The sequence below is a fragment of the Sminthopsis crassicaudata genome, chromosome 1 (genome assembly GCF_048593235.1).
Source record: "Sminthopsis crassicaudata isolate SCR6 chromosome 1, ASM4859323v1, whole genome shotgun sequence".
Taxonomy (NCBI): Eukaryota; Metazoa; Chordata; class Mammalia; order Dasyuromorphia; family Dasyuridae; genus Sminthopsis; species Sminthopsis crassicaudata.
The window spans coordinates 57,310,317-57,382,198 of record NC_133617.1 but is presented as its reverse complement, the minus strand read 5'-3'; the positions used below and the strand labels follow the sequence as shown (position 1 = coordinate 57,382,198).

The window sequence follows — 71,882 nt, the reverse complement described above, 5'->3', positions numbered from 1 at the left end:
CTAGGAAATCCCAGTGCCGAGCTGCCCCTTCCCACTTGCCCCCTTCTCCGCTCGCTTTATAGCCTTTCCATTCCAAATGAAACCATCTGCCCATTTTTCATCCTAGCGCGTTGCTGTTCAAGGGGAGAGAGAACTATAGAAGGGGGAAAAGTGGGTTGGGAGAAGAAAATCTATATTAAAGTTATATATATATTATATATAGTGGATGCGCGTGAGCGTGTGTGTGTGTGCGAGTGATGTGTATGTACGAAACCTCTGTGTAAAAATGTCTTTGTGTGTGATCCAGGCTCTCTCAGCAGGCTCTGGATCCTTACTCAGGGGAATTATACCTGCTGTTCAGCTCCAATGATTGTACCGGGAGAGGCAGGGAGATACGGGGAGTTACCCTCATGGCTTAGGTGGTCGAGGGTATCGGCAGTGTGGGGGACCAGGGAGGCGTCCGCTTCCCTCCTCCCCAAGAAAGCCACTTGTAGTTTGTAGGGAGGGCTGAGAAGGGAAGGGGACACTTGTTTTATCGGGGGTAGGGGAAGAGTGGGCCATTCACTGTCAGAACCACTTCTGGCTACTGGTCTGGGATCCATGGCAGCCCAACTACCCTCAGTAGTTAAGAGAGCTGGACAGGCCAGATCAGAAACTTAGCAGGGGGGAGGGTGAGCTCGGGAGGGAGGGAGGGCCACTTCTGAGAGACCACAGCCCTCCAAAGGGACACTACTAATTCCACTGGGATCTCCCCATGGTCTGCCCCCCTACCGGCCCTTTTCCCAGCATCTGAGGCTGGCTCCTTGTTATTCTCCCTCCATACCCCTCAAGCAGAGACCACCCACAGTCCCTTCTTCCAATCCCTTACTTCCTACCCACTGACTACAAAGCTGGGGAGAATCAGGCAACTTTCTACTCCAGGAAGCAAGAGGCTTTTGGGGTGCATCTCAGCACCCTTTTATGCAAACTGGGGGGCCGGTCCCCTTGGCTGGGGGATGGGAAGGGGGCTTATTTCCAAAGCAAATCTTTGGCAGTCATAGTGGCAAGGGCAGGTTGGGAAACCTTACCCTGAGCTTAGGGTCAGAAAGATGTTTTAGCTGGGTTTTTGTTTTAACCTGCTGCTTTTAGGATCTGCCAAAGTACTTATGGTAGACTAGGATGACAAGATGCTATTTTACAGCTAACCCTTTGGGGCGGGGAGGGGGGTGGGTTTGGGGCAAAGGGGCCTGAGGGATCAGGGTTAGGTTTTAGGAACTGTCCATTTTGTACAGTCATCTTTTCATCTGTCTTCTAATTTCCTCCAACCTCTCCCGCCTCCCTTTTATTTTCTTTTCTGGAGAATATATTACATTCAATTTTCCTTTTTTTTTTTTTTTTTTTTTTTTTTTTGGCATGTGGACTAGCATTTCCTCTGGGGTTTGTTAGACAGCGTGGAATCCCCCAGCCTGGGCTGTGACCAGGGTGGGGGGGACCATGCCTGAACTCAGGTAAAAGAAAAAAAAATAAGGCAAAAACCACATTCTACCTCTGACACAGCTCTGTGGGCCTTCTGGCCCTGCTGGGGCTGGCTTTAACTATTTCAGTTTTGCAGGACATTCAGGTATTAAAAAAAAATCTTGTGATTATGAAATTAAAAAAACACTGAAAGTTTACATTTTATAATAACATTATTATACAGATTGTATTTAAACTTCAGAAATATTTAAGACAGTTGTAACCCTGTAAAGCTGATGAGATATTAAATGAAACAACAACAACAAAAAAAACACACTTCTGACTTTTAAAAAAAAATTCATCCGCCTCCTGTGGTTTCTGCTTGGGTCTGGGCTCGCCGAGGTTCGATCACTTGTCTTCCAGTGGGTGGACAGAGGAGGCTCCATTCTTCCATTCCCCCTTCCAAAAGAAGTTATTGAGCCGCCATTTCCGTAGAAATTGTTGAAGAATATTCTCTTTTGGAGAATCTCAGGTCTGGAAGGCTCCAAGAGGATGGGATCTCTGACAAGTACTCTCCTCCTCTCCACTTGAGGGTCTTCAGTGATGGAGAATTAATTCTTAGGCCCTTTTCTCTGGCCTCAGCTCAGAGACCGGCCGTTATACTTAAGGCGTACCATCACAGAACCCAACCCCTAACGTTGGAACAAGATCCCTAGTCCTGAAAACTGTTAGTGTGGGCTTCTAGTGAAATTTAAAATCTTTTTCATCTCTCACCTTCCCTTGTAATAATTTATACTTAGGGCAGTCACAGAGCATAGCTGGGTGGGACTTTGGGCAATGAGCATTTATTTCCTAGCTACTTACTATGTGCTAGTCACTGTTTCAAATGATGGGGATACAAAGAAAACCCCGCCCTCAAGGAGCATACTGAAATGGAGAGAGGGAGACAATATGCAAAAGCCATATATATATAAATGTAAAATGAGAGTAGACTTTGTAAATAGATAATCTCAGAGGGGGAAGAGAGATTTGGAGTGCCTACTATGTGTCAGGCACTGTGTTAAACCTTTTGGATACAAAAAGCCAAAACAATCTTTGTCCTTAAGTAGTTTACACTGTACATAATTACAAAGCAAACATATATATGCAATGAATGGAAATAACAGGGCAAGCAATCGAATTGAAGGGTTGGGAAATTGGGAGGGAACTTAAAACACAATGTGAGAACTAGAAAAGCCCTTAGAGTACAGGTGGTCAGCTATAGGAGGGCCCTTAGAACCCAGAAGGTCAGAGCTGGGAGGGCCCTTAGAACCCAGGCGATCAGGGCCGTGAGAGCCTTTAGAATGCAAGAGGTCAGCTCTAGGAGGGCTGTTGGAATCCAGGAGGTCAGGGCTGGGAGAGCCCTTGAAGATCACCTATTATACAGGTGAGGACATTGCATTCCAGAGAATAGAAATGCACTGTCCAAAGTTACACAATCGGTTGGAAAGCTCCCTGGTTTCCAGTTAACTAGCAAGTCTGTCTCCTGATTCCTGTTCCTTCTGGATTGTGCCAGTACCCCAGGTCAGCCATGGTACAAGGGCGGCTCACCAGGCACCTTCCCTTTTGGAGGAGTCAAGGTCACCTTAGTTCTGTGTCACAGCTATTTATTCCCAACCCCCAAAGACAGCTTCCCAGGGAGTCTGGCCCCAAGGACACCCCGCTCTCCTTTTCCAACCTCAGCCCAGAAAAGAAGCAGCAAAATCTCATTTCCTCAATCTGGCTCCAGGGAAGGTTGAGCTGCCATCTGGGGCATGCCTGGAAATGGAGGAAGGAGGGGATTTTGCTCCTGGTGATGTTAACAAGTCACCAGGTAAGTCACAGGGAAGGAGGGAAAGAAGAAAAGAATGTCAGATTCAGAAAGTCCACAATTACAACCAAAATCAATCCAAATTCAACAAATCATCCTGGGGATCCTTATTGCAGTGGGTAGTGCCTCATTGTATCATGCCGGTAACCCCAACTTCTAGAAGTTGTACCCACTAAGTGTGAGAGCAAAGGGCAGAGACCTGAATTTAAATGCTATCTCACACTCTAGCCCTTTGTATGACCCTGGGCAGTCCCTAAATCTGAGTCTTAGGTTGGACTCAATTGCCTCCTATTTCCCTTTGATCTCTTAAGCCTGCTCTCCTGTCCTCAGAGAGCTCACCACTTTAATTCACTCTCATCACCTTTCACTTGGACTTTTGTGATGGCCTCCTGCTTGGCCTCCTTGCCTCAACTGCTGACTTCAATACATCAGAACAGTTCCAGAAAACACAGATTTGACCACGTTTTCTCTACTCGCCCCTCCTCAGTAAAACTCAAGTGGCTCCCTATTCCCCTGGGCATCAAATGGAAAATGTCATTTGGCATTTACAGCTATGTGCAACCCAGACCCTTCCCACCTTGACGGTCTCCTGACAACAGTCACTCCACTCTACAATCTAGCCATACCTCCTAGCACGGGACCCCGAGCGTCTCTGTGTCCTATTTGCTGGGGATAGATGCTTGTTCTCTTCCTCAAAAACAAAGCTGTTTCTCCTTTAAAGACTTGGGTCAAATTCAATGCCCCAATGAAATCTCTCCTCGTTGCAAGGCTGCAGTATCTTCTGCGGTAACCCTGGGCTTGCTTGGTGCATTTCTTACATATATATATATATATATATATATATATATATATATATATATATATATATATATATATATATATATATATATATATATATATATATATACACACATTTACTCTTTTAGATAGAAAGATAGAGATATTTATATTCTTATGTCCACAAACATGTTTCCCATGTTAGAATATAAGCTTCTTGGAGTCAGAGACTGTTGATCTTAGCAAAATGTCTGGTACACAGTGTAGTTGCTTAAGAAATCTCATTTACAATCATCAGAGGGATGGAAGAAAACAAGCATTTATTAAGGCACTGCTAAATACTAGGAATACCAAGACTAAAATGAAACAGTGTCTTCAACGAGCTTATAGAAATAAGAGAAATGAATATAGAGAATAGAGAAAAGGAGGAAGACAGTCTGCCAAAAGGAATTAAGTGGGGGGGATGTGGATAAAAGTATCCCAAGGAGACATGATCTTAAAGTCAGAAGCAGAGCCACGAGGGCAGCCTAGGGCTGTCCAAAAAATAGATGCCCCAGGAGAAGCTCATCAATGGGTGAAGGGGACAAACCTGGCATAGGAATGTTCTGTGGTGGGCAGATTGAAGGATGGGAAGATATTCCAAGACAAGAAGGCTTTGGGTGCTGGGGATGAGACAGCAGCAGAGGCAAGATTCTGAATCCAGAAAGTCAGAGCTTCAAGAAGTATTCTCCTCTCTTGAGAAATGAGAGAATGGGGCCATTGGGCCCCAAGTCATACAGATAGGAAGCAGGTCCGCCATGTGACTATCAGCTCTTCTCAGCTGCTTTAAAGTAAAGCCCAGAGGGACTGTGACCTGGATTAGTGAGGGAATGCCCCATGCCCCACCTCAACAAAAGGCCTTTGAAGGTTGTCGGAGATATAGAAGGGACTTAGATAAGGTCTCTGCTTGAAAGGAGGGCACAGTCTAACAGGGACCCAAACACAACAGATGGTGAGAGGGGATTTAGATGAAGAGCTTTCCAAGGAAAACATGAAGAAGAAAAGATCATCTTCTGATCAACTGAGATGGACTTGGTTCTTTTTCAACAATGAGGTGATGCAAGGCAATCCCAATAGACTTGGGATGGAGAGAGCCATGGAGAACTATGGAGACTGAATGTGAATCAGAGCATAGTTATTTTCACCTTTTTGTTGTTGTTTCCTTGTTTTTTTCTTCTTTTTGTGTTTTTCCCCTCACTTTTGTCCTGATTTTTCTTGCTCAGCATGATGAATATGGAGATATATTTACAAGAATTACACAAGGTTAAGCTATTTTGGATTACTTGCTGTCTAGGAGAGGGGGGCAGGGAGGGAGAAAACTTTGGAACACAAGGTTTTGCAAAGGTGAGTGTTGAAAACATCTTTGAATATATTTGAAAAAAAATAAAAAGCTATGAAATGAAATTTTAAGACTATCTTCAGCTGAGGGTACCAGAGAGAAGTTGTCCTGAATGGTAGAGTGTCTGAGGATCTTAAAGGATGGCTAGGATTTCTACTGGGAGAGAGAGGAAGATTGACCTTCAGGCACTGTGTGGGCAAAGGCCCAGAGACAGGAAAGTAGAGAATATAGAGGGCATTTAGGTGGCTCAGCGGAATCAAGAAGACAAGTTTAAATGCAGCCTCAGACACTATTGGTGTGGCTGGATATGTCATTTTTTTGGCCTCAATTTCCTCATCTGTAAAATGAATTGGAGAAGGAAATAACAAACCATTTCAATATCTTTGCCCAAAAAACCTTAAACAAGGTCACAAAAAGTTGGACAAACATCAACAAATGGAGGCCCCATAGGTAGTCAGTCCAGTTGGGCAAGTAATAGAAAATAAATTGGAAAAAAGGAGAAAATTTCCTGATTTGGGGGCCAGACTCAGGGAGCTGGGTTGAAAGAAGAGTGAAATGAGGTAAAAAGGTTTTGCAGAGAGGTGGTTGAAACTAATGACTCAGTAATGAGCTGGTGATTATCATTGGATTTCAATTTTCAATCAGCCCTCTTCCCCTCCTCCATTAGCAGAGATAACAACAGTATTGAATCTGAGATCTTTGTCCTTGCAGCCAGTTCTGGGGCCATTCACCGAGCTTTTGCTGGATTGGTGGGGGGGAGGTGGGGGGAGGAAGATTGGGGGCAAGGAAGGGAGTGATGAAGCAGCCTTAGCAGCCCCTGTGCCAGAATTCTGATTGTTTTCTGAAATCCATCAGAACCTGGGAAAAGCTCTTCTCCAAGAAGAAACCAAGACTCCAATCAGAAGGACCTTAGCCTGATTCTAGCTTCTTTTAATATCACTGATTGGCCAGTGATAGAATCTTTTAAGAACTGGCATTTCTACAGCACTCAGAGCTTCACAGAGTGAATTTCATGGAGATGTATTTACCTAAATCAGAATATTTGCATCAGCTCACAACAATCCCATGGGGCAGGGTTATTAGTATCCCATTTTATAGATCTAGATCTATAAAATATAGATAGATATAGACTTTATAGGTTTCATAGGCATTGGAAGTGATGAGAAGTTAAGTGACTTGTTCAGAGTCTCACAGGCAGGAAGGGCTATGCCTGGCTAGGAATCCACGTCTCCTGATCTGAGGAGATTCCTACTACATCATACTGCCTGTGAGTCAGTGAGTGAGTTAACCTGTCCCTGACTGAAAGCTCCCCTGACAGGACACCTGATCTGTACCTAAGTGTTTGGGGGGGTGCTATTGAGGGGCCAGGTGCATGGCACTCACAGCTGGCCACAGAGAAGCCCCTGAGGCTGGGTGGTCAGGGGCTTGAGAGAAATATCACCCACCGTTATAGCTTTTGTCCTCCTGGGCCCCAGGAGGGCTGTCTCTGACATAACTGGTCTATCTTCATTCCAGGGAACTTGTGATGGAGCCATGGGATGGGGGGAGGGAGTGACCTCTGACCTTCACAACAGGGAAACAGCCCTTGGCCTGTTTGTCCCCTGGGATGGGGGAGGAAGGGAGGTTGCTAGGGGGAGATTAGCCTAATATTTCCAGCCTGGGCTCCAGCAGCTGGAAGACCATCAGCATGGTGGGGAAGCTATGCAGACAGCCTGACATCAGACAGCTGCTCCCAAACCAGAGATTAAAAATTCTCTTACAACCATTTCCTGATGAACTCCTCCCCTGTCATTGGCTTGAGATGATCTGTCTTCCTCTCCTGTCTAAGATCACAGAGCTTCCTGGTCTTGGGCATCATGTCCAAACCTGTCACCCTGTTAACCGCTCCCTAAAACTATCTTTGCTCTCCTTCGTACCCCAGCTTCTCCTCATTTCTCTCCTGTGCTCGTGCAAGGAGCCCCTGTGGCTCTGCCCACTCTCTACCAGTGCTTTAGGGGGCCAAAGAAACATTAGGTCAATCACCTTTGGATCTGCCTTCCCAAAGGTCTCTGCAGGCTTGATATGGAAGGAGTGGACCTAATCCAACCCAACAAATGATGATTACGCTATGCCGGACATTGTCCTAAATTCTGGGAATTCATAGACAAAAATGGTCTTAGGGAGATTACATTCTGGGGGGAAGGGGAGGAGGGAAATGGGATATAACTTATAAACAAAGATGCTTATGATAATTTGAGGAGGGGGGAGAGATCCCAGGTTATTAAGGAGATCAGAAGGCAGAAAATGAGCTGAGCCTTGAAGATCCTAAGAGGCAGGGATATGTGTCCAGAAATGGAACGCATTCTGTGCAAAAGTATGGATGCTGGAGATGGAACACTGATTTTTTTTCAGGAGCAGTAAATTAGCCATTTTGCCCCAGAAATCACTTCATCAAGGAAAATATGCCTGGAAAGTTAGGCTGGAACCAGACTCCTGCTTACCAAGGACTTGAAATGTCTAACCCAGGAGTCGGTATTTGATCCCAGAGGCAACAGGGAAATTTCTTAAGCTACTGAAATTTCTTAAGTAGGTGAATGAGTGACTATCAGCTTGGTGTTTTAGAAAGCACTGGCTGGGGTTCAGAACTCATTTTAACCCTGCTAACCAGCCATGTTTCCATTTACTCACTCAAAATTTACTGAGACCCCACAAAGCACCATTTGGGGGGTATCTGTGAAATGTCTACAGCAATATATATTGCTTTATATGTATAGTCATATCTACCTATGTAGATCTATATATTGATATATAGATATGGATATGGATATATATCTGTAACAACAACTATAAACAGCTTAGCAACTCAATGTAGTGTCAAAGGCCCAGCACCAGGACCCAGATTGCAATCTTGCCTCTGCATTTAACACCTGGGTGACAGGTTAGTCACCTTTCCTCTGAGCCCCAGTTTCCTTAGGACTTCCACCAATGTGACCAGTTACTAGGCAAGGATCTCCACTGAATTCTGGCTGCTAAAATGAATTATAATAACAGGATCCACCGACAATTCAAACTTTCTGCATCCGGGGTTATTTTGATTAAAGTGCTTTGAGGTCCTCAAGATGTAAGAGGCAAGGGGGACTTGGGGACTGAAATACAGAATATGTTGTCAGACAGAACAGGAGGCTGGTGCAGTGGATAGCAAACTGGACTTGGAAACAGGAAGATTCATCTTCCTGAGTTCAGTCCAATCTTAGTCATTCACCAACTATGGATGATCCTCGGCAAATCAATTAACCCTGTTTTCCTCAGTTTCTTCATCTGTAAAATGAATTTAAGAAGGAAATGGCAAACAGTATTTTTGCCAAGAAAACATCCAAATGGGTTCCTAAGTCACTTAACCCTGTTTGCCTCAGTTTCCCCACCTGTAAAATGAGTTGGAGAAAGAAATGGCAAATGGTATCTCTGAACAAAAAAAAACCCCAAATGGGTTCCCAAAGAGTAGAACACAACTGAACAATAACATATTGAAAAGCAGGAGTGATTTGCTGGTTTTGCTGAACTTTCCCCCTCTTTTTCTTTATTATATAATGATGGGTCTCTACATAGGCGAGGAAGAGATTTTTTTTAATATTTTAAGCTGAGGAATAGATTTAGAATGAAGGTGATACAAAAACCAAAGATATCAATTTAAAAAAAAACTTTTTTGGGAAGAAACCTTAAAGTGTGATTGAAACATTTAAACATTAAGATGTTTTCCTCTGCCTTCACTAGCTTCCTAGTAAGTCTCCTAACCCTAACACTGGATCTGTGACCATTTTCCTGTGTAAAATCAGGAGTGTTTGCAGCTATTTCTCTGGCCCTTCCCAGGCCTAAATCCTATGATCCCATGATCTGGAGAAAGAGAAAGGCTGGAGACTGGAGACAGTAAAGAGAGGGGTCTGGAAATGCCCTCCCACTCCGAAAAGGTGGCCTCTGTAACCTCAGAGACTCCCTTAAGCCCCCAGAGGTCCAGCCCCTTCGCCTGCCCTCTGGCCCCAAGGGAATCTCAGACACGCTTAGCTTCCTGCCATAAATAAACCCCTGCCTTCAGTGCTTACCCTCCACTCTCTAGCCCTCAACTCATCCCTGCAATGGCAGGCTGAAATTAGGGGGTGTGTGTGGGAGAGAGGGTCCCCCCCCTTTCCCTGGATCTGCTCTCAATCCTGGCCACAGGGGAAGAGGGACTCCCTCCCCAACCCTCCCTTTCATTCCCTTTGGGCAACTGAAAGGATGGAAATCCCCGCCCCTCCTCAAGGGAGTGAATAGCCCTGGGCCCCAAAGAAAATGCAACGGGCCAGACTATTTATGACTCACCACTGCCACCTAGTGCTGAAGCAACCAGTAGTTTCATCAAGTTCCAATTACTGTTCTTGAATATCTCAAGTAACAGGGAACTCACTACCAAACCACAGTTGGGAACTCTAATTATTAGCGACTCTCTATGTTATATTATACTTGTTGGAGCATATACTTTTGATTTGATTTGATTCAGTCTCCCCTTTTTTGTTTAATTGTTTTATTTTTTCTAGTTCTACATATATATTAGCTTTTAAAATACACATTTCTTCATGAATCATGTTGGGAAAGAAAAATCAGAACAAAAGGGAAAAACCACAATAGAAGGAAAAAAAACAGAAAAAAGTGAACACAACATGCATTGATTTACATTCAACCTCCATAGTTCTCTTTCTGGATGCTGATGACTTTTTTATAATTAAAGCTTTTTATTTTCAAAACATAAGCATAGTTTTTAACATTCACCCATGTAAAACCTTGTGTTCTGAATATATTTTTCTTCCTTCCCCCACCCACTCCCCAAATGGCAAGTAATCCAATATAGGTTAAACATGTGCAATTCTTTAATACATATTTCCACAATTATCGTGCTGCACAAGAAAAATCAGATCAAAAAGGGGAAAATGACAAAGAAAACAAAATACAAGTAAACAACAAGAAGAATGAGAATGCTATGTTGTGGTCCACACTCAGTTCCCACAGTCCTCTCTCTAGGAGCAGACAGCTCTCTTCATCACAAGGCCATTGGAATTGGCCTGAATACAGATGTTTTTTATCCAAAGTTTATTGGGACTGCCTTGGATCACTGAACTACTAAGAATCAAGTCTTTTTCATAGTCAATCATCACACATTCTTGCTGTTACTATGTAGAATGTACAATATATACAATGTATTCCTGGTTCTGTTTGTTTCACTCAGCATCGATTCATTTAAATCTTTCCAGGTCTTTTTGAAATCAGCTTGTCCATCATTTTTTATAGAACAATAATATTCCATTACTTTCATATACCATAATTTATTCAGCCGTTCCCCAACTGATGGGCATGTACTCATTTTCTAATTCTTTGCCACCATAAAAAGAGCAGTTACAAACATTTTAGCACATGTGAGTCCTTTTCCTATGATTTCCTTGGGTTACAAACCCAGCAGTAGTATTTCTTGGTCAAATGGTATGCACAGTTTGATAGCTCTTTGGCCATAGTTCCAAATTGTTCTCCAGAATGGTTGGATCTGTTCACAGCTCCATCAGCAATGCATTAATGTCCCAGTTGTCCCACATGCCCTCCCAGATTTATCATTATCTTTTCCTTCTCATCTTAGACATTCTGAGAGGTGTGAGGTAGTACCTCAGAGTTGTTTTAATTTGCATTTCTCTGATCAATAGTGATTTGGAGCATTTTTTTCAGAATGCCTACAGATGGCTTTAATTTCATCATCTGAAAGTTGTCATTCATATCCTTTGGCCATTTATCAATTAGGGAATACTTGTAGTCTTATAAATTTGATACAGTTCTTTATATATTTTAGAAATGAGGTCTTTATTGAAACATTGTAAAAAAATTTTCTCAGCTTTGTACTTTCCTTTTAATCTTGTTTCTGTTGGTTTTGTTTGTGCAAAACCTTTTTAATTTAATGTAATCATAGCAATCATTTTGCCTTTTATAATGTTCTCTAGATCTTCTTTGGTCATAAATTCTTTCCTTCTCCAAAAATCTGATGGTAGACTATCCCTTGATCTCCTAATTTGCTTATGGTTATCACTCTTTATGCCCAAATCATGCACCCATTTTTACCTTATTTTGATAGGGGGTGTGAGATGTAGGTCTAGGGGCACACATTTTGATGTGATTCAGGTCTTCCACCAATGTGACTATTTACTAGGCAAGGATCTCCCATTGAATTCTGGCTGGTAAAATGAAGTATAATAATGAAATAAAAGTGAAATGAGCAGAACCAAGAGAATAATGTATATAGTAACAACAATATTGTTTTAAGAATGACTAACTGAATAAGTCATTTTGACTTTTATAAATACCCAAATAAAGTATGAAGGATATATAAAGAATGATGCTATCTGCATCCAGAGAAAGAACTGATAAATGGATGTATAGAATAATTATATATATATACTTATGTGTGTCTATTAGTAGCCATCTCTAGGATGGGGAAGGGAAGAAAAAAAGAAATTTACAAGATAACTTTTATTATCATTTAAAATAATAATAGCTTTTTTGTTTTTCAAAATACACGGAAAGATAGTTTTCAACATTCATCCTTGCAAAACTTTATTATATTTTTTTAAAAGGAAAGCAAGTTGTACATAATAGAATCATAGTTTCATGTGCAAATCATCTTTGAAAATTACACTGTTATGGAAATGCTTATTTTATTCCATAGATTTAAAAAGGAGATGAAATATACAGGCAGTCTAGGGGCTATGTGGTCCTTAGAAACATTTGCCTGTTTCCCTCCTGCCCCGCATTGTCACTACAGAAGTGAAAGGGGCCTCTAAGGACTGAGGCCCATTTTCTATTTTTCTTTCTTATCTTCTAAATATCAAGAAGACCACAATAGACTAATTGAATCCCCTATGGCAAACAGGTAAGGACAAGATTAAGAGTCATATAAGACCTTTCACACCTCAGTTGTAAATAGCCAGGCTTCTAGAGTTTCTGTGACCAAAAATTAAATTCCCAAAAACCAACATGATAATGAGCCTTTGTTGACATAGGCCTATAGAACCCAAGATCTCTTCCATGCTCTCATCAGAAGTTGCTAGTGGAAGAATGGAAGGATTATTACTCTTTTTTTTAAATAAAGGAATTGAGGATAAGAGAGGATAGATATATAAATATATAGATATAGTTATATGTATTTATACATAATGCCTATGTATATGGCTATTAAGTGGCAGACATACAACTGAAACCCAAGGCTGCTTCCTTTCCTTTCTTCTTAGAACTTCCTCTTCTTCTTAGAACTATCAAATTTGTAGATGACACAAAGCTAGACTAAATAGCTGATATGTATTGGATGACAAAATCAAGATCCATAAAAATCTTGATAAGTTATTGTTGGAATACATGGAAGCTGTTGGACTACAGGGGAACCACCCAACAGTGGCTGCTGGAGATCCAATCCACAATGGATCTCTTCCTATGAGAGGATGATACAAAGAGACTGAGAGGCTGTTGCTGTTCTCTGACCTCCCTCCTTTTCCCTCTGCCTCCAGTTTATCTCATTCCCAGTCCACAACACATGTGTCAGCAAAGGCTGTCCTCCAACTCCTTCAGATACTATGATTCACAGCTATGGAGGCTCTCAGAGAATTGACCTGTCCCTTAAAAGGTTAAAGAAATACAGTAAGTCTAATAGTTGAAATTAGAAATAAATGTCAAGACTTACACTTGGATTCAAAAAGTCATTTTCCAAAAGCACGAGATGGGAGGTACAGCTACAGAACAGTTTATCTGAAAAAAGATTTGGCAGTTTTGGTGGACCATAAGATATATGCATGTAAGCTAAAAAGATCTCAGGCTGTATTAGGAGACAAAAGATATCAATGAATGTTTATATTTAACAAGAGAGAGAGAGGCATCATGTGTAACACTATACTATAATCTTGCCTGGTCAGATCACATGTGGAACATTGTGTTCACTTTTGGGTGCCATATTAGAAGAACACTGATTAAATTGGAGGATGTCCAGAAGACAAGCAAGATAATGCCCTATGAGGAAAGAACATGAAATTACTTACTCACAAAGAAAGCTGGATCATGGCATAAAGAACGAGATCATAAATAAATTAGAGGAACACAGGATAGTTTACCTCTCAGACTTGTGGAGGAGGAAGGAATTTGTGACCAAAGGAGAACTAGAGATCATTATTGATCACAAAAAATTTTGATTGCATCAAATTAAAAAGTTTTGTACAAACAAACTAATGCAAACAAGATTAGAAGGGAAGTAACAAACTGGGAAAACATTTTTACAGTTAAAGGTTCTGGTAAAGGCCTCATTTCCAAAACATATAGAGAATTGACTCTAATTTATAAGAAATCAAGTCATTCTCCAATTGATGAATGGTCAAAGGATATGAACAGACAATTTTTAGATGATGAAATAGAAACTATTTCATATGAAAATGTTCCAAATCACTTTTGATCAGAGAAATGCAAATTAAGACACCTCTGAGATACCACTACACACCTGTCAGATTGGCTAAGAAGACAGGAAAAAATAATGATGAATATTGGAGGGGCTGTGGGAAAACTGGGACACAGATGCATTGGTGGTGGAGTTGTGAAAGAATCCAACCATCCTGGAGAGCAATTTGAAATTATGCCCAAAAAGTTACTGTGCATACCCTTTGACCCAGCAGTGTTTCTACTGGGCTGATATCTCAAAGAAATATTAAAGAAGGGAAAGGGACCTGTATGTGCCAAAATGTTTGTGGCAGCCATTTTTGTAGTGGCTAGAAACTGGAAAATGAATGGATGCCCATCAGTTGGAGAATGGTTGGGTAAATTGTGGTATATGAATGTTATAGAATATTACTGTTCTGTAAGAAATGACCAGCAAGATGAATACAGAGAGGCTTAGAGAGATTTACATGAACTGATGCTGAGTGAAATGAGCAGAACCAGGAGATCATTATATACTTCAACAATAATACTGTATTAGGATGTATTCTGATGGAAGTGGATATCTTCAACATAGAGAAGATCTAATTCAGTTCCAATTGATCAAAAATGGACAGAATCAGCTACACCCAGAGAAGGAACACTGGGAAATGAGTGTAAAGTATTTGCGTTTTTGGTTTTCTTCCTAGGTTATTTTTACCTTCTGAATCCAATTCTTCCTGTGCAACAAGAAATTCAGTTCTGCACACATATATTGTATCTAGGATATACGATAACATATTTAACATGTATGGGACTGCCTGCCATCTAGGAGAGGGGGTGGAGGGAAGGAGGGGAAAAATCGGAACAAAAGCGAGTGCAAGGAATAATGTTGTAAAAAATTACACATGCATATATACTGTCAAAAAAAGTTATAATTATAAAATTAATAAAACATATATATAAAGCTGGATAATTCTGGAGAATGATTTAGAACTATGCTCAAAAAGTTATCAAACTGTGCATACTCTTTGATCCAGCAGTGGACTTATATCGCAAGAGATCTTAAAAGAGAGAAAGGGACCCACTTGTGCAAGAACGTTTGTGGCAGCCCTCTTTGTAGTGGCCGGAAACTGGAAATTGAGTGGATGCCCATCAATTGGAGAATGGCTGAATAAATTATGATATATGAATGTTATGGAATATTATTGTTCTGTAAGAAATGACTAGCAAGATTTGAGAGGCCTGGAGAGACTTAACATGAACTGATGCTGAGTGAAATGAGCAGGACCAGGAGATCATTATATACTTCAACAATAATACTGTATAGTGATCAATTCTGAAGGACGCGGCCCTCTTCAACAATGAGATGAACCAAATCAGTTCTAATAGAGCAGTAATGAACTGAACCAGCTACACCCAGCGAAAGAACTCTGGGAGATGACTATAAACTACTACATAGAATTCCAAATCCGTTTATTTTTGTCTGCCTGTATTTTTGATTTCCTTCACAGGCTAACTGTACACTATTTCAAAGTCCGATTCTTTTTGTACAGCAAAATAACTGTTTGGACATGCATACATATATTGTATTTAATTTATACTTTAACATATTTAACATGTATTGGTCAACCTGCCATCTGGTGGAGAGGGTGGGGAGAAGGAGGGGAAAAATTGGAACAAAAGGTTTTGAAATTGTCAATGCTGAAAAATTACCCATGCATATATCTTGTAAATAAAAAGCTATAATAAAAAATAAAGTTATGATCAGAAAAAGAATCTGAATACAATGTTACAAGAAATTATTAACAAAAAATTACAATAAAATAAATTCTATGAAAAAAAAAAGGAAAGCAAAAATGAAGCACTAGGAAATTAAGGAAGGAAATAAGAAAAGGAAAGAAAGAGAGAGCGAGGAAGGAAGGAAGAAGGGAGGAAGGAAGGAAAGAAAGGAAAGGAAAGAAAGTAAGAAAGAAAGAAATTGAGGGAAAAAGTAAGAAAGAAAGAGAGAGACAAGAAAAGAAAGGAAAAGAGAGAGGGAGAGGAGGAAGGAAGCAAGGAATGAAGGAAAGAAGAAAGGGAAGAAAGAGAGAAAGAAGGAAGGAAAGAAGGAATTAAGAAAAAGGAAAGAAGAAAGAAGGAGGAAATAAAGGGAGAAATTAAGAAAAGAAAGGAAGAAAGCAAGGAGGGAGGGAAGGAGGAAGATAGGGAAAGAGGGAGAGAGGAAAGAAAGGAAGAAGGAAGGAAGGAAGAAAAGAAGAAGGAAAGGGAAAAAAGAAAAAGGAAGAAAGAAAGAAAAAGAAAGGAAGGAAGGAAGGAAGGAAAAAAAGGAAAGAATGGATGAATGAAAGAAAGAAAGGAGGGGTGAAAGGAAGGAAGAAATTAAGAAAAGGAGAAAAAGAAAAAAGACAGAAAGAAGGAAGGAAGTAAAGAAATTTTAAAAAGGAAAGAAAGAAAGAAAAAAGAAAGAGAAAGAAAAGAAGGAAGAAAAAAGGGAAGAAATTAAGAAAAGAAAGTAAAAGACTGAAAGAAGGAAAGGAAGGAAGGAAATAAAAGGAAAGAAAGAATGAATGAAAGGAAAAAGAAAGGAGGGAAGGAAAAAAGGAAAGAAAGGAAGTAATTAAGAAAAGGAAAGGAAGAAAGGAAGAAAGAACAAAAAAAGAAAGAAAAGAAGGAAGGAAGAAAAGGTAAGAAAATAAGTAAGAAAGAAAGTAATAGACAGAAAGAAGGAAAGGAAGAAATTAAGAAAATGAAAGGAAGAAGAGAAAGAAAGAAAGAAAGAAAGAAAGAAAGAAAGAAAGAAAGAAAGAAAGAGAAAAAAGAAGAAAGAAAGAAAGAGAGAGAGAGAGAGAGAGAGAGAGAGACAGAGACAGAGAGAGACAGAGACAGAGACAGAGAGAGACAGAGAGAGAGAGAGAGAGAGAGAGAGAGAGAGAGAGAGAGAGAGAGAGAGAGAGAGAGAGAGAGAGAGAGAGAGAAAGAGAAAGAGAAAAAGAGAGAGGGAGGAAGGAAGGAAGGAAGAGAAGAAAGGAAGAAAGAAAGAAAAAGAAAAATCAAATGTAACTGCCCTTTCTAAAATTAACAATGACTCCTTACTTGTCAAGTTTAATGGGTTTCTTCCCTTCAATTCCCATCCTTTTTTTTTTTTTTTGTTCCCCTGAGGCAATTGGGGTTAAGTGACTTGCCCAGGATCACACAGCTAGGAAGTATTAAGTGTCTGGGGTCAAATTTGAACTCAGGTCCTCCTGACTTCAGGGCTGGTGGTCTATCTACTGCGCCACCCAACAGCCCCACCTGTGAATTTAAAAAAAAAAATGCTTTGCTAAACAACTGTTTGGTCATGTATACATATATTGTATTTAATTTATACTCTAACATATTTAACATGTATTGGTCGACCTGCCATCTGGGGAGGGGGGAAGGAGGGGAAAAATTGGAACAAAAGTTTTGGCAATTGTCAACGTTGTAAAATTACCCATGCAAATATATGGTAAATAAAAACTATTATTACTAAAAAAAAAAAAAAAAAAAAAAAAAAGAATAAGTGCTTTGAAAATTTTTGATTTGTTTGGCTGCATATTCAGATTTGATTTGGCTGAGATTTGTCCTATAACTTAAATTTTGATATGTTGAAAAAACATTTCATTTTATTAATTGTGGCATCAAATAAAAAATTCTAGGAAAAAATGTGGATTAGGGAAATCTGAATTACGGTCTAGTCTTAGAAATTTATTAACTGTGAGTGATCTTAATCAAGTTACCTTATCTCTTTACCTCCGGTTCCTAATTTGTAAAGAAGATAGGATTAACACCCACCTCTCAGAATGATTGTGAGGATCACAACAAATTGATAAAGTGAAGGTGAAGTGCTTAACATAGTGCTGTTATATAGTTAGCAATCTATTAATATTGACTTATTATCATCATCTCTTTAATCAAATGTAATTGCTCCATACTAGATAACTCCATCCAGAGTTTTTTTTAACATGATTATAACATGTCAAAGGTGACAAATTTTTTTCCTTTATTGGAAATACATTTGACTGAATTTATGTCATCTGATTAGTAAGTTTTACTTCATGTTTTGAATACATAATATTGTTTTGAATGTTATTATGCCATTTATCATATCAGAAATGCTATTAGACAAATAACTTCTCTTTAAATCTAGATACTATTAGATTATAAATAGAACTTTTAAAGGAATATGCTAAAAATAGATATTTAAAAACTTTATTTGATTGGATGTGTTTTGTTTTAAAATAAATAATACTCGTAACAATAATTTACTGTTTGGATGAAAAATGTTTCACAAACCCTTTAATACAGCCTTATTTGTGAGGTCCCTTGAGACTTTGTATTTAGGCTTGATCATAACATCTTACCTACTTGACCAGATGTTGAAAAATTTTTAGGTATTGAAAGTTAAGAACCTAGAACTGAGAAAATATGATCTCCTCTCTCACTCCTTGTCAAATGGGGGAATTTACAAGCTTATTGTTAAAGAGTGAATTTTTATCTGAAATTGCATAGCTGTCACTTATAATAATTATGAAAATGTATAGGACGATTTAAAGATGTAACTTCAATATATTAATATGAGTCACTTTTCATGTATTCACTATATATGTATTTGAAAAACTCCAGGATATGGCTACCTTTAATTTATAAGTGAAGTATAAATGAAACATAACATTAGATCAACATAAAAAATTAATAATATTCAGGCCTTAAACTGTGAGTGGTGAAATGTTGCTATTTGAGGCAAAATTTCTTAGGAGTATAATTTAATATTATTATGAGTTTGATTTGAGATAGATTGTCTGAAGTGTCCATTAAACTAATGATCTACCATTCAAGGAGAAAATAGCATGTGTTTCAATTTGAAATTGTTCCAAAAAAAGGGGGGGGATGACCTTGGTAGAGCCAAGGTAGAATCTTCTTGACTCAGTTTTCCCATTGTGCTATTTCTTTTTAAATAGGAAATTTTCACTTGGTTAATCCTGGGCCTGAATTTTGATAACTTCTGAATATTTTGGAGCTTTGTCAAATAATTGTCAAATATGACTTGTGACTGGAATCAAACAGAACTAAGGGAGCTTTTCCCTCTATTATGGTATGTGTCAAATCAGAGTGTACCCTTGAGGGAACAGTCTTGACATTGTTATGACTATGTCCTGCTTTTTTTCCTTTTGTAGCAAATTTCTATAAACAGCTTTGAATTATAGAAGTTTTGTTTTTGAAATACTATTAATTAATAGATGAATACTTGGATATCTGTGAGTTACTATAATAGAATACAAGTTTGAAACAAATCTTACGATTTTAAGCTGCATGTGTTATAAAATTATTATATACAGATGATATTCTCCAAAGGAGGAAATTACACAAAATAAAAAGACAAAGACATAATGTTGTTTCTATACACATGAATATGATTGACTTCCAAGAATTTCTAATGGGAAATCTAGGCTATGTATATGTTAAGCTCTTAAAGTTGAACTAAGGATTTTACATATAAAACATCACTGATAATTGTAAATAAAGTGAAATTATTTTTTCATTTTAAAGTACTTGTCTGATAATTTTCAAACACTCATAATCTTTTTTTTAGATTCATCTATTAGTCACAGGATTTAAATAAAGAAAAAATCAACAAATGGTATGTAAAAATTTAAATTCTCTGAAGTTTCAGATTTGGAAAACCAAATTTAAGAGTTGTACAAAATTGTAATAAATCTTGTTAGTAGAAAATTTTAACAGAATTACCAAGGAATTTCTGCAAGTGACTTGGAACTGGAAAAGCAGAACCCCTGCTAGAGAATGAAGCCTATTCCAGAGAGATAGTTCCAGGGACCATACAACTTCCACTGAATATCTGGGACTCAAGGTAAAAATGTGCTGTGGGTTACTAGAACACAAGGAGACTTGATATTATTGATGATCATGATTATATTTCTTTGGCTTTTTGTTTCACATTTGGGAAGTCCAGCCACTCATTAACCCCCTCCAAAATTTGCTCATCTGTCTCCCCATTCAGAAAGTCTGGAATCTTTCCTTCAATTAGAAATCAAATTACCTGGTCAATGGATATGAACAGACATTATTCAAATGAAGGAATTAATATCATTTCTAGTCACATGAAAAAATGCTCTAAATCACTATTGATTACAGAAATGCAAATTAAGAGAACTTTAAGATACCATTTCACACCTCTCAGATTGACTAAGATGACAAAAAAGGATAATGATAAATGTTGGAGGGAATGTGGGAAAACTGGGACACTAATACATTGTTGGTGAAGCTGTGAATTGAACCCCCTATTCTGAAGAGCAATTTGGAACTATGCTTAAAGGACTATCAAACTGGCCATACCCTTTAATCCAGCAGTGTCTCTACTGGGTCTGTATTCCAAAGAGATCACAAAAAATGGAAAATGTGTAAAAATGTTTGTAATGGCAAGGAACTGGAAACTGAATGGATGCCCACTGGTTAGAGAATGGCTGAATAAACATATGAATATTATAGGATAGTATTGTTCTGTAAGAAACCATCAGCAGGATGGTTTCAGAAAGACTTAAGAGAGACTTGCATGAACTGATACTGAGTGAAATGAGTAGAACCAAGAGAATATTGTACACAGCCACCACAAGACTATGTGATGATAAATTCTGATAGACACGGACCTTTTCAACAAAGAGGTAATTCAAGCCAATTCCAGTAGACTTGTGATGGAGAGAACCATCTTCATCCAGAAAGAGGACTGTCAGAATGGAATAGATTACAACATAGTTTTTTCACCTTTTTTGTTATTTGCTTGTTTTTTTCTCATTTTTTCCTTTTTAATCTGATTTTTCTTGTGCAATATGATAAATATGGAAATATGTATAGAAGAATTGTACATGTTTAACATATATTGGATTACAGGCTGTCTAAAGGAACTGATGGGGAAAGGGAGGAAGAAAAATTTGAAACACAAGATTTTGCAAAGGTAAATGTTGAAAACTATCTTTGCATGTATTTTTGAAAATAAAAAGCAATTATTTAAATTTTAAAAAAAGCAATCAGATTACCTAATGTAATCTTGGTTTATATTCTAATAATTGCTTTCTTTTAATGCATAAAATCTGTTTCTCCCTGTATTGGGGGTCTAATGCAAAGATGAGGAAGCCTGATTCCAATTTGTTATACAATTAGCATGTATTAGTTAATAAATCAATATGATCAGAAACTCAAACCTTTGTTTCCATCAGTTTCTAGTTTCACCTGTCACACCAGCACGTACTAGTTGCCTAATAAAATTTATTGACTGACTAAAAAGTGCTTTATATATATTATATCATTTGATGTTCTCAACAAATTATGCATTTTACCCATTTTAGAGAGGAGGAAAGTAAGGCTTAGAATGACTGACTTTCCCAATGTTATACAACTCCAGGTGTTTGAGGCAGAACTGGAACTCAAATGATCTATTCTGACTCTAAATCTAGTACTGTCTTAACTACTCCTGCTAACTGCCTCTGAATATGAACTCTAGTTGTTGTTTCTAAACCCTAGTTCACAAGAGGAGAGCATAATATCACAGGCTAAGTTGGGAAAACTTCCAAGAAGAGGGAATGATCAGAAATGCCCCCTACTGGGGTTTTTTATTTGTTTGTTTTTTGTTGTTGTTTTTGTTTTGTTTTGTTTTTTATTATAGTTTTTGTTGTTGTTGTTTTTTGGGGGGTTTTTTGTTTTTGTTTTGTTTTGTTTTTTACAAGATATACGAATGGGTAATTTTACAACATTGACAATTGCAAAACCTTTTGTTCCAACTTTTCCCCTCCTTCCCCCAACCCCCTCCCACAGATGGCAGGTTGACCAATACATGTTAAATATGATAGAGTATAAATTAAATACAATATATGTATACATGTCCAAACAGTTGTTTTGCTGTGCAAAAAGAATCGGACTTTGAAGTAGTATACAATTAGCCTGTGAAGGAAATCCAAAATGCAGGTGGACAAAATTAGAGGGACTGGAAATTCTATGTAGAGGTTCATAATCATCTCCTAGAGTTCTTTCACTGGGTGTAGCTGGTTCAGTTCATTACTGGTCTATCGGAGCTGATTTGGCTCATCTCATTGTTGGAGAGCACCATGTCCATCAGAATTGATCATCGTATAGTATTGTTGTTGCCCTGTATAATGATCTCCTGGTCCTGCTCATTTCATTCAGCATCAGTTCACGTAAGTCTCTCTAGGCCTTTCTGAAATCATTCTGCTGGTCATTTCTTACAGAACAGTAATATTCCATAACATTCATATACCATAATTTATTCAGCCACTCTCCAATAGATGGGCACCCACTCTGTTTCCAGTTTCTGGCCACTACAAAAAGAGCTGCCACAACATTTTGGCACACACAGGTCCCTTTCCCTGCTTTAAGATCTCTTTGGGATATAAGCCTAGTAGTAGCACTGCTGGGTCAATGGTTACGCACAGTTTGATAACTTTTTGGGCATAATTCCAGATTGCTCTACAGAATGGTTGGATTCTTTCACAACTCCACCAACAATGTATCAGTGTCCCAGTTTTCCCACATCCCTTCCAACATTCCACATTATCTTTCTCTGTCATTCTAGACAATCTGACAGGTGTGTAGTGTATCTCAGAGTTGTCTTAATAATGACTTGGAGCATCTTTTCATATAAATGCCCCCTACTGTTGAAACAACCTGGTAACCTGGGAAGGGTCCTCTTTGTGCAATCCATATTGTTCAAGCTCCCATCTTTGTTTTTCTAAAACACCCTTTTGGGGGCAGGTTCCCTATTTGCTCATCCGTCCATTCTGAGGGCTAGATTATGTTTTAAGGTCCCCGACTTTGACTTAGTTGAGGCTTCTGTTCTCCTTCCCACTAGGGGGCGCAGTGATTCAGGAATAAGGAACGCCTGAGTTCAAATGCAGCCTCAGACACTAGCTAGCCATGTGTAAGCAACATCTGTCTCAGTGTTTTCTATATAAAATGGGGATAATAATAACACTAACCTCCCAGGGTGGTTATGAGGATCAAGTGAGACCAAGTGCTTAGCGCGGTACCTGGCACTTAGTGATTAGTAAGTCCTTCCTTCCTTCCTTCGTTCCTTCTTCCCTTCCTTCCTTCCTTCTTTCCTTCCTTCCTTCCTTCCTCCCTTCCTTCCTTCCCTCCTTCCTTCCTCCCTTCCTTCCTTCCCTCCTTCCTTCCTTCCCTCCCTCCCTCCTTCCCTCCCTCCTTCCTTCCTTCCTTCCCTCCCTCCTTCCCTTCCTTCCCTCCCTCCCTCCTTCCCTCCTTCCTTCCTTCCTTCCTTCCTTCCTTCCTTCCTTCCCTCCTTCCTTCCTTCCTTCCTTCCTTCCTTCCCTTCCTTCCTTCCTTCCCTTCCTTCCTTCCTTCCTTCCCTCCCTTCCTTCCCTCCCTCCTTCCTTCCTTCCCTCCTTCCTTCCTTCCCTCCTTCCTTCCTTCCTTCTCTCCTTCCTTCCTTCCTTCCTTCCTTCCTTCCTTCCTTCCTTCCTTCCTTCCTTCCTTCCCTCCCTCCTTCCTTCCTTCCCTCCCTCCCTCCTTCCTTCCTTCCCTCCCTCCTTCCTTCCTTCCCTCCCTCCCTCCTTCCCTCCCTCCTTCCCTTCCTTCCTTCCCTCCTTCCTTCCTTCCCTCCTTCCTTCCTTCCTTCTCTCCTTCCTTCCTTCCCTCCTTCCTTCCTTCCTTCCCTCCTTCCTTCCTTCCCTCCTTCCTTCCTTCCCTCCTTCCCTCCTTCCTTCCTTCCCTCCTTCCTTCCTTCCCTCCTTCCTTCCTTCCCTCCTTCCCTCCTTCCTTCCTTCCCTCCTTCCTTCCTTCCCTCCTTCCTTCCTTCCCTCCTTTCCTCCTTTCTTCCTCCCTTCCCTCCCTCCCTCCCTCCCTCCCTTCCTTCCTTCCTTCCTTCCTTCCTTCCTTCCTTCCTTCCTTCCTTCCTTCCTTCCTTCCTTCCTTCCTTCCTTCCTTCCTTCCTTCCTTCCTTCCTTCCTTCCTTTCCCTCCTTCCTTCTCATGGTTCATGCCCTTCTTTCTGCCTCGTTTGACCTTGTATTCCCAGGAAGACATTAATGAATCACCTCTGAAGACCCTGCCAAAGGATTACTCAGCAGTCCCGGACGCTTCTGCTCTCCCACCGTGGTCATCAATATTTATTGAGCGCGCAGGAGGCACGCGGGAAGGGGATGCAGAGATCAATTTCAGCCAAGGCTCGTGTCCCACTGCTGCCGAGGTCACAGCGCGGTGAGCATCCTGACGTCCCTCATTTCAGGGGCCAATATTCCGAGCATCCTGCGGGAGGGAGGCCCTTGAGCCGAACACCGGGAGACCCGGGTTCTAGCTCCCGTTTTACTACTTTCTCTGAATCTCAAATCTTCAGACGACGGCAAAGATGCTCCACGGAACATCTGCCTCCGAGAACAGTTAAGGGAAGCGCTTTGTAAGGACGGTGTGAGAAGAAAGGAAGCTCTCTTTATTATTTCTGTTTCCTCGCGCTGTTACTCTGACTTGGGACGGCTTGATGGGGACGTAGAGAACTCAGGCGGCTTTCCGACATTCTCTGTTCTAAGGGCTCAAGGTTCAAATCTGACTCTGATTCTAAAAGTTTAATCTTATTATTTTTGCTGTTATCAGCTAAATGGAAGAAAGTGTAGAAAATTTTAATGATGAAGATGAAACTTTAAAGCACGACCCGGAGACCAGGTTTATTAAGACACAAAGTTTGGAATGGGAGGGGCCTAGCAACAGCGACTCTCAGAGATTTAAATGCAAATGACTTTACATTAAATTTGCATTAGATATTTGCATAGCAAGAAGGTGAGAGGAGGAGTTTTGTGAAAAGATGGCGGGCTCCGATTTTCTAACCAATGGAGGCTCAGATCCTGTATAATCTCGGGAATTGGAAAGCTGGAAGCTCGTAGTCCCCACTCCGCCTCGTTTTGAGCAGTAGGAAACTGCAAGCCCGGAAAAGTTGGGGGTCTGATGTGCGGCCACGCAGTAAAAGCTGGAACCTCACTCCCACGTGCATCACGTCGCATAGGAGAGTGGAGCGAGCTAGCCGGGAATGAGCCGAAATCATTAGGTCCTCCCTCCCTGTAGAGGGCGTTGCGTTCTCACCCATCCACTCCGGCTCCAACCAGAGCGAGGGGGCGGGACTAGCTCCGACTAATCACCGCGCCGCGCGGGCAAGGGGGTTGGAGCTAGTGTCCGGAGACAAAGATGGCGGCGCCCGTGGAAGTAGCGGTGTGTACGGATTCGGCGGGTCAGCTATGGAACTGTGCTGTGTGGGAGCTGCACTCGGGCACCAGCCTCCACACGTACCGCGGCGGGCAGACCGGGCCCCGCAGCCTTGCGTTGCTCAACGGCGAGCACCTGCTAGCGGGACAGCTCGGCAAGAACTACATCTGCGCCTGGGAGCTGCAGCGAAAGGTTTGCGCAGGCGCGCGGGGCGGGAGGGCGCGAGAGCGGCGGCGGGGAGGGGAGAGGCCCACGTTGGGCTGAAAAAGTTCGGTCTGGGTGGCCGGGCGCGCGAAGCCAGATTAGGAAGAGGGGGGAGAGGGGCTGGGCGAGGAGAGGCGAGAGCTGGGCCCCTGCTCCCTCGTAGGCTCGGTGGGCTGAGGGAAGAACGCGTGGCCTTCCTTTGAGAGAGGTGGGGGAGGGGGGAGGGAAAAAGGGGGGAGGGGCGTGGCCGAGCCGGCCCGAGGCCCCCATTGGTTACGTCTTTTCTCTCCCCCCCTGTGCGTCCTCTTCTCCCCCGGTTTGTGCTCCTCCTCCCCCATGTGTTTCCCCATCCCTGCCCTCTTCCCCTTCCATTCTTCACAGCCCTCTTAAAATTCCCTCCTTTCCGTCCTATAGAAAGAGCCCTGTGCCCTCTCACCTATTGGGTGATCTTGGACTGGTTATCCCCCTTCCCTGCACCTCCGCTTCTAGACCTTCCAAGGAGGGCGCAGAGTGCTGGGCTGGGCGACCCTCGAGGGATCTTCTGGGCGCCGGCCAATCGATGTGTATTGATCAAGGATCAATTATACTCCGGATGCTGGGGGTACAAAAGGAAAAAGGGGAAAGTTTGCGCACTCAGACTGCGTTCAGCTCCGGAGGCGACACCGGGGTGGGGATGGAGGGTCGGACTAGCCAGCCCCGCCACGTGCCCGCGCTGGACCGTGCATCGAGGGTACTAAGATCGGGAAAAGTCATGGTTCCTCTTTTCGGGGAGATGGCGGCCCAATGAGGGGCCGGGTGCGAAAGCACGGATGTGCAGGCCAGGTAGAGATGAGGTGCGGGGACGCCGCTCCAGGAACGTGCTCGGGCTGAGCCAACCCAAAACAAAGTAGTTGCTAGGAAAATGGAGAATAAAACCCCAAAACAAACTGTCCCGGCTGTGCCGGAAGATAGTGTGTTATCATTTTGTAATAAAGTGGTTTCTCCAGTTTTCTTTTGCATAGATCTGGCCTTGGACTCTTTCCCTCCCCAAATTTCTCCTGAGGGATGAGCGGTCTAAAGACCGCTTTAAAAAATGACTTTCCTCCCATCACACGTTTTATTTTGGCATATCCGTGTCTTAGTTCCTCCTTTTCAATAGACTGCAAATTCCTTGGAAGTAGTTGTGTTGAAATAAAAATATCAAGCAGAATTGTGTCAGAAAGTTATTAATTAACATTATTCCTAGATCGGGCATTCTTTCAGGGAGAAAAATACCCAAACTAGCAGAGTCACCTCACCTTTTTCTGTCCCGCAAAGCAAAGTGAGAGAACTTTGATTAGAATCTTGAAGGAGGAAAAGGTCAGTTTAGGACTAATCTCTTACTCTATTCAATAGAACAATAGTCACTTAGCTTTTAAAAGTGCTCATTTAATGCTTCCCTCAGTCTGAGAGGTTCTCCACCCAGTGATCTACATTTATCCAGTTTATTCCTAACTGGCTTTGTTATTGTAATCTCTTTGTGACTCCAAGGACCTTAAACCTGGCCTTTTTACTTCTCCTAGTAAAAGGATTAAGTTGCGACCACTTGGGTCTTCTGTCTCCTCCTTCAATCTTTCCCCCCATCTGTATCTTTCCCAAAAAGGCCTGCCTTCTCATTACGTGCCGGGAATATTTAAACTCCAGCTTCAGTTTTTGTCCTTCCAATGTTAGCCTAAATTAAGTACGGACTAATTTGATCTCTTTGCTGTCAAGTCTCTTCCCCCACCACCATTTGAAAGCAGCAGTTCTTCAGTCATTCAGCTTTTTTTTATAGTCCAACTCTCATGGTCCATACGTTGCTACTGGAAAAACCATAGCTTTGACTATACGGACCTTTGTCAGCAGGGTGACATCTCTTACTTTTTAGCATGCTGTCCAATAGTTTTCTTCCGAGAAGTAACTGTCTTTTAATTTAATTGCTGCAGACCCCGTTTGCCGTAATCTTTGAGTTCAAGAATATAAAATCTGAAGCTGCTTCCATTCTCCCTATCTTTGCCAGGAAATGATGGGACTATTTGCCATGGTTTGGGGGACCTTATGTTTACCTTCAAGCCAAACTTTTAGACTTTCCTCTTGCACACTCATTAAGAGGCTTCTTAATTGCTCTTCACTTTCTGCTATCACTGATATCATCTGCCTCTCTGAGACTGTTCATATTTCTCCTAGCAACCTTACTTCTGGCTTTTGATTAATCCAGCCTAACATTTTCTATGATGTACTCTGCACAGAAGTTAAATAAGGGGGCAATATACACCCTTATATGCTTCTTTCCAGTCTGTTCATTCATGTTTGTTCTCACTTGCTTCTTGATCTACATACAGGTTCCTCAGGAGACAAGATCATCTGGCATTCCCATCTCTTTGAGGACGTGTATATTTTGTTATGAACCCACACAGTCAAAACCTTTAATATAGTTGATGAAGATGTATTTCTGGAACTCCCTTCCTTTTTCTATAATCCAGTGAATGTTGACAATTTGGTCTCTAGTTTCTCTGCTTCTTCAAAAACTAGTCTTACTTTTGGTAATTCTTGATTCATATATTGCTGAAGCCTATCTTGCAGAATTTTAAGCATTACCTTTGAAATGAACACCAATACACAACACAAATGATTATTTGGTTATTTAAATACTCCAGGGCCTTGCCCTTCTTTAGGATTGAATGCAACTCAGGACAATCCTTTAACACCATCATCTTTTAAGGATTTTAAATTGCTCAGATGGAATTCTATCATCTCCACAAGCCTTATTGTTTGCAGTGCCCTGGTCCTGGTCATCAGTGAATACAAGGTCTTTATCTAATTCTTTTGTGTGTTCTTGCCATCTCTTCTTTTTTTTCCATTTATGAAATTTTAAAAATATTTTATTTTTGCAAATAACATGCAAAAATTGTTTTCAATGTTCACTTTTTAAAGCCTTGTGTTCCAAATTTTTCTTCCTCCACCTTCTTTAACACAGCAAATAATCCGATATAGATTAAACTTGTAAATCTTGTAAACATTTATATATTCATCATGCTATACCAAAAAAAAAAGAATTAGATCCACATTCGATCTCCATATTCTCTCTCTGGATGTGGATGGTACTTTTCATCCAAGTGGATTGGAATTGCCTCATTGTTGAAAAGAGCAAGTCCATCACAGTTAATCATATAATCTTGTCGTTACTATGTACAATGTTCTCTTTGTTCTGCTCACTACAGTATTTAGCATCAGTTTATGTAAGACTTTCCAGGTTTTTCTGAAATCAACCTCCTCGTCATTTCTTATAGGACAATAATATTCCATTACGTTCATACACTATAACTTATTCAGTCATTACCCAACTAATGGGCATCCATTCAATTTCCAGTTCCTTGCCACTACAAAAAGAGCTGCTACAAACATTTTTGCACACATGAATCCCTTTTCCTCTTTTATGATTTCTTTGGGATATAAACCCAGTAGAGATACTGTTTGTATCAGAGGGTGTTCTCCAGAATAGTTGGATCTGTTCTCAACTTCACTAATAATGTATCAGTATTCTAGTTTTCCTGAATCCCTTCCAGTATTCCAGTATATCCAGCTAATCTGAAAGGCATGAAATGACTTCTCAGAGTTGTCTTAATTTGCATTTCTCTAATCCATAGTGATTTAGAGCATTTTTTCATATGATAAGAAAGGGTTTTAATTTCTTCATTTGAAAATTATCTGTTCATATCCTTTCTTTTTTGGGCATATTTAGTCTTTATTTCTGATGGGCTGTCTATAACAAAAAATGGCTAATAGTAATGAAAACAGAAATTCAGAAAAAATAGCTCATATTTCCATAGACCTTTAAAACATGTAAAATATAGGCAATATTGTAATTATTTTTCTTTTTTGTTGTTATTATTGTTCATATCTTTTGACCATTTATCAATTGGGGAACGATTTGTATTATAAATTTGAGTCAATTCTCTCTGTATTTTAGAAATGAGGCCTTTATCTAAAACACGGTTGCTTTGTCATCTCTTCTGCTTCTAATAAATCCCTATCAGTTTTGGTTTTGCTCATATCCATTTTTACATGAAAAATTACTTTAATGACTTCATTTTTAAAAAAGATTGTTTTATTGTTTCCTTCATTTTTTTGCATTGTTTGTTTAAGAAAACTTTATCTTTTCTTGCTATTCTCTGGAATTTCCCTTTCCTTTTTTTCTTTCATCATTTTGTACAGCTTCATCAGAAGTAATTTTGCTTTCTTACTATTCTTTTTCTTTTTTGTTCCTAACCTCTGTCCATAGTTCTTCAGATATTCTACCAATTTTTAAATCTTAAATCTATTCATCATTTCTGCTTTATAAGAAATGTTCTGTAGGTCATAGCTATATGGCCTGATGTTTTTCCTTACTTTATTCAATTTAAGTCCAAATTTTTCAAGAAGAATCTCATGATCTGAGTCATAGTCGACTCCAGATCTCGTTTTAATTGTATAGAACTTCTCTACATTTGGTTGCAAAATATATGATCATTCCGATTTTGATATTGACCATCTGGTGATATCCATGTGTTTGTTGTGACCAGCAAGTTGTCTTGACAAAACTCTTATCATATTCTGCCCTGCTTCATTTTGTACTCTCAGACTAAGCTTTCCTGTTATTCCAATGGATCTTTTGATTTCCTTCTTTAGCATTCCATTCCCCCATGATAAAAGTAACATCATTTGGAGAGATGAAGATAGAGGTGGTGACAATAATTCAGGTACATTACTTAAATGGCACACAATACTGTAGTCTGTTAAGTGTGCAATAGTTTTAAGTCTAAAAAACAATGTACAAAACCTTAATTTTAAAATACTGTTATTGCCTCCAAAGCCCATCCACTATTACCAGCAAATTGTAATCTTTTTGCTGGTTGAGAATTTTGTCTTGAGGTCGATGACTGTTGAGGTGAGCTGACTGTTCAGGATAGTGGTTGTGGCAATTTCTTAAAATAAGACATCAATGAAGTTTGCCACATCGATTGACTCTTCCTTTCACTTGAACACAGATGCCATTGTAGTGTTATTAATTGGCCTGATTTCAACATAATTGTTTCTCAGGGAATGAGGGCTTGAGGGACAGAGACAGATAGTCAGAACACATTTTATATGGATGCAGTTAGTAGGGTCCCCAAACAATTATAATAGTAGTATCAAAGATCACTGATCTGAGATATTATAATAAAACATTTGAAATAGTGTAAGAATTACCAAAGATGTGATGCAGAGACATGGATGTGAACACATACTGTTGGAAAAGACCAATAGACTTGCACAGTATAGTACATAGACCTTCAGTTTGTGTGAAAACAAGCCTACTCCCCATCCCTACACACAGTGTCTCCAAAGCACAATATTTCAGGCCATCTCCCAACCAGGCCCTTTGCACCCTGGGAGGTGACCTTTGCCCCCCACTCCCTTTGTAGCTCACCATTTTGTGTTCTCTCTCTACTAGAATGTCAATCTCTGCCTTTCTTATATTTATGTCCTCAGGGTAGCTTCTGGCACATAGTAAACACTTAAAAAAATGTTTTTCCATTCATTAATTCATGTACTTCTATAGATAAAGAAGCTGAGACTCAGTAAATTTAAGGGACTTACTCAAAACTGCCAACTGGAGGTCTTTGAACACCAAATTTAACCCAGATTTCTGCTGACTCCCAAGGGTAACCATCTACATGTCTACTTTGCCTTACTTGCTATTGCAAGAGGTATAGACCCAGCAGACATTCTGAAGTGTTTGTGTAACAGAGACAATTCCCTCCTTCTCTTCCCCCCCCCCCCCCCCCAATCCCATTTGTCTCTTTCCAGATAAGAATTGTGGTCTTTGGGAGGAGCTGGGAGCATCCCACCCCCCCCACCCCCCCTCCCTTCTGTCTATACTCTGGAGTGGCCTGGCCTTCTGGGCCTCCCGCCTGCCATTCATCCATTTCAGCAGAATGTGGCCTTGCCTCAGGGAGAAGCAAAGGAAAATAAGTTTCTCCCTCAGCTCAACGGCACCCCCACCTGTGTTGTGTTCCCCACAGGATCAGCTTCAACAGAAGATCGTATGCCCCGGACTGGTGACGTGTCTGACTGCGTCTCCTAATGGCCTGTACGTCCTAGCTGGCATTGCAGAGAGCATATACTTATGGGAGGTAAGGAGTGGAAACCCTCTCTTTGGGCCGGATCAATACTGTTTTCAGTGACAGAATTATCTGGCCTTGTTTGTTGGCATTATAATTTGAGATCTCCATCCTTCTGGGCCAAAATCAAGGACAAAACTCCTTCTTTTTCCATTACTGTCCAAATGTCTGACCCTTTGGTTTACTTTCTCTGAGGATAGGAGAAAGCAAGCATTTATGTAATGCCTACTGTGTGCCAGACACTGTACTAAATACTTTTTAGAACTACTATCTGTTTGATCTTTACAACAACTCTGGGAGGTAGGTGCTATTATTAATCTTATTGTTAAGGACAATTGAGAAAACTGAAGGAGACAATTTTAAGTGACTTGCCAAGAATTACCCAACTAGTAAGTATTCGAACACAGATTTGGAATCAAGTTTTCCTGATTCCAGGTGCAGTACTCTAAGCACAGTGTCACCAGCTGCTTCTCTTTTGGGGTCTTGAGATTCAAGTATTAATCTGGGGTCTGTGAATAGTAAGTTTACCTGCAGAGAAAAGAGGTATGTGTGTATGTGTTGGTCAGCTATTCATACCTGCAAATTATCTATAGCAAGTTTTTAGTTTTAGTCTATGTAACAAAACAACAGACAACTGCAAAATAACATATAACATTGTCATGGGTGAGCAGCAAATTCTTAATTATATAACACTTAGGCTATTATTAAAATATTATATTAATTTTTGTTAATTATTCTTAATATTCTTTCCATGGTAGTCCATTAATATGGGGAAATTAGGCTTTTAGAAATTCGCTCAATATATTTTTTATATCACCTTCATTTCCCAAAGTAGTTCCTACTACAAAAAAGAAGCTATCCCTTAGAACAAAGGAGACAATTGTTTAGTAAAACTAACCAACACGTAAAAAAAGTTGGACTTTGTTGTTGGACCTTTCTGCCCTCCTTTGGTCTTTTCAGTCCCTTTCCCCTCCTTAGCTCAAGCTTGGTTCTGTTCACAGCTTCAGTTTTGCTTGCATTGTTTTGCTTCCTGGATCTTCTTACTGTATTCTGCCTCAGTTTATATAAGTTGGCCCAGGCTTCTCCGGAGTCCCCATATTTCTCATTTCCTATTGCACAGGAATGTTTCTTACCTTCCTGTACCAACACTGTTCTAGCCATCCTCTAGTCAATGGGCATCTCATTTCTTTAAGGTAAATAGGTTTCGTAGCACGTGTCACACGATCAAAGAGATTTGCTGTACCCTTCCCCTTCCTGTGCCTCATTCCAACATTTTTGTACATGATTTTTGAACCCTCTTTTCTCCTTTCATACTGGTAATGATTCTCTTTTTGTCAGATGGTAGTTCATCCCTCTGATAAAATGTAAAGTTTTTTTTCTTGTGAACTATAGCTGGGGCAAAGATTATTTATTATCTCCTTTTCCTGGTCGAAAAAAGATATATAGAATAGGATTAGATTAGGATTACCATAGGATACAAGGCAAGAACAGACTCTACATTTTTCTGTTGTCTTATGAGGCTTAAAATGAACTTGTGAAATACTTTATACAAATTAGTGTTTGTAGTGTCCTTGAAAGATGAGGAAACTGAGGTTTAAAGAAAGACCAGCTGACTTGATCAGGGCGTAGCCAAGAATAGGCAATAGAGCTCAGTTCTTTCACCTCAGGATACTTGGTTGTAATAGCTCTGCAAAACATCACCCAGCCCACTTGATTCCCATCAGTTACAATGTACTTAAAAAGTAAAAAAGTAGAACTTGGCTTATCTCCAGAGATTAGATATTGTCTTTGTCACAGTTGCTATGAAGGGCATTCCTGCTTCCTGTTAGGGGATCTCTTATTCAATGATTGTTCTCATCTCAAAGCACTGGGAGACTGCAATCCTTTAGAAAAAAGTAAGTTGTCCATAGCTTAACAGGAGACAGAATAGAGGGGATTGTAATCATTTACTCCATTGGCTGCCTAGAGAGTCACAGATCTTTGACTTGAAAGAAACTTAAGAGGCCTTCATCTAAGTTATACCTGAATCTCCTCTGCCCCCACCATTTCCCCAACAAGTAGTCATTTGGCTTTGGTATAGAGAAATTGCTTGCAGATTGTAGCCAAGATGGCTTGCTGAATAGAGGCCAGCCACCCAGCTCCCACACAGCTATGATAACAAACTCCTAAAATTTGTACCAGACCAAAAAATAATCCAGAAATCCAATGAGAATATATAGTAAGTGGCTACTTCTACTTCAGACCTACACAGGAAGTCAGCTAGAATCAGCAAAGCCTGTAGCCTTCCAGCAGGAACAGAGATGGGCCAGAAATAACTGTTGCCTCTAAAACTCTCTCTGGTGTTGGCAGGAGCAGAGACCTACTCCAAAAAAGCTCCAGGGGATTGGAATCCCACAGGGGAATGCTGAATGCCTTGGGGAGCAACCACAGCTCTGGAACTGGGAAATCTGCCTCTCTATTCTCAAATGCCTTAGAGCAGGTGGTCTTAAACTTTTTCTGCTCATGACCCTTTTTTGCCTGAGAAATTTTTTGTGACCCAGGTATATAAGCATATAAAATTAAGTATACAAATCAGACATTTACTGATAATAATTCATAATTTTACAACCCCTTCATTTAATTACAAAGCCCTATATGGGCCATAGAGGGACCTGCACACTCAACATTCTGATTCCCAGAGAGCCAAGGAGTCTTTCCTCATGAAGTAGAGCTCAGGCTAGTGACCCAGGTGACCCAAAGCAAGACCAAGCAGGACAGACCACCTCACCCAAAGCACAGTAGCTCTTTGCCCCTTTTATTTATTTAAAAGCAAAGGACATAAGATGGACATTCAGGTTTCATGTGCACTTTTTGTGTTTTTTACCAATGAAAATGTCCATCTTTTTTGTGTTTCCAAGTTCAAAATTTAAAAATAAAATTATTTTTTTGGAAAACAGGCTTCATGGCATAACTAATAGGGCAATGGGCATGAGAAAGAAATATCTGGGTTTAAATCCTGCCTCAGATACTCGACATGTGATTTCACTACTCTGGGCCTCGATTTCTCGATTTGCAGCCAGCCATCACAGTAGCCCCTCCATCTTCCCCTGCCTCTCTGCTGCTCCCCTGCTGGCTTTTTCAGTGGCAGAGTGTGCTCTCATCACTCACTCCAGATTGCAGGCACTTTGGAGGGAAAGCACCGCCACCTATGAGGCTGTCCATTGTTTCTCACCCCGGAGCTCTGAGCAGCCTTGTACTCCACAGGCCTCTCAGGGGCTGAGCCATTCTAGGCTGTTGGAGCCCTGGCTTCTTCTCCCGCACCCCTATGAGTGCCTCCAGAGAGCAGGGTCTGCCTGGATCTTTGTCTCCCCCAGCACTAACGGAACAATGAGAAACCTCTTCTTGGCTAGCAATGCACATAGATGAGATTATCTGACTGTCATCTTCATTTTATACGTGAGACCCTGCAGGCTGTGGCATGCCCCCTGGCACCCAGCTGGTGTCTGAGGCAGGAGCCACTCTCCTGTTCCCCTGACCTCTGTCCCCTGGACCCCCTTCTGCCTCCGCTTGGTCCCAGCGCCTTGGACAGTTGTGGGCACTTGAAATGTTTGCCAAATTTAATAAGTTCAATGTAATCCAATCCAAATTAAATCCAATAGGACTGCATAACAGATACAGTCCAGGATGCGGATTTGGCATCAGGCTGCCTTTGAGGCGAGGGACTTGGATAGATCTAGTTCTCAATAGGACCTGAGTTAAAGGGTTCTTGCCCATTTGGAGAAAGCTTTGAGTGGTGGGTTTGGCTAGCTTGTGATATCACCAGGGTCCAGGACAGAGAGGCTTCTGAGGCCCCTGGGAGAGTCTGCACCTTTGCCGGCCTTCCTTGGGTGATGGGCCCAGGGAGCCTTACAAGAGGGAGCTCATGGGGAGAGCAGCCTGAGGCTGTGCTGGAGAGTGGGGTTTGGACACATCTGTCTGACTGTAGGGAAATCATTCCAAGCCGTGGCCTGGGCGGTCCCTTTGCTCCATCACCTGCAGCCCCATTTTCTCAGGTTTCGGTAGTAGTTTTTGTGACCACTAGAGGGCAGGCTGTGCTCTGGGAATCTGGACCAGGCGCCCAGTGAGGGCTTCGTTTTTAGCTAGCAATTATGAAGCACCTCCTCCGCGCCAGGCACTGGGCTGGGGGACACACGAACAAGGACTCTGCATCCTCTGACCCAGCAAGGGCAGCAGCAAGCATGCAGGTGCCAAGGACGCTCCAGCATTTGGGGGAGCATTACAGGCATGGGAACCAGCCTGTTCATGCATGGAAGCTGGAGATGGAGGTGGGATGTTCTCTGGGGGCAACTGCAAGTGGACCAGCGTGGCTGAAGCTTGTGTGTGCATTGACCTCTGGGCTCTCTGTTGAAGCTGCTGCTGCTTCTCCTGGTTTTGTTTGTTTTTCCCCCACTGGCTAAAGAAGGAAGCACATTGATGAGAGTGCAGTTCCCAAAAGTCACAGTGGGTAAGCACAGCCCAGGGATTTGGGGAACATGTGACATGATCAAGTGCCAGCTTGGCAGGAGGGACAGGCAGAGGCTTCAGGGGCCTGTTAGTCTCACTGGCCCCTGAACAGGTGCCTCTACAGCCTTTCCCTCAAGAAGCATCCTGGGCAAGGGAACTATCTCCCGAGGCAACCCATCCAGATGCCTTTGGCTCATTCTCCTTGGTAGAGAGATTTTTGGTTTTGGTCTGTGACTTATATATTTGTTTCTGACATTGTTGAGATGCAGATTTTCTCCCACTTCTTCCCCACCCATTGAGGAGGCAAGCAATATGCATGTGAAATCATGCAAAACATTTCCATACTGGCCATGTTACAGGGGGAGAGAGAAAAAATAAAATGAAAAAACTTATACTTCAGTTTGTACTCAAGTTGATCAATTCTTTATCTCTGGAAGGAGATAGCATTTTTTATGATGGGTACTTTGGAATTATCTTGGAGTATTATATTGATCAGAATAGCAGTCTTTCATGATCATAGTTTCAATCTTGCTGTTATTATGCATAATGTTCACCTGGTTCTGTTCATTTCATTGTGTATCAGTTGATAGAAGCCTTTCTAGGTTTTGTTTTTTTAAACTCCTCCTACAAATTTCTTCTGTTGTTTGGGGGGGGGCAGTGAGGTTTTAGTGACTTGTCCACAGTCACACAGCTAGGAAGTGTCTGAGGCTGGGTTTGAACTCATGTTCTTCTGATACCAGCGCCTGCTCATCATTTCTTATAGCACAATAGTATTCCATTGCACTCATAATACCACAGTTTGTTTAGTCATTCCTTAGTTGATGGGCATTCTCTGACAAGATTAAATTCATATCTTCCTGGGATGTCTTCCCATCCAGAAGCCCATTAGAACTTCTGTCATGTTACTCTCAAAGGATAATTTCAAGAAAATCATAAAGGAGAGAAAAAGACCCACATGTGCAAAGATGTTTGTAGCAGCTCTTTTTGTGGTAGCAAAGAATCAGAAAATGAGTAGATGCCCATCAATAGGGGAGTAGCTGAGCAAGTAGTATATGAAAGTATTTAATATTGTTCTATAAAAAATGATGAACAAGTTGATTTTAGAAAGGCCTGGAAAGAATTATATGAACTGATGGTGAGTGAAACAAGCAGAACCAGGCATCCATTGTACACAGTAACAGCAAGAATGTACTTTGATCAACTATGAAATATTTGGTTCTTCTCAGTGGTTCAGTGATCCCAAGGCAATTCCAATAAGCTCTGGATAGAAAATGCTATTTGCATCTAAAAAGAGAATTATGGAGACTGAATATAAATAAACACATGCTATGTCCATTTCTTTTTTCTGCTTTTTTGTTTTGTTTTGTTTTCCTCTCCATGGTTTTTCCCCCTTCCTCTTGATTTTTCTCTCCCAACATGATTCATAAAGCAATGTGTATCAAAAATAAAGGGGAAAAACTCTCAAAGGATAATTTGACTTTTCTTGTCAGTTCCACACCATTTTATTATGAGCAAGGCATGCTGGGGATGTAAGAAGGCAGTCAAGCTAGTCTGGGCTCTCCAGAAGCTTGCTGTGAATTTGGAGAGAGAGGGCACCATCAGCCCAAGGAGTCCTTGCCGAAAGGAGAGAGACCATCCAGACTATGTGTTCAGATTTGCTCTCATAACTGCCATTTCTGTAGCAATCCCTCCTCACATTCCACTGGGACACTGCAGAGTTAAGGCTTACAATGTGCGTTCTCCATCATGGCCTTAGAGGATGGATGTTGCAGGTGCAGTTGTCTCCATTTGTGAAGGGAAAAGAGCTTTCATGAAACCAAGTGACTCTCCACCAGGCTCTGCCCACCATGCTCTCTGGCACAGATCCCCGGCTTTGCTCTCTCGGGGACCCACAGTCTCACTTGTCTCCTTCCCAGGTTTCCACAGGGAATCTCCTGGCCATCCTGAACCGCCATTACCAAGACCTCTCCTGCCTGGCATTCACGGACGATAGCAGTCACTTCCTTTCAGGTGGCAAAGACTGCCTGGCCTTGGTGTGGAGCCTCCACAGGTAAGAAGAGCCCTGGTCCTGCCATTGTCTAGGGAATTCTGAGCCATGTGGGAGTTGGCAGCTCATTCCTCAGGATTGACCTTCTCTTTCTTTTTATCTCTATTCCCCTAGTGTGTTGCAGGTAGAACAGTCCAAAATGCCTGATCCCCGTCATGTGTGGTCTCAACATACACTTCCCATCACAGACCTGCACTGTGGTTTTGGGGGGCCCTTGGCCCGAGTCGTCACTGCCTCTTTGGACCAGACAGTGAAGGTAAGACTGGCAAGGGGCCTTACTGGAATCCCTGTTCTCTTGGAGCCCTGACTGACCTGTGGGTGACCACAGGCTAGTCAGGCTGAGGTCTCTGAAGAGTTAAAGTCTTTCTGGGTCTAGTCCTGGGAGGTGTCTTTTGCTTTTGCAGTCAGTTCAGGTTTGAGCTTTTGTTTTTAAGAGATGGCATCTGGCCAGTAGCAGCAGGCTTCTCACCCCTTGTCTCTTAAGAGCTGTGAAGCCTTCAGAGAGTTCCTAATCCCCCTTGTAGGTTTATAGCTTCTCCTTGTCCAGAGACGAGCTGCATTAACATGTCTGAACTTTTTCCTGCTTGGGAATACCCACTCGTCCCTCTGCCCTTGCATTTCACAGAGATGATCTGGCCCCTTATCCAGAACAGCTTCCCAGAGATTTGAGTCTTAATTTATACAAGGTGATAGGCAAGAGGGCGAAGTGTCTGCTTCCGGTTGTCTGGTGGGAGCTGAGGCAGAGCTTAGAAATGGGCTTAAAGGGAAGGAATGGGCCTTGAATGACTGGGCCCGGGAGGCGTTTGGTCAGGTGCCAGCTGGCACGATTCCCTGGTTCCCTGCCTCCCCCCCTCTCGATGGTTGGCTGTTATTAATCTTCCCTTTCTCTCTCAACCTAGATCTCTTGCTTTGTCAGCAGTTTTTTTGTTTAGAGTGGAAGTTCTGAGTGTCATGGGATCCGGAACTAGGAGGCACTCAGATGATTCCTTCTCCAACCCTATCATATTGCCAATTTGCAGAGGAGGAAACTGAGGCCCAACAGTTTGAACAAAGGCTCACAAATCAAATAAATTATTTAAAGAAAGAAATAGTACTTGGGCAATGCAAACTCAGAGTGCCACGGATATGGTGGCCTTTCAGTCCGCCTTCATCCCTATCCTCTTCCCAAGAGCTACACAGGAGGGGAGAAGCCTGGCCCGGGTCCTGCCTGGGATGGAAGAGGACTCCTGCCCCTCCTATCTTGTTTGTCCCTTGTGGCAATGGAATGGGAAGGGAAAACCTCGTGAGCTGCTCTTAATGTGTGGTGGGCACCTTTGGAGCTGGCCCCTTGGCATCAGGAGCTGGGTGTGAGTCCTGAGTCTGCTGCTTTACTGCCCACCTGACCCTGAGTAAGTCCCTGCCATCTGTGGGGTTGTATTAGACAGTATATTCAAGTCTCCTTCCAGTTCTCGGTCTCAGGACACCGGATAGTTTAGTATCTGCTCTTAGCCTGCACATCAGCTGCGTGGCTACATGGTCTTGTCCTCCGTCTGTCTCCCCCAGCTGTGGGAGATCTCTTCCGGGGAACTGCTTCTCTCGGTTCTCTTTGACATGGCCATCTTGTCTGTGACTATGGACTTGGCTGAATACCATCTGTTCTGCGGGGGCAGCGACGGGTCTGTGTTCCAGGTTGACCTTTTCTCTTGGGTGAGTATTTGAGGGAAGAAGCCACCAGGCCTTCAGTCCCCTCCTGCTTCTAGAATTACATGGGCTTGGGACTCATCTTGGCTGATCTCCTTAGGGGTTTTTTTGTGGCTGCACATGTCACCTCCTCCTCCCCCCATACACACACACACATATTACTCCTTCCCCCATATCATCCCCTCCTCTCCCTACATACACATATACACACATACCCCACTTGATGTGCAGCCAAGTCAAAAATCACTGGCCCATTTCCCTTCCGACCAGAGCTCACAACATCACACCAATGTTGCCCAAGGAGCAGCAACATGGAGATGTCTATGGTCTCTATCTTCCCTGGTATGGTGTATAGTGAAAACTATGTTGGGCTTAGAGTCAGAAAGACCTGGCTTCAAAACCTGACCCTGACTCTTAGCATTGGCAAGTCATGTAACTTCTCTAGCCTCAGTTGGCTCATCTGTTCAGTGGGTATAACATTACCTGTAGCACTTCCCTCCTAGGGCTGTTGGGAGGCTTCTAGGGGCCAATCATGGATGGAGTGTGTCCTTTGCAAACTTTAAGGAGCTCTCTAACTGCCTATTATACAGATAGTTTCTCTGTGACCTGGGCCCCTCCTGTACCTCATCCTATTCCCTTTCCTTCTTGCTTGACCCCTGTAGCCTGGGCAGAGAGAGAAGACCTTCCGCACTGAACAGGAGAATGGAAAGTTATTCAAAGGACACCGGTGAGGGGGCTGATGCAGGGGAGGTGGCTTCCATATGCTCATGCATAAAGTCATGGGCAGTAGGCTGGGTGAAGGGGAGGGCAGGGGCTTCTCCTTTGCCACTCACCGTGTCGTCATTCATTCTGTTTCCTCAGAACAAAGAGAATTCTCTGTCCCTCTGTCCCTAGGAACCAGGTAACATGTCTCTCGGTGTCAGCAGACGGCAGCCTGTTGCTGTCAGGCTCCCATGATGAAACAGTGAGGCTGTGGGATATCCAGAGCAAGCAGTGCATTCGGACCGTGAGCCACAAAGGTAGGGGGAGGAGGAGGAACCTGACCACAGGACAGAACTTGTAGCACTCATTGTCCACCGTCCAGGGACATGGACACAGCCAGGAAAGGAGATGGTTGGAGATGAGCCTTCACCTGGGGTCCTGGGATGGGGAGCCAACTTCCTTGTAAGCTAAGAAGTTGTTTCTCAGCATTCTCAAATAGGTGTTTTCTGTCTCTGTGCATGAAACCTAGTGCAGAAAGAAGGACCAGGCATATGTTTTTAATGGTGTCTTCTATTTGTCATCATAACTATCCTATGTGCCCCTCCCCTGCTTCCCAGAGAGCCCTCCCATAGAACAAAAAGTATTTTTGAGAGAGAAAAAGATCATCTGGCACAGTTGGTCAGTACGTTGAAAAATCTGAAACCATGTGCAGTTGTACCTGTGACCCTCCCACCTCCAAAGAGGGGGCATCCTCTTTTCTCCCTTTATTCAAGTTCCACTTCTCTGTAACTTTGTTAATTCAGCTTTGTTTCAGTTATTCCTTCCACTTCCATAGTCACTGTGTAGGTTATTTCTTGGCTCTGCTTATTTCACACTGCTTCAGTTCATAGAGATCTTCTCTGTTCCTCACTTCTTAGAGCACAGGAACATCACATTGCATTCATATACCACATAGCCATTCCCCATTGATGGCATCACTTTGCTTCCAATTCTTTGTTATCAAAAAAGTGCTGCTGTTAATAATTTAGTGCATATGGTGACTTTCTTCTTAACCAATGGCTTCTTTAGGGACAGGAGCCCTTAGTATTAGACTCTGTGGTTCAAAGATATGGACATTTTAGTCGCTTCATTTACCTAACTCCACATTGGTTTTTGTGCCATAGTTCCACCAACAATGTATCAGTGTGCCTATCCTTCCATGACTCTTCCCACATAAACTATCACTACAGGATTATACTTATGTTTAAAAAATTTTTTCCAGACTAAACATTTCAAAACTCCTTTATTATTGTTATTTTGTGATTTAGGAATCACACTACACAAGTGCAGGGAATCTTCTTGCCCCTTACTTTGCTCACTCTACCCCAAACTGCTGCATGGCAGGTTTTTCTAATTTATGTTTTTCTTTTTTGAACTTTCTTGTACCCCTTGAAAAAACTAAATACCTGACCTCAAAGAATAGGTGAAGGAGATATGCCTTCCTCCCTTCACTGTGCAGAACATAGCTGTTCTTGCCAACTCAGTTAATGTATTGCTTAGTTCTACCAAACTATTTTTTGTTTCATTGGTTTTATTTTTGCTGCAAGAGAGAGTTTGCTGGATGAGGGCAGGGGGAATTAGGAGAAAGGGAAGTATGTAAAAGCATAGGGTGTCTTGTTTTTAAAGACAGACTTGGGCCTTGAAGGCCCTGGAAACCAGAGTTGGCTCCTGCAGCTCTGGGGCCTGGTTGGGGTCTGTCTGTTCAGGAAGTTTGCCTGTGCCTCTTGTGTTCCTGCTCCTGTAGAGCCTGAGATGCGACCTGTCCAGGCTCAAGTGTGGGTCTCTTCCCAAAGGGGCCTCCCTCCCCCCTGTCTGAAAGCTCCCTCTTCCTTCCTGCATGGACACAGCTTTAGACTCTCTGCCTTTTGTTCCCCCTGGGTTTTATGCTGCAGGTGACAGAGCTTCCCTCTCTGCTCACCACACGGCTCTGAGCAGGACTAGGGCTCGGGACGTGGCTTCCCAGTGTACCACAGGAGGCGCAGAGTAAAGGTGTGTCCATTGTCTGCAGCCTTGGAATGGGGACTTAGAACTGCAGGGGGATCTGGGCCCAGTTTATGCCCCCTTAGTGTCACATTCTCCCACCCCAGGGAATAGGAAGGTTCCTCTTGGCACTAAGAGACTGCCCTCCACTTACCCGAGTTTCAGCAACCATTTACTTACGGGATTTATTGGGCTCATTTCCTCTCCTAAGACCCCAAAGAGCTCTTGGCTAATTGCCTTTTTGTAATGCTGCCTGACCTGTGAGTGAACTCCAAAGAGAAGGATGAATGGAGCCGGGAACACCAATTCCCAATGGCAGAGCCCTTAGACACACCTTCTTCCACTGCTTGGAAGGCATTCCTTAACGTGTAGATTCCCGCCTTTGCCGATCTTTATGTCCTGGGCTCCTGTGGAAGAATCACATTTGTAAATGCAGAGAGTGAAATAGAGACGGTTACAGAGGAACACTTCCATGGAAACCCGCTAGGATCCCCTAGTCAAGATTGATGATGGTCTTAGAGAGGCACTGGGGCCACCAATTCCAGCCCCCTTCAGCCAGGTGGAGATTGCTTCTTGGGACCTGTCCAGGCCTCCCTTCAGGCAGTCCTATCCCTTTGTGCCTGGAAAACCCTCCTGCATCTGACTGGCCATCCTCGGGCACTGGACACCAGGCCTCTGGTGCAGCTTTGGCAGAGGGGAGGAAGGGCTCAGGTCATCGGGAGTGTTGATTGGATAAGCCACACCCCAAATGTCCCAGTGGCTCGATGTCCTTGATGTCCTCGGCCTGTTGAGGGGGCCCAGGACCTTATGTAGGTGAAGAAACCCCATCCTGGGACGTAGAACTCCTGGGAGCCCCCACAGCCTGTTTTCTGCTTTTGGCTTCCTTTCCCAGTTGGGCTTTTCCTTTTCTTTTCATAGCAGAATTTCCTCTAATTCAGCATGTAATCCACTGTATGACTGGGTATCAGGTGTCTGTGGGATGGTCCTTATCTTTAAAATGAGGAGGAGGCCAGACTGAGCATCTCTGAGGCCCCTCGAGGCTGTGAGGTTGGCAGCCTGTGGGGATGGGGCCCAGTCAGCCCAGGCTTAGAAAGTAGAAAAGGCCCAGCCCCAGGCTGTGGGACAGGCCTGGGAGGGCCCTCTGCCTGTCCAGCCTCTCTCCCCTGCCCAAAAGGAAAAGACTGAGATGGCTGCTACAGGATGCTGGTTCAGGAGCATGTTCGGTTCTGGGCTGGGAACCAGGGGGAGTAGCTCTGGTCTGTGGCAGGGACCCTTGCTGCCTCACCCTGCACAGCCTCAGGTGGCGTGCATGCTTTCCCTTTGGTTACTGAGTCCTGTGTTTGAGGATGTGTCATTGTGCCCCCCCAGGTCCTGTCACCAATGCCTTCATCGTGTTAGCGCCTGCCAGCATGTTCAACCCAGACTGTAAGCCCACCATGCCCCTGCCCAAGTTCAGCAAGAACCTTCTGGGAACGGAGAGCAGTGAAGGATCAGGGAATGAGGCAGTGATGCTGCGCCTGGGCATGCACCGGCAGGTATGGAAGTCTGCAGCACATGGGCCTAGGGAGGGCTGTGACCACCTGGCTGATCCTCTGTGTTCTCTGTGGTGGTGGGGAAAAAAATGGACCTCAAAGGGCTACACAGCGATCGTAAAACATCTGTTGGGCTGCGGCCTGGGCCCTCTAGGGCCTGGCAGCCCTTTTCCTACTGGAACTGGCTCAAAAAAGCCAACCTGGTCCTTGGAGACAAAGCCTGGGCTGTTTGCAGCCAATAGAGGAACCCACATAGGATGTCCAGCAGACTTGCAGAGGCCACAGTTGCTTGGTCTTAGACCATAGGAGTTTCACCCCAAGGCTTTATTCCTCTGGCCTACATTGGCTGGCACGACTTTACACGGCCCTGAAGCCTAAAGGGCTCAGAGCAGCTGGGCTGACTCCCGGCCAGAAAAGGAGCTCCCTCTGCCATGCCCTGGGCATGTAGCAGGTGCCTGATAAATGCTTGTTGATGATCATCTAGCTTGTAGGTTGAGCAACAACAGTCACCTTCCAGCTGGTGCTCTTATTGCCCGGTAACCTCCAAATCTAATCTATTTTTCACTTGGTGGGTCTTTTAGATAGAGGAAAACAGCTCCAATGTCTTTCCTCATTCTTTAAGGTAAACATCCTCCCTTCCTTCAACTACTACTTATATGATATGGTCCCCTAACTGCCCCAATCACCTTTATCTGGAAGAATTCTAGCTTATCATTGTCCTTCCTAAAATGGGATACCTAAAGTATGTTACTCCAGATGAGATCTTAATGACTTCTAAGATCCTGTGAGGCCTTTTTTGTCTACCATGTCACCCAATGGCCATTTACATTTATACACCACTAAGACTCCTAGATCTTTTTCTTAAGAGCGGTTATCTGACTTCAGCTCAGCCATTTAGTACTTGTGGGGCTGCTTTATTTAATCCAGAAGTAGGATCTTCCATTTGTCCCTGATGAGTTTCACCTTACAGATTCAGTCCATCATTCTAGTCTGTCCAGGTCTTTTTGGATCCTGGCCCTGTTAGCTAAGTCATCTGCCTTGTTCTAGGTCATTACCAGAAAGGGCTAGCTGCAGGCTCTGAGCATCTCCCTTGGGAATGCATATGGAACTTTCTTTCTTCTACTTTCAGGGTTAATGCTTTTGTTCCCTTATAATCAGAGGCTGACCACTAAAACTGTCCTAGGAACATGTCTCTCCCGAGTTCTCCCTGGCCTCAGCCTAAATTCCATTTTCTTTGTACTTGAAAATCTATGTTTGTGTCGGCCCTTGCCTGCTTAGAGAATTGGGCCAGACCCATATCAGTTGGGTCTGATTTATCCCATTTATCCCACCTGCTTCTTGGTCCCCGCCCCCTTGCCAGAGTTCAAGTGTGCTCATGGCTAATAGGGGAAGGTTCATGCTGATGTCTGGGATACAGGGATACTGCAGGATGATGGGTAGAGTCTAGGCTGGAGGAATCAGGAACACTGTGATTTGAATCTTGTTCCAGTATGATACCTAAGGCTCCTGTGTACCTCCTACAGCTCCCTGGGGGGTTAGGACCTGCCTTGACAAAGGGAATTCCCACACTTGGGAGCTCTTTCTAGCTTTACATGGGATCTTAGCTAGCATGACCTCATCCAGCCCTTTCAATTGCTTAGGTGCTCAGGGTTACCCAGGGCTCAGGGCATGCGATGAGGATCATTAGGAAGCTTTATCTTACACCAGTGTGGATCATAAAATCATGGATTCAGTGGCCATCTGGTTACTGGGCTCAGAAAAGGCAATGGTTGCCCAGACTCAACTTGGGTCCTGTAAGAACCAAGAGGCAAGTGTCTGATACCAACCCTCCCCCCTACTTACCTTTTCCCTCTTTCCATTTGAAGAGAGCAGCTCCCCTTTAAGAATAAGATTAGTTTTGTGAATTGCCATAGAACTGGGGAAAGAAATCCATCCACCTCTCTGGGGCTGGCCTCCTTGCTCATCCAAAAGACATGCTAGCCTATGCTCAGCTTTTCCAGATGGGCAGAGCCTGTTCAAGCTTATGCTTCTCTGACATTATCCTAGAGAAGCCACCTGGGACCCCCTCCATACCCCAAAAGGCCCTGGAGGAGAAGGTAGGAGGAGAGTATATGGTGGTGATCATATGTGGCTCATCCCTCCAATGGTAAAAGACAGTTCTTCCTAAAGATTTTTCCATGCTAGCCATTGTCTGCTGTGGGAGGGGAAGGTTTCTTGGGAGACAGGTAAAGCTAGATCGGTGTAATTGGGTGCTTACCTGGGTGTCATAGACCTCAATGCCTCATTTAATCCTAGGGAAGACTTAGGTTTCAACACCAGGCCCTGAAGGGCCTTTACTAGAGTACTTTAACTTTTATCTTGCGTGTACTTCTGTATTCTGCTAGCTGCCTAGGGATTCCTTAAAAGTTTTTCATAGAACTTTGTTTAAGCATTTTTCAATTAAGTGGTTATTTCCAAAGGGGATAAGTTTTACACGGGGTTGGGTGGTGTTGTTGTGGAGGAGAAATGGCATTAGCCCTGTCGTCCCTTCTGGCCGTTTGAGGGGAGCTAGCTCAGCCTCTGGCCATTTTCATTGGAAGGTGGGATGGGAGAGGGCTATGAGATCAGCAGCTCAGCTCAGTGACTAATACAGGAGCAGAGGGTGAGAGACTGGCCCATGCAGCTGTCTGCCCCTGGGAATGGTGGTAGAAGAACTGGGTCCACATCTCACCTCTTACACTGCTAGGTGTCTGACTGTAGGCAACAGTATCCCTCTGACTCTCTTAACCCCTCCTACAAATTGGGGATAATCATGTGTAGAGATCCTAAATTACAGGTTTTTGAGAAGCTCAGAGGAGAATATGATTAAAGTGCTCTGCAAATGTAAAAGTTTTCTGGGATTAAATAAGTTTCCCCCCTTTTTTAAGGCAGTTGGGGTTAAGTGACAGCTCAGGGTCACACTGCTAGGAAGTATCAAGTCTGGGGCCAGACTCGAACTTGGGTCTTCTTGGTTCCAGGGCTGGTGCTCTATCCATGGTGCCATCTGGTTGACCCTAAATAAATGTCATTTTAGAAGGAATGTTTTATATTGGAAACAGATTAGTCTTGGATGGATATCCCCGGGTTCCATCTATCATGTACTTGCTACATAGACATGGACACATCTCCTAGTCTTTCTGATACTTCCTACCCCATAACTCTTAAAGACGACATATTGCATTTGAGTCACTGGTAGCATTGATGACTAGAGTATCCATGCCAAGAGTTCCTACATGGATGAAATCTCTAGCATAGCTTCCATTCATTCTCCGCTGCTCCTCCAAAAGAAAAAAAAGTTGATTATTAATTGTTCCTCCAGATTTCTCAGGTTTTACTTTAAAAAATCACAGAAATTTGAGTCATCCCTCTAGTCCAGCACTCTTCATTGGACTGGTGGAGAAACTGAGACCCAACCATCCCTTCTCCCATTCCTCTCAGCCATGCTATCACCTGGCCTTCCTTGAACTTCTCCCATCCTCTGAACCACTGTCAAGATGGCTCTAGAATGCCAAGGGCATGGGCTTACACAGCACCTTGCCACTGGTGATTATGCAACTGCCCTGCTCCCTTTCTTTTTGAATTAGTTTTTGCCTTCAAGTGTTTCCTATTGGCTTTAAGTCCAGACTCCTGAGCCTGGCATTCAAGGCCTTCCCATTCTGTTCCCAGTCTCTCTTCCTAACCAATTTTCCTGTTGGCTGCACTCTGGGAGCTCTGTTACATCCAAAATGCCTGTCCTTGAAGTATACTTTCCACTGTCCTTTGTCTCCACTGTGGCCATGTTAGACTGCCTTCTGCATGGTGGCCTTCTTCCCCATCCCGACTCCCAAATCTGCCCATCCTTCCAAGCCTGGAGCAGCTTCCCTAATCCCGGGTCTCTTCTCCCCAGGCTAGTGACTGTCTGAGCAGCCTCTGTGTGGCCTTTGGCAGCCTAAGGAAGCCTCCAGACCCCTTCTCAGAACCATCTCTTAAAGAGCATCAAATCCTTAGGATTTCAAAGTGGAAAGGCTGCAATCAGCATATTTGAAAAGGTTTATGAAGTCCAGGTTAATCCTAGTAGGATTTAAAGCCATAAGAAATGTTGATCAGCCACAATGGAGGAGGACTGATTGCTCATTGGACAGATAAGGAAACTGGCAGCAGAGAAAATAACCCAGGATTGCTGGGTTCCCTTGAACAGGTCACTGAAAGGGGGGAACTTGACCTCTAGGATCCCTTGGAATTGACTTGCCCAAAGTCATATAGTGGTATATATTCCTCATTGTGGCCTTTGGTCTCCTTAATAGCCATCGTCCATCCTCCAGTCACTGACCATGGTTGACATCACAGACTCTTTCCTGTGACCCCTATACATACCCCATCTCCCCGCCCTGTGCCTTTTGCCCCTTTCCCAGAGCTAGAATGCTCTGCCTCCTGACAGTCTTCTCTGGCTTCCCTCAGGTGCCAGCTAAGATGCCACAGTGGGCATTTCTCTTAGTGCACGTGCCATCTCCTGAGATTTCCACCCTCACCCCCCTGCCCAGTATATAGGGTAGAGCTGTTTGCACATTGTATCCCCCATTCCATTGAGAGTTTCTTGAGGACAGAGGCTCTGGTTTTTGCCTTTCCTTGACTCTGCCCAGTGCTTGGCACAGGGCAAGCAGTGATGAAATGTCCCTGTCAGCCTGACTGGTTTTGGTTAATGTCACATGGCATGTTAAGGGAACTGGAGCCCTGTAGGGAATGAGAGCCTTGGACCCCATTCTATCCATCATTCCGTCTGCAGCGGTGAAAAGAGCATAGGGAATCCGTAGTAACTCAGGCAAGTCCCTTTTTTGTGTGCCTCAGCTCCCCTCTATAAAATAAGGCAGCAGCAGGGGGGAAGGGGGGGATTCTTTTTGTGAATCTACTTGTCAGAGTAGTCTCAAGGCTGGCTCAGTTTGCCATTCTTGTCAGGTGCTCCCTGGCTTTCCAGAGAGCATTCAGAGCTGCCAGGTCTGATGGATTAACTCTGCCCAGAGGATGCCTCTGCAGAGAGTGGCCTTCCCAAGCTTAATGAAAGGCAGAACTTTCAGACAGCCCTGAGCCAAGAAACAAATCTCTTTCTGCAAGCATCAAAGAACCCAGCCCATCCATCTCTTTCTGGGATTACTTACCGTCTAGGACAGTGGCCTAGAGATGGAGGAGAGGCCTTTCCTGGAGGGATTCACCTCCCCCCATCACTGTTCTGGGGATCATCTTCCCTGTTGTAGAACAGCCACATGGCTTAGCTATATCCTATCTAGTTTGTGGTATTAAAATCTTGAATCAGATTCATTGTTTTACCCTCCCCCTGCCCTTTTCTTATAAAATTGTAGGCTATCACATCTAGGGGGGAACCTTAGAACCCATAATGTCAGGTCTGGGAGGGTCTTCTGAGGCTTTCCAAGATAAGTGCCCTTATCAAATCTAATTCTTACCTTTTTTTTTTTTTTTTTTTTTTTTTTTTTTTTTTTTTTTTTTTTTTTTGAGGAAATAGGCCCAGAAAAGAAAAGGACTTGGCTATCATAACTGGTAAGGTTAGGTGCACAAGCCAAGAGTCTTGGCTCAGTCCTCTGTAGCTCAAATTTATGATTGAGGGCATAGAATCCAGCACATAGGAATCAAGTTGCCCCTGACTGGACTAGGGGCAGACCTCAGGAGATCTGGTTCCTGATCCTTCCTCTTTCTTCTATGTGTGACTTCTGAAAAGAGGAAAAGCTAAGGTTGAAAACTTTAGAAACTTTTTCAGTGAAAGTATCAGTCCCTGATTAGAGTGAGACACAGGGTTAATATTCAAATCCTATTGTGCTGAAATGACAATAATAAGGTCATAATTAATTAATTAATTAGAGGAAAAGCCCTAACTTTCTACTTCTCTTAGGGATCTGAGAAGAGCTATTTGGAGAGAGCCGAGACGCTGCATTCTGTGATGTGTACTACATTGGATAAGGTAAGAGTGTCTGGAGGGCCAGAGCTCCCCAGCCCTCCTTCCCAGGGAGCCGATATTGCCAGCCCTCCCTGGGATAGGGCCATTGTTCTCTGTTAGGGAAGGCCAGGCAGAGAAGAGACAGTTCAGGTCACTGCAGCAATCCAAAGCAAGTTCCTAGCATCGTAGACTTGGTGCTGGGAGGAAATTCAGAGGTCTAAGACCCAGTCAAAGCAGGAATCCCTTCTGCCTTCTCCCTCTGCTTAGAAGAAGCCGGTGATGGTGAATTTGGCACTTAACAATTAGCTTCTCAAACAATTCAAATTTTTCCTTGTGTTCTCTCAAAATTGGCCTCTGGAGCTTCTGCCCAGTGGTCTGAGCCATTGGTGGTCTGCGCCAGATCTACATGGCAAGGGAAGCAGCTGGCTACTTTCATCATCCAGAGTCAGTTTGGGGGCCAGGTAGCTGTGGCCTATCAAAGATTGGGGGCAATGTCCTGTGGGCACCCATCCCCTCATGTCCTAGAAGACCTCTGAAGCTGCTCCTCACAAGTGTCCAGGCCAGGATTTGTCTGGGGCCCCTCTTCAGGGCTTTCCCTGCTTGGGAGTGCTTTTGGGAATCTGTGCTTCACTGGGGGGACTTCAGGCCCCTCTGCCCCCAGTTTCCCTCCCATCAGGCCCAGGGTGTTTAGTCTTAGGGCCTGAGCCACACACAACCTGTCTTTACTTACCCTGTATCTCCTCTTCCCTCAGAACTCCCTGGGAGACCAGGAACAGCTGAAAATCCGTGTGACCGAACTGGAGGAAGAGGTAAACGCCTTGCGGAAAATCAACAAGGACCTCTTTGACTTCTCCAGCCACATCATCACCAAGCCACCCAAATGATTCCCAGCTTCCCCTGCCTGGCCCGCTGCCCAGAAGCCAGCAGCCACACGGCCCCCAGACCTGCATGGAGCCGGTGCCCGCAGCCCTAGGGCCTCCTGACTGCCACGAGGGCTCGGGGCAGGGCGTTTGCTTGTGGCTACATCCTGTGGTTTGGGACCAGATTCTGAATGCATGGCCTTCGTGTAACAGCCTAGGCTGTGGGCAGGTGGGCACGCAGCAACCAATGCACTTGTGGTGAGAGTCTGCCCCAGCGCTGACTCTACAGAATGCCCGGGGTGGAGAGAGGGGCCGGGCGCCCTGTCACTGCAAGGTCTCCTGGGGCCGCTGGGAAACCAGCTGCAATGGCACCAACCGACCAAGGGCCTCTTTATATTTTTAGTCCATGAGATCCTGGATTTTGATAAAAGGGCTTTTTTTGGGCCTTCATTTTCTCTCTTCCCTTCTCTCAGGTGAAGGCCCTAGCTCCCTTCATTCACTCCCCCCAGTCAGTATACTTGTTACCCTGTAGCCCAAGGGGGAGCATTTCTCATGAAATAACTGCCAGCCTTCCCCCTCCTTTCTTCCCCATCTTTAATATTGGGGCAAAGCAATAGTCAAGCTGGGAGGCTCAGGCTCACCTCCTCAGTGTGACCGAGTGGGAAGGTCCACGTGGTGGGCCTCTGGGAGCGCTACTTGGTCTCCATGTAGGTTATCTGGGTCCCTGCCAGACCTGTTTTGTTTTTGTTTTTCCCTGGAGACTTGGTGTTCTTTGTCTCAGGAAACATCTTTCTATATATATATAGATAGATAGATATAGATGTAAGTCTGTATCTACCTATTTAGCTATGTATATATAGTTGGGATTTTTTTATTGGTTGTTTTTTAAAACAAAAAAAAGTCAAAAACCTGCGTGGATATTTTTTTCTTCCTAGCCTTGATATGTGGGCTTTTTCCCCATTCCCTGTCTTTGCTAAATTTTCCCAATTGATCTGAGCAAGCACATGACCCTTTGGTGAGCTGCTTTCACCTCAGCCTAGCTCTTACCTAATGCAGTTTCCAAACACCTCATTTATATACCACCCATAATCCTTGGCAAATCTGGCCTGGTTCACATGATTTTTAATTCTGTAGGTCTGCTAAAAAAAAAAAAACCCTACGGACTTAAGAAACTGATGATCCCTCTTTTCCTTCTGCTTTCCCTCATCCTGTCTTCCCCCGGTTCCAGCTCATTATAGAGCATTCTTCTGCTGGAGCTGGAGAGGGTCAAGCATTCAAGCATTCATGTTTTAGTGGCTCAGAGTCATTTTGACCGCTTCCTCATCCTTACAGGATAGCCCAGTGAGACAAGGAGGATGAGATAGGATTTAGGTTGGCAAACCCAAGTCAAGTGGATTGACTCCTTGATATCTTCTCCTAGCAGAGAGGGGAGGGTTAACCAGCCTGCTAGCCATCCCACAAGATAGGGACATGCTGGAAGACAGGGAGAGGGTTTGAGACCATGTCTCAGGAGGCTCAGTTTGACAGGAAGAGGAATCTTAGGAATAGGATAGGCCTGCCATGTGGAAGAGGGAAGGAAAGTGGCTGTGCTGAGAGGCAGTGACGGTCCCTTCTCTGGTGCTCACCAGGTAGAGGTAGGTGAGTGGCACAGAGGGCATTTGTGCCCCCTTGTTACTGGAGGGTTGTGTGGATTCTTCTAGGGGCGCTACATAAGCCATCCATTAGCCAGACCCCATAGGATTGCCAAGATGACCAATGAATGAATGGCCCCATGAAGGTGTTTTGCTTTTTTTAACCACAGCAACTCGCAGGTTCTGCCTGCTAAGACCTGGAAATCTCAGGAATAGCCTCTCCAAAGTATTTAACAATAGCTGGCATCTCCTGTAGGACTTTTAGGGTTTTTTTTTTTTTTAATTGTTTCGATGTTTTTTAGTCATGTTGAACTCTGTGACTTGTCCTTAGGATTTTATTGGCAAGGGCACTGAACTGATCTGCCATTTCCTTCTGAGGCAAACAGGGTAAAGTGACGGGCCCGGGTCACACAGCCAGAATGGAACCCAGGTCTTGGCTCCAAGCCCATACCTACTGTGCTATCTAACTGCCCAACTTGAACGCTTTACAAAGCTCTAAAGGTGCCATCTCTTTTATCTCAAGAGTCCTCTGAGGTAGATTGCTTTTAATCCCATTTTACAGTTGAGAAAACTGAGGTAATTGGATTGCCCAGTCACACAGCTAGTATGTGTGGGAAACAGGATTTGAATTCAGGTCTTTCTGATTTCCAAGTCCAGCCTATTTATTACCCCACCTAACTGGTAGAATGGACAGAGCATTGGCTCTAGAATGAGTCTGAGTGGATTTAAAATCCTTCCTCTGAAATTTAGGATCTTTGAGCCTGAGCAGATCCCTTAATCATCTAAGATTTGGTTTCTTTCTGTGTGAACTAAGGAATCTGGACCAGATGGCCTCTGAGGTCCCTCCCAGTTCTATGCCAAGTGATCAAATGAGATAATGTTTACAGGCACTTGGCACAGTGCCCGCCACATAGGAGTTACTCAATAAAGATGGTTTTTCCTCCTAAATCTTTACAAATAAATGTGAAAACGAGTCTCATCAGCCCTACACTCCCAAAGAAACTTCCCTGCGGCAGAATTTCAAGCCCTCTTCCCACCCAATCCTGCTCATCTGGAGAGTTTCTGGCTAGTCAATGTCTCCTAAAATGTGACCCCGGGGCTGTGTATGGATGTATCATCCCCAGATAATGGCCTCAGCACAGGCACATGGACAGTGAGGGAAAGGGGTCCCTGGGAACAGGAGGCAGGCTGACTGTCCATGGGGTCTGGGTGGGGTGGGGGTGGGGAAGAACACTGGCCCTAGCTCCCATAGGAGCTCAGTCCAACTAAGACAACCTATAATTCAATGAAAATCCCTCTACCTTTGGAAGGTTCCAGTAGAGGGAGCCCAATGCTGCTTGAATCTCTGTTAGGTAATTAATTACTCCTTTTACCAAACCTAAATTAGCTTCTTTCCCCCTTGTTCCAGTAGAACAAATTTTAATTCCTCTCCCACATGATCACCCTTAAGATGCTTGAAGACAGCTCTTCTCCAGCCTAAATAGGAAATTCCAATTCAGTTCATACACATGTCTGAACTTCAGGCCCTTTACTGTCTTGGATGTCCCCCACCTTAATACCCTTCCTTACCTGGAACATTACAGGTTTTTGCTCCCTGAGATAAAGCTCTGATTACTCTGTCCTAGTTATTGCTCTCCAATCTTCAACATAGTCCAAGGTCATGTTAGCTTTTGACTGCCTTCTCACACTGACTCATTGCCATGCTAACCTGATTTAACACTTGCGAAGGTGAATTTTGGGACCCAATTTGGAGTATTTATTAAATTTCATATATAGACAATATTCAGACCAATGTTCTTGCCTGCCAAGATCTTTAATCGTGAATGTCAGCTACCCCTCTCTGATTTGCCATCTATGCAGATTGGACGTGGGTGCCTTCTATGACTTCCTGAGGCATTATGAATGTTAAACAGTACCAATGCTTGGGGCACCCTACTAGAAACCGAAGTAAACAGTCATTAAATGAGTACCTTGTTAGAACCAAGGCAAATCCCATGAACTAAATGCCTAACTTGCACCTGCTTTTTTTCCAGAATTGTAGGAGAGATTTTGTTAAGTGTGTTACTAAAATCCAGGTGATCTATTGTCTACTACTGCACTCCCCTGATTAAGCCTAGTAACCCTGCCCAAAAAAGAAATAAGGTTAGTCTGGCATGACCTGCTTGACAGAATCATGCTAGATTTTTCTTTTTGTACCTTTTACTATTTCACATAACATTTTTAGCAAGAATTAAAGTCAAGCTCACTGATCCATATTTTTCAGACCCCATTCTCTTAGCTCTTAAAAATTGGGGCAAAATTGGTTCCTTTGTTCATGGGGTTTTCTTGGCAAAGAATATTTGTTTTCCTCTTCCGGCATGTCCCCATTTTACAGATGAGGAACTAAGGCAATTAGGGTTTCACTTGCCCAAGGTAAGTAAGTGTTTATGGCCAGGTTTGAAACTCGGAGAGTTCTAATTCTAAGCATGTCTTGCTGCCCCTTAGTTCTTTGTGACCACTTCCATTCTTGTGAATTTTCGAAGAGCAAAGACAATTAGCTGAGCACATAGCCAGTTCCCTTGGCATTCCGGGAAGTCTTTGCTGTCTCCCTACTTGCCAGCTGTCCATTCCCCTCTGTCTCTCCAGTCCAAAGACCCATCATTGGCATTGTGAGAATTAGCAGAATGAGCAAAGTAAAAGTTTGAGGAGCTCTGACTTGCCTGTCAGTTACTAATGCTCCATCCACCCTGGCCAGAACCTCCTCTTTCCTCCTAAATAGCCTCCCAACTCCTCTCACTCTTGCTGGGTCATCATCCCTGTGCTGCCCTGTAGCTAGCCATAGCACACGAGGTTCTGTGTCCAGACCTCCTCTCTCCACTCTTGGTGATTTCATCAGCTCCTATAGGCTCAATTATCTTTAGGCAAATCACTCTTGGATTGATTGGTCTGTTCCTAGTCTCCCGAGCTCCAGTCCCACATCACTGACTGCCTGCTGAACATTTCAAACTGCATAATCAGTCTCTAGGCATCTCCAGCTCAGCATGTTCAAAACAGGAGAGCAACTCCTCCCTCCTCTATCCTCATCCTCCTCTCCATCTTCCTCAAAGACATTTCCCTTCCAAATTTAGCTGTCGAGGACACCTCAGTCCTTCCAGACTCGTGCATTTGCAACCTCACCTTTCTATGTCCAGTCAGTTGTCAAACCTTGCTGCCTCCTGTCTGACCCTTTCCTCTCATGACCACTCCTAGTTCAGACTGTCACTTGTTAGGGGCAGCTAGATAGTGCACAGAGCACTGGACTTGAACTGAGAAAAACCCTGGGCAAGTCACTTAACCCTGTTTGCCTCAGTTCCTTTTAAAATGAGCTGGAGAAGGAAATGGCAAAGTACTCTATCATCTTTGCCAAGAGAATCCCAAATAAGGTCACAAAGAGTTGGATACGACTCATTACCTCTCCCTAGATTATTGTAACAGCTTTCTAATTGGTCCCTTTTAGCCATCCTGGGACTGCTACCTATGGATTTAAGTCCAAACTCCTCTGTTTGACATTGAAAGTCCTTCACAATCTGGTGCTGATCTACCTTCCTACGATTAGTATACGTAGTCTCCTCCGGGCAAAGTGGGCTTGCTGTTTCTCCCATATCACAGTCCATCTTCAGCCTTTAGCAGGAAGGCTGTCCTGGCTCTTCTCCAGGCTGGGATGCACTCCCTCCCTTGTTAGAATTCTCAGCCTCCTTCCAAGTGCCAGCTCCCAGGTAAGACCCGTTCTCATCCCTTCTTTCCAAAATTCCTTTTTTGGTATAAATTTTGCATCTACTCTTATGTGTGTGTATGCATTGTTTTCCCCTCAAAAATAATAGAAGCTACTTGAGGTCAGGCACTGTATTATTTCTGCCTCTATTGCCAAGGCTTAATATAGCTTCCTTATGTTTCTTCTAATAGAATGATATAATTCTCCTTTCAAGTGGGCGTAGGTCTTCAGTATGTGTGTCTCAGCAACCTATCTCAGTCCTCGGGCATACAGTAGGCACGCTTGCTGACTGACTAAGCAATGCCAGTTCTCTCAGGGATGCTACATTTCCCATAAATCCTTTATCTTTCAAACCAAGAGGCAAGTGTGGTATAGTAGAACATAGTAAAATAATGATAGCATTAATATAATACTTTGAGGTTTGCAAGGGGAGTTATATTTCATTTTCCCTTCACAACCTCCTTTTTAGAAAACGGAGGCAAAGGTCACAAGGCTCAAGGTCACACAGCTATTACTCACCTGAAGCCAGATTGGAACTTGGGTTTTCCCATTCCAGACCTGATGCTATTGACTGTGACACTCACATGTCTAGAGCACAAACTTGGAAGCAGAGACCTAGATTTGAATCCTGCCTCTAACATTTACAGTGATAGTTTTGAAATACTTCTTGTCTCAGACTTAGTTTCCTAATCTGTAAATCTTAACAGTTTTTTAAACTGTGATCTTATCAAAGTGGATGTTCCTTCAGTTGCGATCAATCACAAACCATCTTATCCTCCACAAGGGGAGTGGTTTGCTAGGAGCCTCGTTCTCCTGACCTCTAGTCTCAAATCTTGAACTGCCTCTCAGATATCACAAATTTGATTTCCTGTAGACATCTTCAAATCAATGTATCCAAAACCGAATGCACTCCTCCCAAACCCTCCCCCCTTTCAAATCTTCCTATTACCCATGAGAAAACCATCCTCCTGGTCACTCAGGTTACCAGTCCTAGATCACCTAGGTCATCAGCTTCTTGTTCTCTCACCCCATCCAATCTATTGCCAAATCCTGTCAGTTTGATTTTTGTAACATCTCTCCGATATGTCCCCTCCTTTCCTCTGACACTGTCACCACCTCCATATGGGACCTCATCACTTCAGTCAATAAGTGTTAAGCATATACTGTGAGCCAGGCACCGTGTACTGGGCTCACAAAAAGTCACAGACAATTCCCTGCCCTCAGGAAGTTTACAATCCAATGGATTTATCCAAGATCATTGCCAACCTGTTAGTTACTCATCTCCCCCATCCCCTGTCACTTTTCCACTTCTACTTCTGTCCCATAACAGCTTTTCCATCTTCTCAAACTGGTTGCATCTATCCCTGTCCACCATGTACTTCCAATGCCTTTTAATTCCATGACATTAAATAGCACGACTGAAGTATACTGATGGGGAAAGGATGAGCTTTTGTTTCAAGGAGAAACTTAAGGGCTATAAAAGCCTTATCCAACTAAGTACTCAAATAGGATGTACTTTCCTCCTTTTCAGTCCCTAGGTCAGCTGATTTTCCGTCTTCAGTGTCTGTCCAAAATATAGGGGCTGATTGACCCACTTTGGAGGAACCAACCAACTGCACGTCATCCTTTGGAAAACATGCTTTTCTCATCCACTTGGTTTTCCTTGTGTGGATAGTGATTCTGTCTGTCTCCTCGGGACATATGACATATATTTAATAGTCGGGGAACTCACCTAGAACTTGATGCTATCAGGCCAGTGCTTTACATGAACAGGAGCATCCAAAGCACCTCAGATCTATAGAGAATCCTATAGATTCTATAAAATAGGGACATCATATGTTGTCTGTCTTTTAAAATTATCCTTAGGTAAGGTTCGAAAGCTAGGCCCAGCTTTGTTTCCAAATCCAGTGGTTTTCTTTACACTTAGAACTTCCCCTCCAAAGGAATATTGCCATCTTAGGAAAAGGATTCTTAATTGGAGGAAGAAAAGGGCAGCAAGACGCACAGAGGAAGGTGGCCAGTGGCAGAAGTCCATCTGCGATGGTTCCAATAGGTCAGTCAGGGTGAAGGTCATACCTCTACTCAGTGGAGAGAGATGCTCCCTGCCCCCACTGACCCCAGCTATTCTGGGACAGAATGAGGATGCAATCTTCCCTTGTTTTCAAAGACGCCTAGTAACAGGCTCTCTGGAACTATGAGCTTCAGGGGGATCTGAGTGTTATTTCAAACCCTTTTTTCCTGCTTCAAGCTGACTGCCAGAGGCTGTGGTGCCCCAGGAGGTGGGGCTGAGAACGTGGCTGGAAACCTGAGCGGGAGCTGTCCTTTCTCTCCCAGCCTCCACTTGTGACATTGGGTCCCTGATCGCCCTGAGCGCTTTCCAGCTTCAGGACAATGATCTGTCCCCACCAGAGCCTCCCATCTCCCCTTCGATTCAACAGTAGCCCATTATAATAACCTGTTATCTAGAGAAGGGACCTTTTAGACAATTATCGCGCTGGTCATGTTTGGCAATTAGCTGCAGCCCCCTTATGCCCACCATTCCTCCCTCCATTAGCCTGGAGAAGAAGAGAGATGGGGGGGGGGGGAATGAAAAGAGCTGTCTTCAAGTATTTGAAAGGCTGTCATTGGGAAGAAGAATTAGCTTTGTTCTGCTTGGCCCAGAGGGCAGAATTAGAAAGGGGGGGTTGTGGGGGGAGAGAGTCTAGTTGGGGGATAAAAAAAAATCTACGAAAAATTTCCTAGAGCGTCCCAGAGCCATTGAGAGGCCTTGGGGATATTGGGAGTCCTTGCTTAAAGGTCAAAAGACTGCCAGGATTGCTGTTCATTTAGAAATGGCCTGAAAGGCTTCTAAGCACCTTCCTAGCTCTGAGATTCTGTTAATGCAGACTGAAAAGGGCCAACAAATAGAGCACCGGTCCTGGAGTCAGAGGACCTGAATTCAAATTCAACTTGATGCTTACTAGCTGGGTACCGGGAGCATGTCACTTAACCCCATTACCTTACTCTATATAATAATGATTAGGACCAAAGAAGAAAAACTCTGGAGGGCCTGGGTATGAACCCTGGCCTTTTTATATAAGCCTTCTTGTATGGGAATCTTTACAATAAAGGGCACTTAGACTAGATGGGATCAAAGGATCTTCTAGATCTAAATCCACAGTCCTAAATGTATGGAAAAATATTTTTTTTGGTATGGACATATTTTTCGCAACTCTATTTCACAAAGTCACAACAATCCAGGGAGAATCACTTCCTCCACTTTACAGATGAGGAGAAGGAAACTCTTATAAGTCAAATGACTTGTCTAAGATCACATAGCAAATAAGTGCTGGATCTAAAATGCAAGCCCAGGTTTTTCCAAATCTAGAGCTCTTCTCCTACATCCCACTGTCATTCCAGGCCTAATATTGTGTTAAGGGAAATGCCAAAATGATCAGGATATAATGTCTGCCCTCAGAGAACTCACAGTCTAGAGAGGTGAGGGGAAGGGGACAATGAGCAGAGAAGTGATCTAATTAGGGTGTGTGTGTGTGTGTGTGTGTGTGTGTGTGTGTGTGTGTGCGCGCGCGCGCGCGCGCGCGCTTGTGCATATCACAAAGAAGGTAAATCTGGTATCAAGAGCAGAAACAAAAAGAACAATTACCAGGCTGGTATAAACAAGTGGGAATGAGCTTGAACTAGGCTGACTGATGCTAAGGAGTCTGCCCTTGACCCTTATTTAGCTGTTGCTTGACCCTTCTGTTCTTGTTTCCTCATCTGTACTGTAAAATGATATCTGTGATACCTATTGCATAAGGACTTTATGAGGCTCAAATGAGAAAAGGCTTGTAAAGGGCTTTGCAAACTTTAAAGTGCTGTGGAAATGTCTGTCACTCCTCTTACTACTATTACTAAGGCAGGATCATAAGGAAAATGGACTATTGCATATGCCGACAAGATGTGTTGGTTCATTTTGCTAAAATAATTTCCTTTCTTATTCTTTCTTACAAATGGTTGGCTCGATAGAGAGGGGAAGGGGGAGGACATATTTAGAAATGAAAGCTTCTTCATTCCATTATTTTGTTCAGTAATAATAAAAATAATAGTTAGCACCTTATAACATACTTTACAAACTTTATCTCATTTGGTCCTCACATTGACCCTTTAAGGTAGGTGCACTATTATTATCATCCCCGATTTCTAGAAATAAGAACTGAGGCAGACAGGTTAAGTGAATTGCTCAGGGTCACACTGCTAGTAAGGGCAGCTTTGTGATGCAGTAGATACAGCTTCCGGTCTAGAGTCAGGAAAACTCATCTTCATGAGTTCAAATTCAGCCTCAGATACTTGCTAGATGTGTGATCCTGGACAAGTCATTTAACTCTATCTGCCTCGATTCCCCTATCTGTAAAATGAACTAGAGAGAAGTAAATGCCAAACTCCTCCAGTATCTTTGCTAAGAAAACACCAAATGGAGTCGTGAAGAGTCTCATACAACTGAACAACTGAATGGCTTCTAAACACCTAACTCTGAGATTCTGCTAATAATGACTGCTAATAAGAGAGGCAGCATTCGGACTCAGATCTTTCTGATTTCAGGTAAGTTACTCTATCTACCATTCCTCTACTTGACCCTTGAGTACTTCTACTTTTTTTCTTTTTATTAAAGCTTTTTATTTTCAAAACATATGCATGGCTAATTTTTCAACATTAACCCTTGCAAAACCTTATGTTCCATTGCCCCTCCCCATCCTTCACCCCCTCCCCTAGATGGCAAGTAGTCCAATATACAGTAAACATGGTAGAAATATATGTTAAATCCAATATATGCATACATATTTATACAATTATTGTGCCAGACAAGAAAAATCAAATCAAACAGGGAAAAAATGAGAAAGAAAATAAAATGCAAGGAAACAACACCAAAAAAAGTGAAAATATTATGTTGTGGTCCACATTCAGTCCCCACCTCTTTCTGGGTGCAGATGGTTTTTTCCATCCCAAGTCTGTTGGAACTGGTCTGAATCACCTCACTGTTGAAAAGAGCCCTGTCCTTCAGAATTGATCATCATATAATTTTATTGTTGCCATAGAGTAAGTACCTCTACTAATGGGAAACTCATTGATTGTTAGACAACCAGAATCTGCCTTTCCACTTCTCTTCATTACTTACAATTCCACCCTCTAAGTCTTCATAAAATCCATCTGCCCCATCTTTCCTATTTGAAGACATGGGTGTGTGCCATCCTCAGCCTTCTTTCTCCCAGGCTGAATAGCCCCAGATCTTTTAATTAGTCCCATATTACATGATCCCGACTGCCTTCCTCTGGACTCCCTCTCAGATCCCTGAGGGGAGAGAAGAGTCATTCAGCAAAACTAATCAGCACACCCACCAAGTCTCAGGGTGTATGCAATATTCTGCACCCATAATCCCCCACCACTTTAAAGATAGGAAGCCGCTCCATTGTCTCATCTCTTCTTCCAGACCAAGCTTGATCATTTGTCATGCACAATAATTCAATTTTATGGTGGTTATTCTTTCCACTTACATTGTTATAGTCTTTGAATAAACAGTTTTTCTTGTTCTGTTTACTTCCCCTGATATCAGTTCACACAATTAAATCTTTCCAAGCTCCTCTGTAGTCTTCATAGTCACTTTCTTACAGAGACATTCTACAGTATTACTGTATGTATCACAATATGTCTGGCCATTTGCCAACTGATGGGTATCCACTTTATTTTATTTCTGGGCTATTATATACTCTTTCTCTTGAAATTACATTGTATTACTTTATACTGACTTATGTAACATTTCCTCTAGGATACTTTCCATAATTTCCATTTATGAATTAGCATCCCAGCAGGAGGCTGCTATCTTGGATTCTAGGGATAATCCTATGGGATTGTACTTCTCTAACATTTATAATTTAAAAGCCTCCATCAGTGTATTTCCCATTAACTGTTAGACTTTAACAATGAGCTTTTAGTTGAGATATTTACTCATATGGCATTTTCTACTCTCATTCCTCCCATACCCCAGAGTGCACTTTCCCATAAATATACACAATAATCATGGAAAGAATGAGTCTAGAATGAGTCTACATCTAAACTCTGATAGTAAAGAGGGACATGCTTAGGATACAGCTCCTGATATTACAGGGTCTAGACCTCCACCCAGCTCCCATTGGCTGTAGCCCCTCTGCTTTGCTGGGCTTTCAGGATGCTCTTCTTAGCTTGATTCTCTCTCAACCACCAGAAGTCCTGCTCTTGAAACTACTTCTTTTATTGTCTGACCAGCATTTGTGTCTAGCTCTGTACTATATCCCCTCTGCTCCCCGTTGGATGGATGCAGCATCTCCTGTTTCCATTCAAAGGTATAGGCTTGGTTTTGCACAACTACATATGGATAACCTATGTATGTCAAATTGCCTTCTTAACAAGGAGGTAGGGTCAGAGGGAAGGAGAAAATTTGGAAGTAAAAAATTTAAAAAAAGGTTAAAATTATTTTTACATCTAATTGGAGAAAGAATATTAAATCAAACTTATAAGGCCAATACGGGAAAGAGAAAAAAGAACGTCCTCCTTCTACAGGCACTATCTCCCAAGTCATTATTAGATGCCATGATCAATTGAGGGGAGAGGAAGAGAAATCCTCCAATTCCCCCCACCCCAGTTTTTTTTTTATTCTACAACTTTTCTAAGCTTTGATTGTCCCCAAGCACTTCAGAATGTAACTTTTAAAAGCCTCCAGTTCTTCTTGAATTTCATAAAGGGATTAGAGTTCAGTTCTATCTATTACAGACAGTTTAATACCCCACTAATACTTTCTGATCACGTTTGGAGACTATCTCAACTAAGCTGGGAGGAGAGATGAGGAGGGAAGGATGTTATTTTCCCTCCCTCTCCTGAATTTACTTGTGTGCATGTTATATCCTCCCAGTAGAATATAAATTCTTTTTTAAAATATTATTTTATTTTTTCAAATTCACATAAAGATCGTTTCAATATTTACCTTGTCAAAACCTTGCATCTCAAAAATTTTTCCCTCTTTTCCCCTCCCCAAGACAAGAAGAAATCTGATAAAATGCAATATAATATAAACTCTTTGAGAGCAGAGTCTATTTCAATTTGTCCGCTGTCAAAATTTTGCATATACTAGGCATTAAATAAATTTGTTTGTTGAATTGAAATGGGAGGGGAGAGTAAAGATTCAAAAGGAACATGGAAGGGAGAATATTCACTTTCAAAAACACATACTTTCAGTCAGTCGACCAGTGAGCATTTATTAAACACCAACTATATATCAGGTACTATGCTAAGCCTAGGGTTACCAAAAAGAGGGCCCAAAAGTAAACTCCTTTATCTAGTGCCCAACCTTCCCAGGGAGTGCTTTTCTGCTCTCAGATAGGATGGAGCTCCAATGCCAGACATGGCATTGTCTGCCACTGGGCAGGGCCTTCCTGGCTTGGTAGAGATGGCCAGATGATGCACTCAGCTGGCATAGTCTTCAAAAGCGCAGGGTCACCTCCACACTTGGATGAGGCATTGGAAGATGATGTCAGCAGAGGCAGGAGGAAAAAGGGGATGCAGATAGAATGCAGCCTTCTTGGAAAGGCACCATGATGCAGTGCAATGAATGTGCTTTGTTTTGGAATTAGAGATACTGAGTTCAAACCTTCTCTCTTCCACTCACTATCCTTGTGATCTTAAATAAATCAGTTCACTTCTGAGGTTGCCTCAGTTTCCCCACATGTAAAATGAGATGAATTGGACTAGATGATCTTTGCGATTTCTTCTAGCTCCAAATCTATGGTCCTGTATGGGAAGCCTTTCTTGATCTCCTCTTACCTCTGTTAATATTCTCTCCCTCCTGAGTAGAACAGCTAGCATTTATATAGATAGTGTACCTATATTACCTAATTTGATCTTCACAACAATCTTGTGAGATTTGAGTTATTATTGCCCCCATTTTATAGATGAGGAAACTAAGCAGCTTAAAGTGATTTGCTCAGGGTCATACAGCTATTAAATGGGATTTGAACTCAGATCTCCTATATCCCTTAACTACCTCTTCCTCCAAATTATGGTGTATTTCCTTATTAATGTCAATGTTTGATTCCAGCTCATTGAGCGTGAAAGTTTTTTAATTTTTTTTTTTTTGTATCCCAGCACACAGTAGGCTCATAATGAATGCTTGGTGGATTGGGCTGGATCAGGACCCAATAAAGAACACCAGGCAAGGGGCAACATGATGCGATGGCACAGTGGAATAGGTCCTGCCTCTGAAATTTACTTGGGCAAGTTTACCATGTTTTTTGGAGACAATAATGGTGACATTCTGGCTGGGCTAGAATGAGGAAGGCAGCTTGTAAACTTTTAATGGATACTGACTACGCACTATGGGAAAGCTTCAAGTCTTGTCCATATGAAAAGGGGATCATCATTAGGAGGTCAACTCCCCAAGAAACCCTGGACACTGTGAACTGTCTGGTAGAACCCCAGGGCTAGCAGCTCCCTTCCTGGCTTATTCATTCATTCCTTCAACATTCATTCATTTACTCATCCATTCATTCATTCCACAAACATTAATTAAGTCCCTCATCCAGAAAAGAGCAAAAGACTGAGGGAAGATGCAAAGTGAACCCAAAATTTTGTAGGAGGCAACCAAGTACAGTGGTCGGAATGCTGAACTTGTGTCACAGGTCTTGGGTTCCATTCCCAACTCTGTTATTTACAAACACTGCAATATGGGCCAAATCCCTTAACCTCTATGGGTCTTGGTTTCCTTACATGTGAAATCAGGAGATTGGTCACTACATGTCTCCAAAGTCCCTCCCAGTCCCAGGTCTTGCTCCTATGTTTAGAAAAGACCCTATCCTTGCCCTTAGAAAGGTCAAATTTTGGCAGGGGGATAAGCAGACATCTTGATGTAGAGTTTTTAGTACTGGCCTTGGGGTCAGGAAGGCAAAGGTCTGAAATCCTGCCTTTGACCCTTACTAGATGTGTGAGTCTAGATATTTCAGTTCCCAGAGCCTCAGTTTCTTCATTTGCAAAATGGAATTTATGGTGCCTATAGCAACAGCCTCACAAAGTTGTGAGGCTCAAAGAAGATCATGAATAAATACATCTGTACAGCACTGTACAAAACTGAAGGCACCATGTAAGGGCTGGTGCTTATTAAGACATGGACACGGGTATTTATTATTGATGCTGTTTCAGTGGCAGTGCAGAGAGTTATGGGGACCCCCTCTGGTCAACACAGGTCCAACGTGAATTCAGGAACCTGAAAAGTTTGGACGACAAAAGGGGAGTTTTATTCTGTAGCCACTGAGGAGTCAGCTTTGAGAGGAAAACTGATTTCCTCAGTGACAAGGTCCTGGCAGAAAAATAAAGAGGTTTTCACTGAGAAGAAGATCTCTTCACAGCAGGCAGACTCCTGGTAGGCAGCTGTGCCCTACTCTGGACTTCTGCAAAAATAGAGTTAGAATTGTCTTTTATAGAAGTCTGATGCTAAAACTTGCAGTTGAAAGAAAGCCAGTGTCTCCACGCCTAGGTACTTGTAGTTTCAACCACTCAATATCAGACCCAGATCTCCCAATTGAATGAAAATCACTTTGAAGGTTTCCTGAATGGGGATCTGGCTTCCCAAAAGATCAATTGGGGGGGGGGGGTTCGGGAGTGATTTGCCTTAGACAGGCCCAGTCTGGAAAATATGCCTTCTCCTAGACTCTCTGGAGTCTGGGAGACACTGAATCAAAGGGGACACAATTTCAGAGTGATTGTTTTACAGATTAAAGGGGACACAGTGTCACCCCATCATTATGACCAAAATTACATGAGAAGTTCGTGAGAGGGTCCCCAAATGCTCTGGGAGGTCTGAGAGGGAAGATGGTTACCACCTAGAGACATCAAGAAAGGCTTCTAGGAGGAGGAGGCATTGGCTTTGGATTTTAAGGCATGGGTGAAATGGAGAAAAGAGGGCTTTCCAGGTATAGGAAGAGCACAGACAAAAGCTGGGAGGCAGGAAAAAAGGGGCATGATATATATATATATATATATAAGACAAAGAGTTAACTTAGTTAATTGGAACATAGAGTAGATGTTGGGGAGTAACAGAAGGCCAGTAATGATTTCACTTGTGCAGCAAGAGAATTGTATAAATATGTTTATACATATTAGAATTAATGCTTACCATCTGGGGGGGCAGTGGGGGAAAGAGGAGAAAATCTGAAACGCTAGGCTATGCAAGGGTCAGTGTTGCCAAATTATCCGTGCATATATTTTGAAAATAAAAAGCTTTATTAAAAAACAAAACAGAAGGCCAGTAATTCAGGTAGGCAGTCCACAAGCACTTAGTAACTGCTTATTGTAAAGCAGGCACTGTGCTAAGGGGCTTTGGAAAAAGTAAAAAGAAAGGAATGACAGTCCTTAAACACAAGGAACTCAATATCTCTGGTTACTTTCTCTGAGTGGCCCCCATATTGGAACCCTCTCCCTCTTCCATCCGCCTGCTACCTTCCCTGGATTCTTTTAAGTCCCAACTAAAATTTCATTTTCAATGAGAATCTCTCTTTCCAAATCCCTCTTTCTAATGACTTCCCTCTATTAAGGGACTGCTAGATGGCGCTGCATTGGATAAATCACTGGGTTTGGAATTAGGAAGATTCACCTGAGTTCAAAGCCAACCTCAGACACAACTATTTTGACCCTAGTCAAGCCACTTAACTTTATTTGCCTCAGTTTCCTCACCTGTAAAATGAATTGGAGTAGGAAATGGCAAATCACTCTAGCATTTCTGCCCAGAAAATCCAAATGGGATCACAGAGAATATGGCACAACTGAACAACAACAAATTTATCTTTCATACAGCTTGGTTTGTACATATGTGTTTGCCTTTTGTCTCCTCCAATAAATTATAAGCTCCTTGAGGGAAAGAATTGTCTTTTGCTTGTTTTTGTTTCCCCAGGACTTAGCACAATGCCTGGCACATAGTAGGTACTTAATAAAAAATGATTGATTGATGCAGTGTAAGTAGGTTTACATAGACCTATATCTCAGAGCTCATGGACAGTAACATAGGAAGACTGGGCACTGCCTGCTGGAAGGCCTCTTGCAGAAAGTAACACCTGAGCTGAGCCTGGGAGGAAACCAGGAAACCAAGGAAAGGTCAGTTTGTAGAAGGTTTCCACATGAAATAGAAGGTCTTGAACTAGACAATAGGGAGACCCTGAAGACTTTGAGCAAGGATGTGACAATGGATTGTAGGAGCCAAGATTTGGAACTGCAAGAGACTTTAGAAGTAAAGTCTAATCCTCCTCATATTATAGATTAAAAGTCGGAGGGACTAAGCTGCTTGTCCAAGATCACATGGTGTTAGAAGTGTGAGTAAAGCAAAGGTAGGATTTGAACCCAGGATCTCTGATTATAATGACCAGATCTAGAATCATAATGTGACATTTGGGAGGCCATTTAGTCTAAACTCATGTTAGTTAAGGAAACTAAGGTCTGAGGAGGAAGTAAATTGACTTGTCCAAGGTCACATTAGAAGTGAGCATCTCAAAAAGTTATCAAACCCTTTGACCCAGCAGTGTTACTATTGGTCTATATCCCAAAGAGATCTTAAAGAAGGGAAAGGGACCTGTATGTGCAAGAATGTTTGTGGTGGCCAGAAACTGGAAGCCGAGGGGATGCCCATCAATTGGAGAATGGCTGAATAAATTGTGGTATAGAAATATTATGGAATATTATTGTTCTGTAAGAAATGACCAGCAGGATGATTTGAGAAAGGCCTGGAGAGACTTACATGAACTGATGCTGAGTGAAATGAGCAGGACCAGGAGATCATTGTACATGGCAACAAGAAAATTATACAATGATCAATTCTGATGGATGTGGCTCTTTCCAACAATGAGATGATTGATGCCAGTTCCAACTATCTTGTGATGAAGAGAACCATCTACACCCAGAGAGAGCACTGTGGGAATTGAATGTGGATCACAACATAACATTCTCACTCTTTTTGTTATTGTTCACTTGCATCTTGTTTTCTTACTTATTTACTTCCCTTCTTGATCTGATTTTTCTTGTGTAACAAGAGAATTGTACAAATGTTCACACAGATTGGATTTGTAACATATATTTTTTATTACAGCTTTTTATTTACAAGACATATGCATGGGTAATTTTCCAGCATTGACAATTGCAAAACCTTTTGTTCCAATTTTTCCCCTCCTCCCTCCCACCCCCTCCCCCAGATGGCAGATAGACCAATACATGTTAAAAATGTTAAAGTATATGTTAGGATTTAACATATATTTTAACAGGTATAACATATATTGGATTTCTTGCTATCTAGGGAAGGAGATGGGGGAAGAAAGAGAAAATCTGAAACACAAGGCTATGCAAGGGTCAATGTTGTCAAATTATCCATGCATATGTTGTGAAAATAAAAAGCTCTAAAAAGAAAAAAGAAAAAGAAAAAAAAAAGAAGTGAGCAGCAGAGATAGGATCTGGATTCTTTGATTTCAAGGACCAGATCTAGCAAAAACAAAAACAAAACAACTCCCCCCCAAAAAAAAACCAGGAGTGAGAAAGGCTTGCCTTTGAGTGCCTAGAATATTCCCAAAGGTCACGGGACCCTGAATATAACAAAAGGAGGGACTGTCATGCCAGGAGGAGCCTCCCAGAGGTGCTGGGTCTGCCTGGCAGGGACAAGGGAAGCCAGAGCCCTGTCCTAGTGGCTGCTAACCGCTGTGCTGCCTGAACCTCTCCCAAGGCCATAGCTGCTGCCCAGAACTGCAGCAGGAGGGGGAGCTGGCAGGGCCTGCTGCCAGCACTGAGCTCATGCTTTGTCTCCTAGCCATCCTTCCAGCCCCCTCCCCCTACCTCCACACTGGGGGCTTTGCTCCCTTCTCTGCCTTCTTCATCAGCATTATGGCCTCTCCCCACAGCCAAAAAGCCGCACTTCCCCGACTGGGCCCAGGACAAGGACCTCAGGGATAGGGCAGTCAAGCCCCCGGAATCACTTCAACCCCCTTGCCTTCTACTCCTTGCACCCTGGCCTAGAACACCAGGGTGCAAAGCAGCTGCAGGCTTTCACCAGAAAAGGCAGCCCAAATAGTGAGAGCACTTAGAAATTGGGGGTTCATTAGAGAGAAGGAAGGTTGCAGAAAACTGGCCTTCTAGCTAGACCTCGGTTTCCCCACTGGCAAAATGAAGGAATTGAACTAAGTGATTTCCAAGGCCTCTTCTAACGCCAGTGCTCTTGTGATTTCCCACCTCCGAGCTTTTGCTTAGGCCATACCTCCACTTTCTCCTCCCCTCCATGTCACAGAACCGATTTCCCACTTTCTTCAGTGCGCAGTTCAGTTGCAACCTCCTACTGGAAGCTTTTCCTGCTACCCCCGGATCTCGGGGCTTTCTCCCACATTCAGTGACTGCAACTTTGATCCATCTGCTAGTCTTGCTTTGCTTCTGCTATTATTCCTTATGAATCCCTAGAATGTCCTCCCTCCCTTTCCACCCTCCTCTATGCCTTAAAAATCCAATTCCATCAGTGTCTACGCCCAAGCTGTGGCCCTCCTCAGAAGAATTCAAGCTCTCCCAGGGCAGAGATGGTTTCATTTCTTGCCTTTGTGTCCCAAGGATGAAGCATCTAGCACGTCTCATGGTTCAATCATGTCAAGCTTTTCATGACCCCATTTGAAGTTTTCTTGGCAAAAATACTGAAGTGGTTAGCCATTTCCTTCTTCAGCTCATTTTACAGATGAGGAAACTGAGGCAATTAGGGCTAAGTGACTTTCCCAGGGTCACACAGCTAGTGTCTGAGGCTGGATTTGAACTTAGAGCTTTCTGACTTCAGATTGCACCATCTACCTGCCCCAGACCCTGAATCAGTGTTTATTGATTCAATGAATTGGGAAGGAGTGAGGAGGAAATAGAGAAAGTAGGGAACGCAATAAGTATTTATATAATATACTTCATGTTTATCAGATGTACTAAGTCAGTTTTTTAAAACAAATATCATCTCCATTTATCCTTACAACACTCGAAGGTAGGTGCTATCATTCCCATTTTACAGATGAGGAGGTTGAGGTTTGAGCAGAGGCCTAACTACTGTCTAAGGCTATTTTGAAATCAGGTTTTCTTGACTCCAGACCCAGGATTCGTGGAGATCACTTAGTTCAACTTTTTCATTTTGCAAGTGGAGAAACCGAGGTCTACTACATCATCAGCTGGACTCAGAGAGCTAGAACCTTAGGAAGATGATCTGCCCCTCCCCCTCATTTTAACAGGTGAGGGAAATTCAATGGATCACCTAGGATCACTAAAAGTACCCTTCATCAGAAGCAGGGACTCGAACCCAAATGTCTCTTCCTCCAACTCGGTTAAGATTTAAATACATTAGGGGGCAGCTAGGTGGCGCAGTGGATAGAGCACCAGCCCTGAATTCAGGAGGACCCGAGTTCAAATTTGGTCTCAGACACTTCCTAGCTGTGTGACCCTGGGCAAGTCACTTAATCCCAGCCTCAGAAAAAGGGGAAAAAAAAAAAAGAAAAGATTTAAATACATTAAAAGGATTAGACTGGGAGTCCTAACCTGGGGTCCATGGACCCTGTGGATAATGGATAGATTTCAGAGGCTCTATCTGTTAACTTGGAGCAGGAAGAGAATGCTGGGGCTGGAGTTAGGAAGACCTGAGTTTAAAAATAGTTTCAGATACTTACCAGCTGTGTGACCTTGGAATAGTCATTTAACCCTGTTTGCCTCAGTTTCCTCATCTATAAAATGAGTTGAGGAAGAAAATGGTCCAGTATCTGCCAGAAAACCTCACATAGGGTCACAAAAGACCAACATAATTGAAAACAATTGAATTACAAGCATCTGTGAACAAATTATGAACATGGGGGACAATAGTCTTTTTACTGTTTTGGGGGGTTTTTTGTTTTATTTATTTTTTTTTTAGTTAATTAGGGTTAAGTGACTTGACCAGGGTCACACAGATAGTAAGTGTCTAAGGTTAAATTTAAACTTAGATCCTCTCGACTCCAAAGCCAGTGTTCTAACATACTGCACTCCTAGTTGTCACAATGCTGATATGTTTTGAAAACATAAAATTTTTGAACATTTTGAACTGTTACTCTTTTATTTGTTTTGCTAATAAAGAAAAATATCTTATTCAATTACAAATTTGTTTTTTAACATTTTGATAATTTTATTTCATTATAATTGCTTTCTCTTATAATCTCTGTATTTTCTTTTATGAATTGAAAAACATGATTCTGAGGAAAGGTCCATAGGCTTCCTCAGGCCCACTGCCAAAGTGTCCAGAACATAATCCTGGCTTGCCCTTGAAGGAAGAACCAGAATGGGAATTGCAGAAATAGGTAGATTTAGACTTTATGGCAAAGTGAAGTAAGCCACCTTGAATGGTAGTCGGGTCCCTGTCACTGGACTCTTTCAACAGAGGTTTAATAGTCCTTGCTCAAGATGATGTCAAGGGAATTCTGGGTCAACCTGTGAGATACATCCTGGCTCAGGCATTCTGTACTTCAAAACTCTGACATCCTGCTGATGTCTTTTGCTCCTCAAAGTACTTCTGGACTTAGTGGGTGGAAGCAGCTAAGTGATGTAATGGATAGTCCACCAGCCTTAGAGTTTAAGAGTAACTGGGTTCAAATCTGACCTCATATACTTTACACTTAACTAGCTGTGTGACTCTGGGCAAGTCACTTAATTCCCAATACCTCACTAAAATAATAATAATAATAATAAAGTTGACTCAGTGGGAACTGCTTAGGGGAAAATAATTTCTTAGAATTCAATTT

General features: G+C 42.9%; 2 protein-coding genes across 2 annotated transcripts in view; both read left to right on the top strand.

The window, feature by feature from the left end:
• The window catches only part of ARID3A (AT-rich interaction domain 3A), a 70,934-nt gene extending 70,541 nt beyond the window's left edge, over positions 1–393 (top strand). Inside the window, 1 exon segment of the mRNA XM_074305296.1 lies at positions 1–393. This exon segment is cut by the window's left edge and continues 4,725 nt beyond it. The gene's annotated coding sequence lies outside the window, so the exon portion shown is untranslated.
• A 24,663-nt stretch (positions 394–25,056) lies between these two features.
• WDR18 (WD repeat domain 18) lies at positions 25,057–51,887 on the top strand. The gene is made up of 10 exons (XM_074305280.1): positions 25,057–25,300; positions 31,354–31,464; positions 37,851–37,984; positions 38,096–38,237; positions 39,524–39,667; positions 40,324–40,388; positions 40,556–40,680; positions 43,751–43,917; positions 49,811–49,879; positions 50,608–51,887. Exons 1-10 carry the CDS (start codon positions 25,091–25,093, stop codon positions 50,737–50,739), a joined length of 1,299 nt encoding a protein of 432 aa, XP_074161381.1. The 5' UTR covers positions 25,057–25,090; the 3' UTR covers positions 50,740–51,887.
• Positions 51,888–71,882: the final 19,995 nt, after the last annotated feature.

Bases quoted from the DNA above. Each gene is read 5' to 3' on its own strand.
- WDR18 (XM_074305280.1), top strand. From the start codon at position 25,091: ATGGCGGCGCCCGTGGAAGTAGCGGTGTGTACGGATTCGGCGGGTCAG. The intron at 25,301-31,353 runs GTTTGCGCAGGC...TGTTCCCCACAG, and splicing joins CCTGGGAGCTGCAGCGAAAG to GATCAGCTTCAACAGAAGAT. The intron at 49,880-50,607 runs GTAAGAGTGTCT...CTCTTCCCTCAG, and splicing joins TGTGTACTACATTGGATAAG to AACTCCCTGGGAGACCAGGA.